The sequence below is a fragment of the Hibiscus syriacus genome, unplaced genomic scaffold, assembly GCF_006381635.1.
Source record: "Hibiscus syriacus cultivar Baekdansim isolate YM2019G1 unplaced genomic scaffold, ASM638163v2 tig00110330_pilon, whole genome shotgun sequence".
Lineage (NCBI taxonomy): Eukaryota > Viridiplantae > Streptophyta > Magnoliopsida > Malvales > Malvaceae > Hibiscus > Hibiscus syriacus.
In genome coordinates this window covers 1,447,164-1,519,252 of record NW_024062686.1, presented here as the reverse complement: position 1 = coordinate 1,519,252, position 72,089 = coordinate 1,447,164, and the positions used below count along the sequence as shown (strand labels likewise).

The following is a 72,089-nucleotide window of genomic DNA, read 5'->3' as shown; positions in this document are numbered from 1 at the left end:
CAGCTAATTTGACAAAGTTAAAGACCTACAGTTTTCAAAAACAAGAGAGGGTAAGGGGAAAAAACAGTAAATGGAGTGAGAGGATCATGATCAAGACCTGAAAATGTACCTTGTCCCTGCATCTACCACTCACTATAGCCGTAGGGAAACATTTGGCTAGCTTTCTCACGGTCCTTCTCATCTGTTGTACGCAAGACAGGGTGATTGGATTAAAAATACCCAGAAATTTTATGCCATTGATATGAGCAAGTAGCTGACCTTCTTGGACATGAAAGCTCGGTCTGGATCGGGTACAATTGGCGAAAGAGTGCCATCGTAGTCTAAGAACATTACTATTTGTTTCCCTTTCGAGGCATCAATTATCTGCTCGAACATCTCCAGTGCGGATGGATGGTCCAGCTAAACAATTTCATCCAGCAAAAAAAGTCAGAATCTCTATTGCCTTTTTTTTACTCATTTTTGTTGGAGGCTTGAAAGAGCTTAGGACTAACATTCCAGGAACCTTCATGGTCAGCAATGGAAAGTGTGGATTTGATGTGAATCGAGGAAGAAGCTCTCATAGCATCGACCCATGCATTCACCCTTGCCCCCTCATTGATCTCGAGGTTCTGAAGCAATCTGTTGCGTGAAATGGAGAGGAAAGCAGGCGGCTTTTGTGCTGATTTCGTATCAGATGCCACATTCTGACCGGCGGTGATGTTCTCTGGTCGTTCTTCGATGAAACTCACTACAAGGAACAACAACAGCCCACATTTAGACATGTTTAGTAACGCTGAGCATATCCAAAGGCCACAAGAAAAACCAAAACTTACCCATTTTTGGAAATTAAGGTAGTTACTTAGAACACCTAAAACTCGAAAATTTTTTGGGTGTTGATGAATAAGAACAGAGCTGAAGACAGAGAGAGAGAGAGAAGAAAGTCCCGAGGACGAAATGAAGAGAGGAGTTGAAGAGAATGTATGTGAGAGAGACTGAAGGAGTTGAAGCTGATTTTATAGCAGAAACCAGACCACTAACGAACGAAATGAAACTCTTTCACACAAAAAAAATAAATAAATAAATAAAAATGTTTGGTGGGTCCCAGAATCTCCAGCCAAAATCCTGATAGAGAACTGGGTGGTTTTGCTCTGCTGGCGGTTGTGCCACATGACGACATTTCTCAGGATCACTCATGTCATGTGGGTTTCTGCCACGTGTAGTGTCAACTTATATGTAATATACCCATGGGATTAGGATGGCACCGGACCGAATCCGATGGATTCTGGTCCGACCCGATTTTATTAGGTCAGATTTTCTTAAAATAATCTTCAGGTTGGACTGGGTTGGATATTTTAAGAATTATGTTACAATTGGATCCAATTTGAATTTAGAGTTAAAAATGTCTAACCCGACATGCGAAGGATCTGGAATTTAAAAATAGAAGTCTAAAATTCTAATTTTTTTTTAAAAAATAATGGGTATGTAAACAAATTCATTTTTTTTCTTTCTTTTTCTCAACAAATTAAATTAAATTTAACAATTTTTTAAAATAATGGGATGCCTCTATCCGACCCGACGAAAAAAATATAATTTCACTTTATATATTTAGGGATAATTACAATAAGATTCTTCTATATATTATTTTGTAATTAAATCTCTATTTTTCATTGAATAAAAGTAATATTTTTTATAAATATTATATTTCGGATCGAGTTAGATCGGGTTGGGTTCAAGTTTTATCTCAAAAGGATGGGTCGAGTAAAGGGTGTATAATATTCAGGTCAGAATCTAATCGACTGAAAGATATATAACTTTCAAGTCAGATTAGATCAGATTCAAGTTTTATCTCAAAAGGGTAAATCGAGTAAGGGACGTATAATATTCATGTCAGATTAACCAAAAAGCCGACACAACTCGACCCATACCTACTCCTACAAGAGATTACGAGAGATGTATTCCCTTTACCCTCCACCAACTTGTCCTCCAAAGTTAAAATGAAACTAGGGTTAAATGCACATTTGTACTCAAATTATGACTCATATTTTACATATGATACTTAAATTTTAAAATATCGCAGTTAAATTCTTAAATTTTTAGTATCATATCATTTATGTTGTAATCGAATTGTTTGTTTGAACCAACAATCAGTTGATTTAGTGGAATGATACACTATATTCCTTAAATAGGGTTAGGGGTTCGAATCTTCGCGTTTGTAAATAGAGCGAACTAGGTTGGGAGGGTCGCCCTAACCTCTACAGTACCTGATCTGGATTAATAAATTAATAAATCGAATATCGAGTATTAATTCAAAAAAATTGTTTGTTTGAATGTTAAATACCAGTGATTAATAGATCGAATACCAAATTTTTATCCGGGATTTAATATAATTTAGTATATATTATCAGGGACAGAACCATAATCAAATATTGGGATGAGCAAGGTATTTAAATTCGAAATAATAAGGACTTATTATGTATTTAATCTAAAAATTGGGGTGAGAGTCGAATTTTACTTAAATTTAAACTAATAAGGACTTAAAATACTATTAAACTAAAAAATTTAGAAGGGACAAGATCCCCTCCCACTCCTTATATAGCTCCGTCTTTCTATATTATTAATAAGAAATTATAATCCCTTCTATTAAAATTATTTTTTTAAAATTTAAATATTAAGTATGAAAGCTTATTTTAAGGTAAGTAGTTGGTAGGGTTTTAAAATTTACTATAATAATTAATGTTATAATTTTATATTTTATTTTAATAATTTGTTGTCCAATGAACTCCTAAGATCATATTCAATTAATAATTAGGAGGTAAATTTAATTTTTGTTTGATTTTATTACATGTTTGTTCCTTCATTTTATAATACGTTTTTTTCCTATCATTATGATAGTTTGACATCTTGTGTTATATTCATGACGGTGCATCTTCCGAACAAGAAAGGTTGACGTCCTTTCATAGTTAGATCCCTTTTAGGGTAGATTGTTGATGCATTTAGAACTATTCTCGGAGCAATATGTTCAGAATTTTATATTAAAATCTTGACTCCGATTCGATCCAAATATATTAATATTTTAAAATAATTAAAATAGTATATTTTATAGTAATATATTTATAATAATATATTATATTTTAAACTATTAAAATAATATTTGTATATTTTTAATAGTTAAAGAATATATTTTTGATAATATACAAATAAAAATCCGTATAGTTTTAAATATTATATATATATATAAAGATAAATTAATAATTTATACCAGATCGGATCGTTTTCTCACCTTAAACCCGACTCCGTTCCACCGCAACCCGATTCCTAATTTTAAAAAAAATCTGCCACTATAGAATCGGATCGGTCGGGACCCATATTAAGGTATTTTGACCATCCCTATTGGCTCCTCAAAGGCCACTTGTATGCAATTTCAAAACTAACGACAGAACCTACCTTGTTCACCAAAACCAGCAGCGAACACTGAAACGCGATCATAGGTTTTAAATTCAGATTTCAGGTATTGCATTTTATATTCGCACTCCTTTAACAAAGAAAACATTTTTCATTTTTATGGCAGAACCAACAAACTTCCGCTCCAAATATCAAATTATTTAATTTCTTCTTACATTTTCCATGCCACCACTTTCTTTACGCAATAATAACATTTTAGTGCATGAATCAACTTAAAGAAAATGTTATTGTTTCTGGAGATCACAGGTTCAAATACCAATAACTGCAGCAGGGTGATTGAATGTTTAATGACAAATGATTAAAAACATTTAAAATATATATTATTTTATAATCCATTAACTTGATAAAAAAATATACTTTTAGTCTTTTTAAAAACTAATAAGTAGCATTATAAATTTTTTAAAATAAAAATTACAAAACCCATGATGATGATATGATATTGTGACTATTTTAAGAGCCACTTTCACAGCAATATATTTGATATTAGGGTAAAGTATAGTAATGGTCACTGAACATTTCTGAAGCTTTCATTTAGGTCCCCTAACTTTTAAAACTTGCAATACAGTCCCCTAACATTTATTTCGTTTGCAATATGGTCCCCCAACTTAAACCACTACTAGAAAATTAGGGTAAATTATATAATCGGTCATTAAACTTTTTAGACACTTGAATTTAGGTCTCCCAACTTTTAAAACTTGTAAATCAATCCTTAATTTCATTATAAACCCCAATTTCTAAAGTAATTCAATTTCCTTCTAAACCATTGATTCTACTAAATCATAAATGATCACTGTATGAGCAAATTCAGGTGAATCATAAATGATCGCACTGTAAGGCACTGAAGGGTTAGGTACTCAAATCTGATAAAAAAATAGCATGCAAGAACATAGTGGTACTTAAATCATAATGCTCCAAATGAGTGTTCCGAATTTCATATAGTCAAAAGTTGAAGAAATGAGCAGAGTTTATGGGAAGTTGAAATACCGAATAGAGTGCTTCCATTTTGCTATTCAGGATGTTTAATCAATGCATATTGTTATTCAAAATTGATATAAATAGTTAAACAAACCTCAAATTTATATTGAAATAAATATTTTCAAATAGTAAATTCATGTTCAAAATTTCAAAACACCTTAATTTCATTCTAAACCCTAAATTCCAAAATAATTCAATTACATTCTAAACCTTAAATTGAAGTATTTTAGAATTTGGGGTTTAAAATTTAATTGAATTATTTTGGAATTTAGGGTTTAGAATGAAATTGAATTACTTTGGAAATTGGGGTTTAGAATGAAATTGAGGATTATTTTACAAGTTTTAAAAGTTGGGAGACCTAAATTCAAGTGCCCGAAAAGTTCAATGAGTGTTACCCTAATTTTCTAACAGTGGTTTAAGTTGAGGGACCATATTGCAAACGGAATAAATGTTGGGAGACTGTGTTGCAAGTTTTAAAAGTTAGGGGACCTAAATGCAAGCTTCAGAAATGTTCAGTGACCATTACTATACTTTACCCTTGATATTATTATGTAATATTTATGTTTACGATGTCAATTACTACGCTATGTTACCTTAAACTTTTGATTGGAAAGTTGTTGGTTGATGACAGTTAACTAATGACAATTTGGTCAACTTGTTGTTTCAATATCCAAATATAGGGACATCCTATAATTTCTGATCGAGGTAACGAAACTCATCTCTAATTAAATAAATTATTATTATTCTTAGATATCATGAGTTTGAGCACCAATAATTACAGCAAGATAATTGAATATTCATTATTAAATGATTGAAATTATGTAGAACAAATATTATTTTATAATCACATCTAGCTTAATCCAAAATAATAATAATAATAATAATAATAATAATAATAATATACACCTTTTTTTGCTCTCGCCCATATAGGATTGTGGGAAAAAATTATTTTCTTATATAAGACATCCATCTTATTATTTCCTGAATTAGAGCTTCTTATTGCTCTGAAGATACCATGCACTCTTGGGGTATTCTATATTTGCTTGAAGATGCCATGCAATCGTGAGGTTTTCTTCATTTTCCTGAAGATGCCAGTAGAGTCTTCATATTTAGCTTGAAGACGCGTGGAGCACATGGCGTCTTTAGGTTAGTACTGTTTAATTCACCCTAGATGGAGAAATAATCCTAAGGTGAATTATATTGAAAATTAAAAAATCTCACTTACATTATCTTAACCATTTTACCCTTTTTTTAGTTGTAATTTTCTTTTTAAAATTTCTAATAGACTGTTTTTTTATTAATAATTGTCTTATCATTTCATTAATTTATAGTTTTTACTTTTTATTAGTTCACTAGTATGTTTGAAGATTTTTTTTATTAAGCAAAAGAGATTATAAAATAGTATATGTTCTAGATATTCTCAACTATTTGACAATGAACACTTAATTACCCTGTTGTACTTGTTGGTGTTTGAATACATGACCTCTATAAACTACGATGATTCTTTTAACTACTGAAATATGTTGATTTGTGCATGTTTGAAGATTTTTAATATGGATATAACAATGTTATTCGTATTATTTTCTATGAAATGACCATCAAACTCAGTTGGTAGAGCACAAGATTCTTAACCTTGAGGTCGTGGGATCGAGTCTCATGGAGGGCATTTCATAATTTAGAGGTCTCCTATGGAAGCTGCTCTTAACCTAGTGTTGGGGGCACCATACTATCCATTTTATTCTTATTGTTTTCTAATTGAGCTTTTAACTAATGAGAGAGAAGGGGGGAGAAGAAGGATTTTTTAAGGGTGGAAATAACAAAATATAACAAGTGGAAACCCACGAGCCAAGATCATCATTTTTTTTAATCATAATTAAGTAAATTATAGAAGAGGACCACCAAAAAGGAAAAGCAAGAAATTACAATAAGAAACTTAAACAAGGTATCCTATAATCTGCGGTAATAGCCGCCTCGCCTTGCTGTAATATTTTCAAAAAAAATTATGCCATCTTTTCTTCCCTTTGTTATATTAGATCAAATCTTTATTTATTTTGGTTAAAAACAAGGTTTTTAATAAGATGTTTAATCAGAATAGTAATAACAATATTTACAGGGTGAGCAGAGATTTTCTGGGTGTTTTGTCGATGTAGTGTTCGTCTATCCATTTTACATCACTTCTTTAATAAAATAAAATAAAATAAAATAAAATAAAAAGTTATAGAAAACAGTGGATGGACATGTCGGGTTTCATTTGAACTATTTTCTGACAGTTTGGTGTCGTTGGTTGAAGAAAACAGTCGACCAAGATTAATTTCATGCCAAGTTTAGGATAAATTATTTGATGGATCAGGTTTATCACATCATCCGTAGTTTCAATGAATGAGAGTTATAAATTTCAAAATAACTTCTCAAATAATTTTTTTTCAAGTTTTGGTATATATAATACTACTAATCATATGGAGTAGGGTTTCTAAAGTCAAAAATAGATGTAAACAATTTATTAGCAAGGAATCAATGATGTTAAAATATTACATATTTAGGTGGAAAAAGTACTTATTTTTTAATTCAATAAAGTATTAAAGATTTATGGTATTCTTAGTACTTGAACTTAGGGCTGAGCAACGAAATCGAGAAAATCGACATAAATCGAGTAAAACGATTCGGTTCGGTTTGGCATTATACGGTTTGGTTTAAAGTCTTAATTATTTTGATTCGGTTCAGTTCGGGTTTTCCATATGGAACCCATTTGTTCTATATTGAACCGAATAGATAATTTTTTAAAAAAAAATTTACAGTTTCAAGTGATTTTTTCATTGAAAAACCGAAAAACCAAACCGAATCAAAAAACTTGAACCGTTAAAAAAACCGAACCGAAAAAATCGGTTTCGATTTTTTCGGTTTTTTAACCATGATTTCGGTTTAAATTTTAAAAAACCGTTTATTTCAGTTCGGTTCAATTTTTGATAAAAAACTGAATCGAATCAAACCGAATACACCCCTACTTGAACTTAAGACTTAAAACAAAAATAATAATTTATTTATCACCAAAGTGACTTGGTATTCTATTATAGTATTATATATATATTGTGTGGCATAAAAGATTCTCATGGTATTCGTCAGGCTTAGAAATTTTCACATGCAAACACTGATTTTATATTTATTATTAGATTTCTCTTTAGAGAACTTTCGGTCGTATACGTACACTTTATTGTTATTGATATTCTATGAGGAAGTTACTTTTAGAGATGCAAAATTCTTTCAAATCTTTTGCTTTCAATATAATAATTAAATTAAAAATAATTTTTTTAATTTTTTTTAATTTTTTTAATAAAATATCAATCAAATCAAATTGTTTAAAAAGAGGAAAAGACAGCAAAAAAAAGTGAAATAAAGTTGTCAAGAAATCATTTCTTAATCAAATGCTCATTTCACCTTCCTCGTAGTTTCGCATTGCTAACGTGACAAACAGATGTCAAATATAAATGAAAAAGTATGTGTTCCAAGTATGTGCTAAATGAACTTGGGTAATGCGAAACTGATGCCAAGTTAATTTAAATACTATTTTCATTCCCATACTCGTATGAAAAAACTAATATCATTATCTATTTGAGCCCTAAAATTTTAAAATATATCAATGTTGTCATTTGAGTAACAAAAATTGGTGTTGATTACTACGGTGTTAACATGATAATTAGCAATGTTGACGTGAATCCGTGATAGTCTATAGCTTTGACATGATAGTCGGCATCGATGTTACAGTGCACATGTTGGTGATATGTAGAAATTTTTAATTGATATTTTTAGAAGTTTCAAGAGATTATTTGTATGTATTTTTTTAAAATTATTAACACTTTAAATTTACGAAAGAATCGGAATCCACTTTATACTTATATGTATATTGGGATCCACTTTTAAATTCACCTTAGCATACTATACTATAGCTATATTGAGTGATCTCATAGGTTAAAAATAGTATTATTCTCTCTTGAAATTCTAGATTCAAACAGCTATATCTTCACGACGTGTGTGCGTTGTGAATAATTAAAATTACTTATAAACATATACTACTAAAAAAAATAAAACACTATTGATCACATTAACGTATAAAACTGATAAATATATTAGGTGAAATTAATAGTTTGAGGTTATGTACAGATCTCAACATTATTTATTTTATTATTAATTTCCCAAACATGCAAAATTATTAAAAGTAGAAATTGCTAGCCGTCTACCCAACAAGAAACATCCCCGACAGAACCCAGAAACCCTAACGTATCTCGTGCAACCCACTGTTTGTACTGTAGACACTCATTTTCGCTCGGAGTTATTTTATTTTATTTTATTTTTTTTTTATTATATATATATATAGTTTTTTTTTCAAAACATTTTTGACAAAGTATAATATATAGTTTTCAGAAAACGGTTTTCGAAAATATATATTGTATAATTTTGAAAACATTTTTAAAAATATATAATATATAGTTTCGAAAACATTTATATATTATATAGTTTTTAAAAGTCATTTTGAAAAATATATATAATATATAGTTTTTAAAACATTTTGAAAATTATATAGTATATAGTTTTGAAAACATTTATATATTATATAGTTTTTTAAAAAGACGTTTTGAATATATATATAATATATAATTTTTTAAAAAAAATATTTTTGAAGTTATATATATTATATAATTTTTTAAAACGTTTTTGAAAATACGTATAATATATAGTTTTTTAAAAAAGCATTTAAAAAAGCATTTTGAAAATTTATATATGATATGTTTTTGAAAACTTTTTATATATATTATTATTTATTATTATTATTATTATTATTATATTTCCTATTTATTTATTTATTTATTTTCTTTTCTGTCCAGGGTCCATCGTTTTGGTCCAGTAAAGGTCCAGTCAGGTTTGGGCCTGATCTAGCCTGTTTAGGTTTAGGGTTTGGGAAACCCTAAAGTGATATCAAGTTAACAAGTCAGGCGCCACATGGAGAACAAGTCACGCGTCAGTCAAACGCCGAAACGACCGGTCGATTATCCCGGGACTGACCCATCCCGGGATGGCCGGTATCACTAACGGCACACACAGGAATAGTGGAACCACCAGAGCACTCATTTGGGAGTCAAACGACCAACATCGGGGCTATAAAAAGCCCCCGGAAGGGCCAACAAATAGGGGGGCCACAGCAAAACATCATCGAGAACCATCGAGCAAAACAACCAAATACAGCAAGCCAACAGAGTAAACAGAACCCACAAGAGCATCTACACAAAGAACAACAAACCGAGACCCATCAAACCCATCACATAAACAAACCCACGACAACAGTGGATCGACCACAAAACAAAAACAGAAAACCCAAAATCCAAGTAAGCAAATATTCTACATAAGTAAACCCACAAGCACAAGACCAAACCGACGGACACTGGAAGTAAAAAAGTCACCGACGAGAAAGGTAAAGGCTGAGGCTTTGACGCTAGATCTACGCCGATATGAGCATTTTTCGGTTATTTGGGCTTCGGTGTTTGGTTGGGGACGTTGAGACGAACGTTCGGTGGGGTTTCGATTTTTTCGACCGCCGCTCGGTGGTGTTTGTCGGTGGCCGGGCTCCCACCGGTGGTGCTCTCTCTAGAGAGAGGCGAGAGAGATATTACCTTAGAGAGAGAGGGGGAATAGTAAAATGAGAGGTTTGAGTGATATCTACCTCAAAAATGGGCCTTTTATACCGCTATTAAAACGACATAGTTTCAGTGGGGGGAATTTGCGTGATTTCCTCTATGGGTAAACTACATCCACGGTCCCTGTGAGTTGTATCTTCTTTATTTCGGCCATTGATTATAATGTTTTAATTTAGATTTCTATTTATTATTTTTGCATTTTGGTCCTTTTTTTATTTATTATTATTTTCCTTTTTGGTTATTTTCATAACTTTTTTTTCTTCAATATTTAACACTTTTTTTCATTGTTTTTGTTTCGTTTTTTTTTTCTTCAGTAATATTTTTTATTCTATTTTTTTTATTATTATTTTTCTTTTCGCTTAATTTATTATTTTAGTATTGTATTTTTTTTTTATTATTTCAGTTTTTGTTTTGATCTTGGAATTAGTTAATATTTATTTACAAGTTTTTTATCTAACATTTCTTACCTCCTTTTAGAAGATTTATGTCACAGTCAGAAGAGATGAGCGTGGACGAGAAGAAGGAATTGGGGAAAGCAGAAGTCAAGGGTTAGGGATTGAGGGAATTGAAAAAGGGGATTTAGGGATTGAAACACGAGAAAGGGGCATGAGGTACTTACCCTCTGAATTGGAGTCACCCGTGTACCCGGTCCAGTCAGTGTTGGATCAACCCAAGTCTCCAGCCCAAGACGAGTTGAAGCAGCACAGGTTATGTGGCCCAATATCCTGCAAGGAGAAAGAAGATAAGAATGAATTAGTCAGTTATAAGTTGTTAGAATGAATGCCAGCTGGCATTGTTAGATTCCCTGTACCAGCTTGTAACTAAATAAATACCTGCTGTGTAATCAAGAATTTCCTTATGCAATGAATGAATGACTATTTTCTTCTCTAAATTCTCTCATTCTTTTCTCGTATCTTTCTCTATTTCTCTCATTCCATAACAAATTGGTATTCAGAGCCATCATTTCCTGGCAAATTGCAGACTGGATATGCAAAAGAAGAACCAAACCATGGTTGGATCTACTGATATCTCTGCCATCAAAAAGAAGATTGAGGATTTAAAGAAAACAGTGCAACAAGTAAATGATGAAACCAACCCTCCCAAGTGGTGGGAGGCACAAGATAAGCGTATCAGTTTGTTGGAGTCTAGGATGGCAACGACTCAAAGCTACATGGAGCAGATATTGGGGATTTTGACAAGGAGGACAGAGGAGCAAGTCCAAAACAGCCCAGAAATTAAGCAGATGTTACATTTGGCAATAGAAGATACAAATGATAGGTATCAAGTTCTTGATAAATTGTCAACAAGAGCATTTGATGTAATTCCATCCATTACTGGAACCATAAAAATTGATTCACGACTACAACAAAATGTTAGTCTGAGTGGGCTTAGCAAATTGATTTCGTGGAAAAATCTAGTGGACATTGAGGAACAAGAGCAAACCATTTCAGAGAATGCTCAAGTAAGTACTCATAACCTCCTTAAGACTGATGGAATAAAGATTCTGGAAAAATTGGGAAAGAAAACTGCCACTTATTATGACACAGGATGGAGAGCTAAGGACAAACTTGTTTCTATGGTCAATAAAGGAGTAAATCATGATGCAAAGATTGAAAAATCTGATGTTCCATATGTACCTTGCACTCATGAAGGTCTTTTGATGTGGAAATATGCTTCGATGAATTCGGATGACTTTTTAATTGAGAAGAATCTGAATACAACTAGGGTAGATTGTTGCATTGGAATTCATGTAGACTTCACTGATTTCCAAAGAAAGGTTGTCTTAGATATTGCTACAATTGCGGTGGCATGTGGAGTATGACATACTTCTGCAGTTGTTGAGGTTATTGTCACTCAATCTACTACTAGTGTTTCCTCAGGAAAATTATTCGTATGGGGGGATGGGGACAAAAATCGTCTTGGACATGGAGACAAAGAAACCCGGATTAAGCCCACTTGTGTTCTAGCATTAATTGATTACAATTTTCACAAAGTTGCTTATGGGCATGGCTTAACAGTTGGGTTGACAACATCAGGGGAATATGTTAAAGAAAATGCCTGTGGTGCATATCACATCGCAGCTCTAACTTCCAGTGGCTTTAAAGATCTGTTTGACTGGCAGTACTTCATTGAAACCCTGAAGGACGATGTCCACATAGTTGAGGCAATACCACCCGAGTATACTGGAATTAAGCCATTTAACAAAATGCCTATATCCTGGTCTAAGGTTAGCTATTATAAGGCTGAGGTCCTACCATTACTGAAGTAGCAAAAGCAATCTATTTTATACACAGTGATTCTCGTCTTGCCAATAATGGTATCTCAAGTTCCATAAAAAAACCGAGGTGCTGGGTGAACTACAAGGCACTGAAATATTCAGCTGCAAGTGAAGAACTTGGAATTACGTTGATTTCTAGAATGCGCCAAAATGGAAGCCCTTATCTTGCTCTACATTTGAGATACGAGATGGATATGCTTGCATTTACTGGCTGCAGTCATAGCTTGACAGCAGAAGAAGATAATGAACTAAGTAGGATGCGTCATAAAGTCAGCCATTGGAAGGAGAAAGAGATTAATGGTACAGAGAGAAGATTGCTCAATGGATGTTCACTGACCCCTAGGGAGACTTTTCTCTTGCTCAGAGCATTGGGTTTCCCACCAAGTACTCGGATTTACTTAGTAGATGGTGAAGCTTATGGAAATGGAAGTATGGAGCCTCTTAAGGAGGATTTCCCTAACATATTTTCTCATTCCTCCTTGGCAACAGATGAGGAGTTGAATCCTTTTAAGAACCATCAGAACATGTTGGCTGGTTTAGACTATGTTGTTTCCCTTCAGAGTGATGTAATTGTATATACTTATGATGGAAATATGGCAAAGGCAGTTCAAGGCCATAGGCGAATTAAGAACTTCAAGAAGACTATTTGCCCTGACAGGATGAATTTTGTGAAACTTGTGGATTACTATGATGAAAGAGAATCTGGATTTTTCAGGGAGAGCGAAAATAGTACGAAATGCAGAAATTCTGCATCAGTAACTAATGGCGGTCAAGCTGAGGCTGACTGGATTGAAAAGTATGAGCCTGGAGTCTACATAACTCTTGTAGCACTGCAGGATGGAACTAGAGATCTTAAACGTGTGCGGTTCAGCTGGAGAAGATTTGGAGAGCACCAAGCAGAATCTTGGTGGTCAGAAAACTGTGAGAAGGTTGTGGAGAGGTACTGGGATTGGGAGCTTACAAATGAAACTCAACCTATTTGGAATATGTTTACTAATCTAACAGAATATGTGGGGTATAAGTTTGGGTCTATTGAGGTTGGTTACAATGGAAACTTGGTGAACTACAAAGCTTTAGAAGACTATTGTTTCAGTTTCTATACTAGTCATAATTTAATATTTTTGAGTGCTCTAAGCTTACAGCTGCCACTCTAAGAACCCTGCCGAGCTATTGGGAAGAGCGAAGTTTCACAACACACTGATGAGGTGTGGTATGAAGTGAAGGTAAATTCTGATAAACAACCTACTCTGCTATGGTGTTCAGAATTCACAATGCATATGGTCCCAAATATGTTGCATAACATAATTAAACAACATACTGAAAAAAATTGAAGTGAACGACAGTTTCAAAGGGGAAAAGAAGAATACCTAAGATTGCGGCCCTACAGGCAGACATCCATTGTCCTGCAAAAAAAATTTAAAGTTAGCAGCAATATACTACAGATCTTACAAAATTATTGCGAAAATTGGCGAGGTCGCGTATCGATTGGACTTACCAGATTTTTTCCGATTGCATCCAATTTTTCATGTGAGCATCCTGAAGATACACGTTAGTGACTCAACAGTCTCTTCAACGGACTCTCCTACCATGGATGATGATGGTCAGATTCGATTAGAGCCGTATAAGGATATGGGAAGAAGAATAATGAATCGACAAAACAAACCTGTAACGCAGTTGTTGGTACACTGGACAGACCTCGATGACACCAGTGATACATGGGAAGACGATATTGTTCTTTGAGGCCAGTTTCCAGGATTTGATCCTTGGGGACAAGGATCGATTCCAGCGACGGGTATTGTCACAGTCAGAAGAGATGAGCGTGGACGAGAAGAAGGAATTGGGGAAAGTAGAAGTCAAGGGTTAGGTATTGAGGGAATTGAAAAAGGGGATTTAGGGATTGAAACACGAGAAAGGGGCATGAGGTACTTACCCTCTGAATTGGAGTCACCCATGTACCCAGTCCAGTCAGTGTTGGATCAGCCCAAGTCTCCAGCCCCAGACGAGTTGAAGCAGCACAGGTTATGTGGCCCAATATCCTGCAAGGAGAAAGAAGATAAGAATTAATTAGTCAGTTATAAGTTATTAGAAGGAATGCCAGCTGGCATTGTTAGATTCCCTGTAACAACTTGTAACTAAATAAATACCTGCTGTGTAATCAAGAATTTCCTTATGCAATGAATGAATGACTATTTTCTTCTCTAAATTCTCTCCTTCTTTTCTCGTATCTTTCTCTATTTCTCTCATTCTATAACAATTTCACAACCGATCAAAGGTAAGTAACTCGAATTGGATTTTTAAATTTTAATTTAAATTCTTAATTTTTGCAATTAAAGACAACCGACAAGTTAATTAGTACCGAAAGGGCGGTTCAAGTGTGCTAATCCTTCATTGACCGTAATCGACTCCCAAACCCGACATATCACTGGTAAAACGCAGATCAGGTAAGGAATAAGGTATCCGATCTACCTATTTGTTTTGAAATAAAATATCGGTGGCGACTCCAATTCGTTTAATCCAAGTCGAAGCCCAATTCTGGGCCTAACAGAAAGACGGTCGCGACATGTACAATCACTGAAATTTTTGCCATTGAGAACAAGAAGATTTGGTCTCACAATATACAATGAATATTTTTGGATAAATATGTGGAGGTCAATACAATTGCATTTCTCTGCACAATATATGTGACTTACACAGTAAAGATTTCATTTCATACACAATAAACATTTAATCAAAACAATAATTTTCCCTTATGATGGAGAAGTTCTGTTCGTGACTTACACAATAAAGATTTCATTTCTGTACATTAATCAACTGAATCCTTGTGTGAGTTTGTCGATTTTTCTTTCTTTCCCATAACTCAAGTCAGCTTTGAACAATACAATTGCATGTGACATTCCCTGCCTTTATCTATTATTGCATGTTACTTGAACAATTATCTCAATCATGAACCTCAACCTATTGCATACATATTGATATTTAATTTCGAACTAAATTTTCAAACTTAAGTATCAAACCTCAAATCATGTGTATCGATATTTTAATCAAATATATCGAATCTTATAGTATAGGTATCGATATTTCAAATTTCAAACTACTTTCATCAATATTTTTTTAACCCGAAGTATTGAAACTTACATCAGTGGTCTCGATATTTTCTATTTTTACATTTTTTAAAGCTAAAGTATCGAACTTCACATATAGGTATCGATATTTCCATTTTTTTTTTACTTCTATACATACATTTTATATAACAAGTTTTGATTCTCATAGCATAGGTATCGATATGTTAACTTTCGATCTTATCTTCATCAAAAAGTATTAAACATCAGAAGATAAGTATCAATACAAATGAACAACTATCAAACATCATACTATAAATATCAATATTTTAACTTTCGATTATATCTTCATCAACTTTCTCAATATATAAAAGTATCGATCAACATATCATAAGTATCGATATTTTAACTTTCGATCTTCTCTTCAGATTTGTCAATATTTAAAAGTGTTATGAAACATGAATTTTTACAGATTTTCATAACATTTTTATATAGTTTAACATTCTATATCGCAACCTACTTTTTAACGACTGATAATATTCTTCGTCATAACCGGATTTATTATAGATTTTCATAATATTTTTAGTTTTCAACTTATTTTATTACCGTGAGAATGTCTAAGGCGCCATCAGTTAAACTTTGGTAACATTTTAGGCGGAACCGAAATTATTACACATAAGTTTAACATTCTAGATCGTAATCTACTTTCTTAGCAATCGATAACATTCTTGGGTGCAACTCGATTTATAATAGATATTCATAACATTTTTATATTTTAACTTATTTTGTTATCGTTTGAATGTCTAAGACTCCATTAGCTAAACTCTGGTAACATTTTAGGCGCAACTAAATTTATTACCAAAAAAAAACATTTCAGATCGTAACTTATTTCTATTAACTGAACTGTGGCAACATTTTAGATGCAACCGAATATGTTAATAAGACACATAACATTTACTATTTATAATTAATCTTGTTATCATTTATAATATTTTAGGTACAATCTGTTATGTTACTACGATCTATAACTTTTATGGATGTCAACCTAAAATCAACAAATCATGAATGAGTGGAGTTAACCAAACCCCCACGTTTCCTCCCCTTTCGAGGATTCCTCCCACCATTCAGTCCTCCATCAAAGTAGCCACCCCCTTCCCTAACTCTACAAGGCACATCCTCGCCTACGACAGCCAATGACTAAAACGATTGGTCCCCAACCCTGCAGATCCCCCATCAGAAGCTAAAGGAGCCGTCAAAGATGGACCACAAACAGCGTCCTCCAAAGCAGCCTTACCTTTCACACCCACATTAGACATCGAAGCCGCTGGAGTCACCGCATCCATCTGCACAGGCGATGAGCCCTTATCAGCATCAATACACTCCAACTGAACCACTGGATGCATCACACCAACCTCCCCTAAAATCACAGACCTCTTATCCTGGCCCTCCTTAACCTCCTTTACCTCTACCCCTTTCGAGACTCTACGCTGCTGCTGAGAAGGCTTGGAATGCTCACACGATCGATCATCATGCCCAAACACCCCACAACGAAAGCAACGTTGAGGGAACCATGGAATCTCCATCGCAACAGAGGCAACCGAACCATCTCCCAGCATAACTTCAATAGACTTAGGAACAACCGAATCAACCAAAATCTCCACACAGACCTTCGCAAAAGCTAACTTCTCCCTACTAGCTGTGCATCAATCAATATAACGGGGAACCCAAAACACTAGCAATGTAACTCAAACCCACCCCAGTAAACAATTGAAGAGGAACCCGACTGAGATGCACCCATACTGGCAACTTATCCATCCTAAACTCTTAAGGATTTCAAATTTGGTTCCCACTTAGACAAAATAATCAACTTATTTTGCAGATGCCAGGGGAAATTAGATAAAACCCACTCACAGGCCTCAGAACTAGAATATTGAAACAAGAAGAGGTTATCCCCGACTAAACGAACCCCGATCTCCCCCAATTTACCCTAAAGTTTACTACTAAAATTGAAACCATTAAAAGTTCAATAACGTAAAGGATACAACGCTTTAAATTCAATTATGTCTACTATAGTTTACCATTAATTTTAATACAAAGAAATTTGTGTCTAAATCAAGTGGGGATTTATTCGGTCGTATTCCACTGCGGATTTGACTTGAACTAACAACACAAAAAAACAAGGAAAGGGTGTGGAACCAAAGCAGCGAGGGGGGTGGCAACAGCTTCCCACATGGGGGAAGAGATGCGATGGTCCCATTCGATTAGGTCTTAATTTGACATATGACTTCCATTACCTAACACCGCCAACATTTGTTTTTTGTCGACAATGAATCCATCCAACTCGCACAGCCCTATTATTATCAAAGGTTGTTGGAATATAACCTCTGTGATCAACTAACTTCTTTTCAAAACAAAAAGTGTGCAGAGTTTTCAAGTACAATCCTCCAACCCTAGTTGTTGAGTTAATGGAACTCCAATACGTATTCATTCCTGCTTCCAAGTACTATTGTCTTATTATTCTTTTCCTCTTTAAATGTTCATGCATATGTCATTCTTCTTTAACTTGGATTTTTTTTTTACTTTAAATGTCTACTAACCCAATGGTATTTGTTAGAATTTCTTTTGACTTGATATCATTTAAGCAAGATCTTATGTTCTAATCTTTTTGTATGTAAAAAATTCTCGTTAGGAGACTCACCTACCGAAACCAGATGTACGACATGAGTTGGTTCTGATTAATCATGACAAAGCTTGGAACCGGTGGGAAAAAAAAGAAAATGAATGATGTTTAACATAAAATCTCGTGACAAATCACAAATATTGCACGCTTTGTGATTGGACTAGTAGGTCTCCCTTTGTATGCCTAAAATCAGCAATTGCCACGTCAAATCCGCGTGCTTAATTGTATACAATTACAAGTTGCACCAATGAGTGATTCGAAGAGATTGGCTACCCACTTCAAGATTTGATACGCTGGAAAAAAATATATTCTTTATAGCATGAAGAAATATTTATTCGACTTTGTGAAACTCATATAATTTACATCTGAAATCGTTATTTTCTGCACGTGAATTATGAGGCTGCACTTGGAAATTTTGGAACACTTTGGTTGTCTTATATAGTTTTGTTTGGAGTAAGGAATTAAAGGGGAAATTATGTTAGGTGTTCACAAGGTGAAATCAAATCATATTAGAATTATTTGAAATTTTATGATCGTCAGTTTTCAATAGAATTAAGATTCGTATTAAAATTGGAAAAAAAACACAAAAACTAAATTAAAATGGATGAAGAATGTTTATTGGGTGGTTAATCTCTATTATATGTCTTGACATTGTATCGTGGATGACTATCCTGGATCGTTTGACAACAAAGAAAAAGATTAATGTGGTTGGCACATGTGTGTTCTGTAGAGCTTGAGCGGAGTCGAGGGACCATCTATTTTTTGCATGTCCATTTTCGGATGGTATGTGGGCACTGGTCCTAGTGTATACATTTTTTTTGTTGCTCTACCCGTTTCAAGGCTTCGTCTTGATTAATCTGAATCGAACCGCGTCACATACCTGATTTTGGTGGGTGAGTCTCCTAGCAAAGATTTTATGCATACACAAGGACTCGAACTCGATATCAAACTGCTTTTCGGTGTATACATTTTAATCCATCAATAATTGTACAAAACTTGAGACAACTACATTAAAGAAACCAACGCATTCAATGCAACAGATGTCCCTTTGCAGATGCTTGAATGAGATGGTCAGGAATGTAAGGAAGAACAAAACACAGTACAAAAGAATAAGATTCAGTGAATATATGACTGTCAGGTGGAGCATAGTTGTCCAGTAAAAACACACCAGCTGAGGCTGAGCAGTCGCATTAAACAAGAAGAGGCCAAACTATATGGTATAAATGATTGAAGATTTTTTGGGGGGTCATGATTAAATAAATTTACTATTTTCAGAAAAAACGTGTGGAACTCGGCTTTGAAATTCCAGTCTACTGGTACAAAAATGGCAATGCTCGACTAGGCATGGCTGATGTTTTGGTCCTCCTCCTACTACTATTCCTATGTAGATGACCTCTCCCACAAGGCATACACAAAATGCCATTTTATTATGAGATTGTGACCTCTTTTATTACGCATTCGAATACATGGGATTTCTTCTTATTCTTCTTCTTCTTCATATCATAAAAGTATGATCTTACTATGGATGGACGCATGGCAGAACGGGTTGATTCTTCGGCCTCCCAACCTTGACCTGAAAGTAGGAGTATATTATTGGCTTATATCACAAATAAGTGTTGGAAAAATTGATTGTTATAAAACGAGACATTATCATTGATTGAAAAATATTAAATAAATAATCTAAGCAAATAATCAATTAATCGTATCGTGGTATTAACTATTATCTTAAAAGCGAATTCGTCCCGATGTGTTATTGTTACAATGAACAAATGACCCTCCAGAGATTAACACGACTCTCCAAATTTTTTACATCTGAAAGATGGAGTGGACATGATATATCTCAAAAGAGAAAAATTGCTCACTATTTATAGGTTAAATAGTGAGGACAAAAACATCATTTCAAAGACAAAATTTAATTTTATTAAAAATATAATAAAATGTCATTATGATCTGGTTACATTTTGAGCATTAACCAACAATAAGTACCTAAAGTATACATTCTTTTTTATTGAAGTACCTAAAGTATTTTTTTGATAAAAATAAGTACATAAAGTTATCTTTTTTGTCAACATAAATACCTAAAGTATTTTATGTCAAAATAGGTACCTAAACTATTCAAATATTTTCATATAAGTTCTAAAAAAGTTAACATGTGACATTAATTAAAGAATACTTCAGGTACTTGGATGAAAAAAAATGAATACTTTATGTGCCTATTTTGATCAAAAAATACTTTAGGTATTTATTTTGACTAAAAAAATAACTTTAGGTACTCATTTTGACTAAAAATACTTTATGTAAATAAATGAAAAGAAAGTATACTTTAGTACATATTTGTTATATAAACTTTGATTTTAGATTGTCTTGTCTTTTTGGTGATGTTTTAATCATTTTAAATTTTAAAATAAAGTTTCTATTTAGCTCAACTCGACTCAAATTACATATACAAATATCCAATTCAATCTACATTTTTCTGTAAAAGAACTTTTGAATTTTGAAATTAGAGTTGAAGAAGTGAGAAATCATAATATATATTCTGTGTTCCAATAAGTCGCCTCTTATTAACTTTTTTTAGTTAAATTTTTTCAACTTTGACTCATTATTATTTAAATTTTTTTATTGATAAAAATATATTTAAATTTTATAAAATATATATTTTATAAAATTTAATTTTTTATAATATTTAAAACAATCATGATCAAAGTTTAAAAATTTTAACTTTTAAAAAATCAATAAGGGATAAATTTAATGGGACGGAACTAGTATATGAGATACGATCCAGAGTCTAGGGATTTTATTTACCATGGGATTGATATCGAGGCAGAAAGAACTTTTGGGCCCTTAGATGAGTAAGATTCGATGACAGTTAAAATGACTTGAAAAGCAGCTGCAATTCAAATTCAGACCAAAGCAAATGTGGAGAGCAGGGCTGGCCCAAATCATTCGATACACCAAATCAAAATGCCGACATCCATTACCGTCTTGAAATTCAACTCATGGTTTCAATTAGGGGTTTGTAACTAATGGGTCTGGGGCAGATTAGTCTAAATATATATAAATAATATATATATATATTTAATATTTAATAAGCTCGATTAATTCCGTTAATTAACCGAACGGAATTAACCGATAACTGAACTTTGAAAAAATCATTAACTGTTAATCGATCAATTAACCGAAAATAAATTTAGTTCGGTCGATTAATTCGGTTAACCGAAATTTTGAACACCCTTAGTTTCAATGGCAAAGAGAACATCCTCGTAAGTTGTATTAGCAAAGTATCCCAAACAATATAGTTGCACGAACCAATTGATCTCAGTAATCTCTCGAGTTCAAGTACGACGTTTGTAGGGATGTTTGAGTGTTTATTATCAAATGATTGAAAATATTTTAAACATATATTATTTTATAATTATCTCGTGTTAATATTAAAAAAAAGTTTTCAGCCACATCAACTCCCACCTAGTAAAGACAAAAGAGTTAGTTTGTTGGTCATCGTTTCATCACATGTAAGACCATCACAAATGTTTCCTTTGCAGGACATTCAACAGATCATTTCCACAGTCATGTTTCCTTTTCTTTTTGGATAACATGTAATGTTCAGTGTCTCCTCATTTTCATTAGTTAAACAAAATTCTCTATCGATAATATGTAATTATATGACTCAAACGATTTTAAAATAAGACAGAGATGAAAATGAAACAATTAAAATTAGGGTTATGATTACCAACAACTAGTTAGTTTAGTGAGATGAGACGTTAAATTCTTTAAGCAAGGTAAGGGGTTTAAATCGTGGTGATTGTGAATGGAGCAAACTGAGTTAAGAGGGTCGTCCTCGACTCTATAATACCCGATCCGAATTAGTCGATAAATAGATCAGATACAAGTGGTTATAAAAAAAAGAAAGGTTATAATTAGACTTTTTTTTAAGGATTTTTTTAATAACTTTTAGGAGGACGAAGCTTCATTCCTTTCACACAACTTTTCTCCCCTACATATGCTTTTTTTTTTGACAGAATATAAAGGGAAAGTCATGAGCTATTCAAAGCAACCGATATTCCATATGTTATATAAATAGATGTCCTTTATTCCCATATATATGGGGTAGGAGAGGTTAGATAGTAGGCTACTCCCAACACCAGATTGAGAGCAGCTTCTGTAATAGACCTTCGAATTATGAAATGCCCTCCATGGGACTCGATCCCACGACCTCAAGGTATAGAACCTTGTGCTCTACCAACTGAGCTGGATTCCAAATGAAGAAGAATAAAAGGTGGGGTGTATTCCTCTTAGATTTTGTGAAGGATTCCAAATGGCTTTTGAAAGAGAGTTACTTTGTACAATTCCATTTGTGTTTTTGCAGTGTGAACTTGTCCATGCATCCTTAAGAACAAAGAATAAGAATATTTGGAAGATCGTATCTTTTAGAGGGTGATGCCATGCAAATTCCTACCTCTACATCCAGGGATGGATCGAGCACCATGTGGGGTAGTTGTCTCTTAAAATTTTTAAATTATCATATATTTTAAATTTTTAATGTGTTTTTTATTGAAAATTATTTGTGTCCCATAAAATTTTATAAGTTTAAGTTCGGCCTCCTAGAAAGATATAAAATCTTACGTTCATCTTACTAATATAAAATCTTACATCCGTCTCTGTCTACACCTATTTTTATTTATATCAAATACCTAGGAACCAGATTGTATATTTATTTTATTACAATGTTTGATATTGGTAGTAAAGGAGTTGTTATTTCTTAAGGTCTCGAGTTTGAGCACCATGAATGGCAGAAATATAAGCATTCAAAGTCAAATGATTGAGAATTATCTTTAAACAAATATTATATTGTACTAATCCCATCTTAATAAAAGAACATATTTGATCGAGAAATAATTTACACATTCTTTCATGTTAGAATTGTTATCTTTAGAGGTTTAGATTCAAGCATCAGCGACTGCAAAATATTTAAACGTTTATTGTCAAATGATTAAAAATCTTTAAAGTATATATCACCATTTGTAATCGATTAATAAAAAAACTCGTACAGTGACAGGGTGAATGGTGATCCCATACGCTAATCAAGGTAGATAGATTAACATACAGTTATTGAGTGTTCTTTTTTTTTCAATGCAATTAGACATGTGAAAAGAACATGGAACATGCAATTTAATTAGGGAAAGCATCTCACAAACTTCAAAACTGACGTCTTGATTGAAATTCTTGGCGTAAAAGGGGAATTAAAAGAAGGGGAAAAGAGAAAACCAACTGTCCATAGTCAACTAGAACCCATCATCAATTGGACAAACCTGAAGCAGCAGAGAAAGTGACACGTAGGTCACCTTGACCAAGAAACGAAAGCATGCATAACGCACTACTTTTTAAAAAAAAATGAAATATAAGGTAGTATTGTTTAATTTGTTTAATTAATGATAATATCTATATATTTTATAGACGTAATTGTTTGAATCTAATTTTTTTTTAAAGATAACAATATTTATTTTAACCAATAAGACTATTTTTAAAGAGATATCGGGTTTGAGCACCATAAATGTATTTGAACTTTTGTGCAAGTGAATACATATATAAACATAAAATTTAGAACCAAAGGGAGAGGGTCAGAAAAATACAAATACATTAAAAACAAGGGGAATGGATAGCAAACATGAATTTTCATTGATTATATCAAAATTTTGTATAATAAACACTGTTTAAGAGACAAGGAGTGGTGTTTTAGCAGACATTAAAGTCGTGTAAGGGGCAGGCAAACATGTGTGAAGGAAAAGAATCAAACACCTTCACATGAATCATATAATTAAATTTTGTAAATATAAAAGATAATGGCTCTTGTAACTTTGCGAATATAATACAACCCCAATATTGATTTCATTACATAAATAACAACAAAGCCAGACGAAAATAATGATCCTTACGGTCCGTTTGGTTTTAAAAAATAGATATGTAATTTTCATTTTCATTTTAGAAAATAGAAAATATTGAAGAAAATATGTTTGGTTGTAAAATTAGAAAATGATTTTTGAAAAATGAAAACAAAAATAAGTGAAAATATGAAGAAAAAAAATATGTTTTCAGTATTTTAATTAAATTATTTTGAAAATTTGAAAAATAAGGAAAAGTGATATCTAAATTTTTAACTTAACTTATTTAGCTTAATGGTATATGAAACTTTCAAACTTTTGCAAAAAAATTGAATATGATCTTTTGACCTTTTTTTACACTCAATATAATCCTTAAATTGAATTTTTAATAATTTAATTTTGTAATATTTTTATGTTTAATGTATTGAATACCTTAATAATTGCTTATATTTGTATTTTTAATTTAAATGATTTTAATTTTTTAAAAAATAAATAAGTCTTCAAATTTTCTAAAAAAAATCAATTACGCCATCAAACTTGGTGAAAAAATCAATTAAGTACATCTATCATATCATCATGTATCGTGTGTTGCCATGATAATATGATAAACTATTACTTCAATATTGTATATTGTCAACGTTTATGAAATGTTATGTAGGCATCGTGACAGTCAACATTTGATTCAGTTCTTCAAAGGGATAGATTAATTTTTCTCAGTGAAAACAATGTGCAGGGTTACACTAATTATTTTTTCCAAAAGTTTGAGGGTCTCAATTATTATTATTAAACATATTTTTATTTTAATGAAACTTGTATGCTCTTTCTTATAATAATATTTTGTGTATTTTTAAAATTTAATTAATGTCCAATATACAATAACATTATATTCTTATTATAAACTAAAATAAATTTTGTGTTATGAAATTTCTTATCAAATTTCTTATTTTATATTTGCATAATTCACAAGTTAAATTAACGTAATAATTTTTAATTATTATAGTTTAATTTAATTTTTAATAATTATTTATTCATTTATATTTTAAAAATACCAAATACATTTTATCATTTTATTTTTGTATTCAAGTTTTCATTTATATTGCCAAACATGTTTTCTAATTTAAAAAAAATTGAAACTAAAAACTATTTTCTAAAAATAGAAACATAAAATAAAAAACAAATCTAAAAATAAATGCACCCTTAGCTCCTTTATTTTTTATTATTTAATTTGATTTATAGAAAGTGATTTTTATTTTTTGAAGTTTTAAAAATATAAGTTTAGTAAATAAAAATATTTTTTATTAATACTAATAATATAAAAAACATGTTTGATATCTATTTTTTATAACGAAAATTGAGATATAAAATAACAAGTTCATCATCCAAAAGAGAGAACTTTAATTTTCTCAAATTTAGAATATGAATTTTTATTCTAAAAAATAATTTTTTCTTTAATAATTTTGATTTATTCAATTTAAATTAAAGATGGACTGAAACAAATTTTAGTGCATCATTGGTGAATGAATCTCATATACTCTCAATGGATCACAATATGTCATTTTATTTAAAGAACAAAATAAAACATATAAATAAATGCTTAAAACAGATAATGTCAGTTTTGGTACATGTAATTTGAAAAATTGTTCAATGTAGTTTATGTACTTTTAAAATATTTAATATGTACATACGTAACCTAACAAAATATTAATGTGGTACTTATTTAACATGTACTTTTAAAATATTTAATCTGGTACTTATACTTCGACAAAATACCAAATGTGATACCTATGCTTTGATAAAATATCCAATGTAGTACTCGAATTATCATTTTGTGTATTATCATAGTACATGTGATTTTTTGTTAATTGATTTGGCACTTACTGATAGTGTTAACTCAAATACCATAATAATACACGAAATAATAATTTAAGTACTACACTCGCTAATAAGGTTAATTCAGGTACTATAATAATACTTAGAATAAAAGTTCATGTACCACATTGGACATTTTGACAAAGTATATTATTATATTAAACATGATACAGAATCTAATTCAAAGCCTCCGTGGATCCTCTACAAATGTCAAATATTCCATTGTAGAGACCATAACAGAAACCCTCCTACATCACAAACCAAAAGATACTTTGACCTAACAAAATACAAGGAAAAATTACATGATACTTGTCGGGGTTTTCTACTTTTCTTGGCTCCTCAGATGGCTTCCCAATCGATTTCAACCGATGGGTACTTCCCTAAACAGAAGTTTCCACTGTCTTCCCACCTGGAATCAGAGAAATCGAAGAAAGTGATATCAGATTCCGGTGAAGAAGATCCTGCCAAGGACTCATCAGCCGATGCTGTTGCTGATGATGACAGTGATGAATCCTCCACTTTATGATCAAACTCCTCCCTCTTCACTATAGGCTTTGAATCCGAAACTGAACCGGTCTTCTCCGAATTCCCTTGCTTCTGCATGCTCTGACAGATGGCTTGGAGCTTAGCGTCAACCGAGGCATGGAGGGGCTTGTAGTCACCAAATTCTCCAAAAACATGAGCTCCTTGGTGCTTGAGGTGTGGGAAGTTAAGCCTGGCGAAGTCTCCCCGAAGCTTGTAAGCGGCTTTGTCGTAAGCCAAAGCTGCTTCCTCGGCCGTATCGAAAGTGCCAAGCCAAAGGCGGGTTCGGTTCTTCGGGAGTCTGATTTCAGCTACCCATTTGCCCCAGTGCCTCTGTCTCACACCCCTATAGAGTTTGGTAGCCTTTTGAGGGGCGGAAGAGACATGCTTCATAGGGACAGGCTTTGGGGAAAGAAAGTTAAGCCTCTGGTTTTGAAGAGATGCTGTTGCAGCAGCAGTAGCCATGGACGCAAGCTCCAGTTCCTGCTGCTGCTGCTGCTGCTGCTGCTGAAGGATTTGAGCTTGAATTTGGAGGATTTGAGAAGGGGTGAGTTGGTTAAGCCCGAGTGAACCTGTTTGCTCGAAACACATCATGTTGTCGTAGTTAGAGAACCCATAATTCGAAAACAAGTGTGTGGAGCTCGATGGGGAGCAAAATTCAGGGTACAAGTTGGGCTGTGACGGAGCGATGAACTGAGAATAAGAGCATGAAGAAGACAAAGGAGAAGAAGCAATTTTCATAAAAGGTTCAAGCGCTTTCATTAGCTCGTCTCTCAAAGGATCTGAGAAAACCGAGCTTCTGCTGCTATTATACATATCTATAGTGGCTGCCATATCCAAAAAACAAAATCTAAAAATTACCTGTTTCTTAACCAAAACTAAAGAACAGGCAATAGTTTGGTAGTAAAAAAACAACCTCGGGGGACCAAAAACAAACCCTCTCAGTTGATGAAAATAAAGACAAACTTTGTTAAAAAGAAGAAACCTGGATCTCTATTCTGGATCACCTGGCTTTCAAAAGAACAACCTTGTAGGCTCTGTTTTATGGACAGATTTTTCTTCTATCAGCTTGAAAGACAGACGATTACAGAAATGGATTCAGAGAAGCGGGAATTACAGAAAAAAAAGGGTTTAAGAAGAAGAGTGAAATGATCAAAGACTGCTGTAAAATCTGGAAATTGAAATTCTCTCTGTTTTTCTGGGTGACCTCACCTTGGTGTTTACTCTCTTGCATTCTCTGGGTAAGCTCATCCCTACTTATATAACCCATGAAAGTAACCCATGTGCTCCTCTCTCAAATCCCTTTGATTTATTAAAATTAATTTTTAAATAATTATGAGATAATTAGAATTTAATTAATCACCTCCCTTGTTGTCAACTTCGAAGATGCCTTCATTCGAGAGGATGACGAGTGGTAGCTTTACACGGGTAAAACTTTTCATTGGACTTGCAGTTATTTGTATTTGAATTTATAAATTTTAATAATACCAATAAATCCTTTGATTATAGATAAATTAGTTTGTGCATATCAACATAATACTGAACACATATAATTACAAGTTATGGAAAATTAAATATTAATTATGCAAACGTCAGATGAATACAGCAAAACAATTTCATCCAAAATTAATTAATAATTAAATGAAATAGATGTTGAGATAATCCAATGTGGATAGTGCTGTCTGCGGAGAAAATAAAATTTGGTAATAAAAACCAAAAGCATGTTTATAATGATGATTAAAGTCAATTGGATTTAATCATGTGACGACGAAAGCAGGGAAATAACGCCGAGAGCATCACCACTTGCGTGTTATTATCATACTCGTAATTAGGTTTTATAGCTATTATAATTAAAAGGACAAAGTATACAAATGATCTCTCATTATAAATAGTTGTTTTATTGAATCTCTCTTATTAAAAATTATAAAATAATATCTTAAATATAAAATATTATTTTATTAAATTCTTTAATTATTAAAAATTATAAAATAATCTTTTGACTATTTATATATTCTAAACTCATTCATTTTCGTTAAAAAAATTGATTAACGTTTGAACTTGATATTAACTTGCCGATTGAGATAAGATAAAATCATATTTTAATAATGTTATATTGGTACTATCGTTGTTTTTAAGTACTGACTCGATGACATAACGTTTCAAGCACTGGCTCGACTGCATGATGAAAACAGAGAACTGATTCATAAATACAACTTAAATAATTATGGAATCAAATTTGATCATATCTTAGTCGATAAGTTAACGTCCAACTTAGACCATCGTCAATTTTTCAATTGAAAAAGACGAGTTTAAAACATATGAATAGTTAGATGACTATTTTATAACTATCAATAGTTTATAATCTCATAATTATAAAATAATATTTTATAATTATAAAATTATTTTATAATTTTTAATAATCAAAATATTTAAAAAAAAATAACTCGTTACAATAGAAGAATCATTTATATGCTTTACTCCCCCTAGAAAATGACATTTTAATAATATATTCAAATTCGTGTTGAATAAATGCCGAATGAGCATTAGATTCTTGAGGGGTATTTTTACTTTTTTAGCGTCAGCTTACATGTTGGTAAAGTGAGAATCATATTTTAATATTTGTCAGAATTATTAATGAATTTTTAACCCATTGGACCAACCCATATATTCATATGTCAGCTGAGTTGAATGAAGGAATAACAAATGTTAAAATGGTTATGAACATAATTATTTGTGTTTGTTTTTATAATATATTTGTTCGTTTATTTTTATAATATAATTTTATTTATTATTATTATTATAATAATTTGATATTTTATATTTTCGTCCAACTTAATGTGTCCATTATTATCATTTTAAAAGTTAAACTTTGATTATAATTATTTTAAATGTTTCAAACAATTAAATTTTATAAAATGTATATAAGACCGAAAACTACTTGATTTAAGGTTTTCAAAATATTTTTTATTTTTTATATTTTATATTTAAATTCAACAACCTGTTGATTTAGTTTGATGATGAAGTAGATCTCTTAAACAAGGTCAGTGATTTAAATCATGACGATTGTGCATAGAGTAAACTAGTTTGAGAGGGTCGTTATTGTCTCAACAATATTCGATCTGAATTAGTCGATCAATAATTCAGATACCGATGATTATATCAAAAATGATGAATTTAAATAATATTAAAAGATAATTGACAAAAAATTTGGACAATAAACAAATTTAATAGTATACGAATACCTCTTAATCAAAAAAGGTGAAAAAAATATGGAAGCAATGAGAAAATGAATTGGGGGTGGGATTCAAATCAAAGATTGCGTAGGAAATAAGCGATAAACATATCAAATTCCCCCAATATTCTACTCCCAAAATCATTAAATTAAATTTATAAATGATTTTATTACTATAATTATTGGGGAGAGGGAGTGGCACGGGACCTACTTTGACTCGTATACACGTCGTTTCCTACGTGGATATCACTTCCAAGTCAAGCAAACCACCTTCATGTTCAGACCTCTTCAATGTGTCATTTCCCATTCAAGTCTTAAATGTGATATTAGCATCACTCAAAATTAATGACAAATTCGGTCCCTACTTGTTCAACTTTTTACAGCAAGTGTTCAAGAAAATCGATGGCACTTTAATTTTCGATTTGAATTTATAGTTTTCATTGTCACGACAACATATAAGTGATCGTATATGAATTTTGGATGTTGTGGGATGTTATTCTTTCTCTTTCGTAATCGACTTCTAAACTCTTAAAATGAATATTTGATAAGTACCAATTAATTTTTTCTTTAAAATGATTTTTCTTAAAATATATCTTTAGGTATTCGACCTATATAATCAAAAGGTCGACAACGACTCCAAATTAAATTTTATCAAAAATTCAAATTTTCAAAAATAAGTTGTAAACGTAAATTTAAGGTTTCCTCTTAAAATGGAAATAACGTTAAAAAATGTTATGACAATAAACAAATTCTTTTAAAACTTCACAACTCAAACCATAACCATGATACGTTTTTAGGAATTTATAATTACAAATATAACCAAAGGGATATAAATAGGAAATAAAACACGTGCAAGAGACAAGATTTAATGAGATTCAATCTTACTTACGCACAGATTGAAAAAAACAACATAGATTCACTATAAATATAAAAAATTATATAGTACAAATAAATGATATATTATTTGTTATGGACTCGATATATATTTAAACTTGATGAATCTCAAAACACTCTCATAACATTCCTATAAAACTCATATATACAACATAAATCCAAAAAATTGCTGAGACTATTCTAAATAAATGTAATTTTAAGTTCGACTGCTTTGAAAATGTTGAAATCAAAACTTAAGCTGTCTTAGAACACATCCTCCTAAATTTTCCTCTCTCTCTCTCTCTAAGATTTATGTTACTCTCTGTAAATTAGATCATTTCTTTTAATTTGTTTAATCGGCGACAATATCAGTTTCGATATTAGTCACTGATAATCGATTCTTTTTCTCTCTTTATACTTTTTAGTTTTTTAATAGAATAATATGACTTTTGTAGCACATTTTCTCTTCTTTTTTAACATATTTTTCATATTTTTTTCGATCGTTTGATCACTTTTTATTTTATGTGTTCTCATTGTTGGATTTGACGACGTCACTTCTAATCAAGATAACACACATTTGTAATCCTGCTAATCTTATCTAATTTGAACCCTCATATTGAATTTGGATACGCGATTTTACGTTCGTGTATAATTTCTTACAACACTCGGTTCTAATTTGCGATTCTCGATGGTCTAGCTTAATCCCATTTTTTTTACTCATTTATCGATACAATCAAATTTATTTGTGTATATTTTTTGTTTCAGTCTTTTGGTTGAGTTTTTAATTTTTTATTTATAATCCTTATATAATATAAAGGGATTAGTTTTTCATATCATCCTTAATCACAATCATTCGTAGCTAATCATAAAATTGGATGGAGCCCATAATTGACTTTTGTTGCTTCCAATATTTGTATATTGTCTGCCTGTAATGATCCAAAACAAGTGTTCATACTAAACAAGTTTAAAGCTAATTTTCAAATAAGTAAAGAAACACATCTAATTTAATTTTTTTTTATAGAAGTGATTAATTTTATAAAGAGATGAAATGTCTAAAATTATAATGAAAATTTAAAATTATAATTGTCAATTAAATACGTAATTAAGACATTTTTCTATAATTATTTACATAAAAGACTAGTCATCTAAGACCACACAAGGAACATACAAGAAAAATGTTAAAAATCCAACTAAAAAAATCGAACAAAAGATAGATATGAACTAATCCGATTGCATCGAATAATGAACTATAAAAGGTGATCAAACTATTGAAGCACCCCCGATAAACAACAAATCAAAGTCAAATGACATGAGAAAACTATCAACGAACGCAAATCACGTAATCAAATTCAATCCGAGGGTCCAAAGCAGGAAACATCAACATGATAATAAATATGTGTCATCTTAATCAATCGTGATGACGTTAAACCTATCATTCAGAAAAAGATAAACGAAAACAACAATCAAACGACAAAAATATGTCAAAATACAGAAGAAAATGAGTAATAAAGATTAAATTATTAAAAATTAAAAAATACATGAGAAAAAAAAGATGTTATACGAGGAAATAAAATAAAAAAATACCAATTACGATAATTAACACTAAAACTGACGTCCTCGCTTCATATCTAATTACAATTTTAAAATATTTGTTAACAATATCTTGTATAAAAGTTCCAAACCATTTCACAGCCACTAATTAAGAAAAAAAATTAGCTAACCCTATTCCATTATATAATGGAGTGAGAGGAAAGTAAGGTGATAGACTACCCCCAACGGGTTGAGAGCAATTTCCGTGGAATACCTCCGGCAATCAGAATTATGAATTGTCCACCGTGGTACTTGATCCCACAATCACAAGGTTAAGAGTCTTGTACTCTACCAACTAAATTGGACGGACAATTCACGGCCACTAATTCAGAAATATGTTTAAAATTTAATAATCTAATAAGTCTAGTGTTATATAGAAAAATAATTGACCTAAAAAATTGTCTACACTTAAAAGTAATAAAAGATGATGATGAAGCAACAAAGTAAAATAGACTGTTAACAATGAGATTGGTTTAAGTGATAAAGAATTTAATATTGTTTAAGTAAATTTTAAGTTCGAATTTTTGTATGTGTAAAAAATCCTTACTCAGAAATTTACCGACTAAAACTTGATGTGTAATCAGGTCGATTTGGATTAATCAAGACAAAATCTCGAGAAACCGACGAAAGAAAAAGCAATGTGGGCTGCTGATAAGATATTAAACTAGTTATTGCTTCTAAAATTTGTTCACCATTGGGGATTAGAGTTTCTTCGAAGGCGATATAAAATTATCGTCAATTACCAGATTTCTTATTCAGACTCTTAATAACAGTGATTGAAACGATGGCTAAATTATCACTTGATGACATAAACAATGACGATGTTTTATGCATTTATTTGCTCATATTTGCAATCAATCTTTTGTATTAAAATAATTATTCCTTTATCCCATAAAATTTTATTTGTTGACTTTTAAAAAAAAACTTTTACTTTAATTATTTTAAATATTTTAAATAATTAAAGTTTATAAAATATATATTTAAAAATTACTTTTTAAAATGTGTTTTTACATACTTTTATCAATTATACATTTTTAATAATAATTAGTCAAATTTTAAAAAAATTGACAAAAAAAAAGTCAATAATAGACAATATTTATAGGATAAAACGAGAATTACATAAAAGATGAACATCATTCAAATTGAATCGAATGAATTACCAATCACATTTACTCTTTTTTTTTTCAAATCATATCACTCTAGTATTAGTTTAATTACTATTATTTTATTATAATATTTAAAAATCATATTTTGACTATGTTTAAATATATAATTGCTTTTAATTGAAAAACACAAATTAAATGATCTCGGTGGTAATGTAATTGTTGTTAATCTTTGAGATTTAAGGTTCAACCATCAAGAATGTTAGGAGTATCAACGTTCATATTACCCTCTATTTACTCCATATTAATCATTTTTTAAAAAGAAATAAAAATAAAAAGAAATGGAACTATTCTTGACTGAATCATACGTAGGTCTTTATCTAGTTAATATTTTTTTTATCTTTTTATTGATAATTCAAATGTATAATTCTAATTTTAAATTACCACTAACATTTAGGTCTAGGGAGGATTTTTTTTAACGAAACTCCTGTTGATGTCGTACTTTGTGTGGTCCATGATTAATCATACAAATCCCCTTTAAGAAAAAGAAATTAATTTTAAATTATCAATTATACTTGAAATATTAAATTGCTAATATTATTAATTTTTTAATAAATTATTAAACGGACCCTAAAAAAATTCAACATATTCAGACCTGTTTTGAAGTTCAAATATTCACGGACAATAAATTGGTCTAGTAAGATCAGACATTAGATATCTTTAGTAAAATAAGGAATATAACATATTTGAAATAGAACAAATTGAATTAGAGAGATTGCCCTAACCTTAGGCCTGTAAATGAACTGAACGTTCATCGAACCATTCATGAACCGTGCGACTGGAAGTTCGTTTATGTGCGTTTATTTATTAAAAGAATGAACATGAACAAAATTTTATGTTCGTTTAATTAAATGAACGAACATAGGTCTCGTTTGTTCATTTACGTTCGTGAACGCTCGGTTATGTTCGTTCGATTATGTTCGTTCATGTTCATTCATTTATGTTTAACCCAATCTTCTTAAATCAATTTTGGTGACCAATTTGTAAGTATCTTAAAAATATTAATTAATTTGATATTCTGATGACCAACTTCATAATTAACCAATTTTATTTGTAAATTAAATCCAATATGTTAACCCGTGAGGCACCTCGCACCTATATTCATTTTTCCCCTTTTTTCCCCAAACCCTAGTGTTCACTGGAGAGTGGAGACGATCAGTGAAAGCTTCAAAACAAGTTATATTATAGTGCAATCTGAAGTTTTACAGGTATGTTTTTATCTCTTTCTCTGTTTTATTTGGCTTAATAGTTAATATGTAAAGTTATTGCGGGTATCTTCATATTTAAAACTCAAGAAAACATCATATTTCTTTCTAGAAATAAATGGGAAGATAAAGGTAACAATTTGAAGTATATGAGCATCAGTAAAGAGAAAAATATATAGAATTTGCCAGAAAACAAAACAAAGGTTTCTATACAATTTCTGAAAAAGAGTGTAATAGCGGAAGTAATGAGTTTTCCAGGAAGAACCCATTAATAAGTAGAAAATACACTTTGACAATGAACTTTTGTTTTCATAGTTATTGTGTGACCTTTAGTTGTGTAGTAGACTTTAGGTATGTTAAAATTTTGAATGGTGATTTAGCAAAAATATCAGTTACGATATGTAACATCGGAGGGATTTCGGATCTATGTTATTGCCTTGTAGTCCAATTTGTACAGTTCGAAATCTTCATGCTGTTAAATTTTCTACTCTGCCAACGGAAAATACGCATTAGTAACAAATCTCACTGAAGTCTGACATTGATGTCACAAAACTTTTAGCCGGTGAATTTATTAGAATAACATAGTGGAAAATGATTGTTCATATGTAATCATGGACTACTAAAATAAATGTTGTAGCGTTAAATTAAAGTCCTGTGAATCATTTAATATTTTTAAAAGATCGATCGAAATATTTGATATCTTCAAACATTTCATCATTGCTAATCAGCTCTTACGCTATTTATCACTGTAGATTTGGTTGATTTGCATTGTCGACTATTTTTCATGAAAGAACAATGGAAGGGTAGGGTCTCCAACGTTTATGTTTGTGTTCGTTTATGTTCGTTTATTTATTAAATGAACGAACATGAGTATACCTCCGTTCGTGTACGTTCGGTTCGTTTACAAGCCTACCTAACCTCTGCAATACTCAATACAAATTAATTGATTAATAGATTGAATATCGGAGATTATAAAAAATAAAAAATAAAATCCCCAGAATACATAGAACTAGTTACTTAGAAATATTGGAACAGAAAAACTCACATTCAAACGGATAGATACAAAATCATGATTGAAACAACATCGTGAGACAGATCATATTGCAGATTATCGAGTCCTGCATGTGTACTTGCAACTTTCTTAATTTACAACCATATATTCCAAAACCCAAATCTTAATGTTTGCTTATCCTTTAATCATCACATAGCTTTACATAATCTAGTTGGCCTGCAACTTGAGGTACATAATTCGAGCACCATCACCTTTTTGTCGAACATCCTCGTACATCTTCACCGAGGCCTCAGAGAATTTGTTTAGTCTGTCAAGAACACGAGTCAAACTCGCCTGAATGCAGCTCAAGTTTGAATATACATCATCATTTGTATCCTCGTCTGTTAACGCGTTAAGACCGTCTTTTCTCCCCGGTTCTCCATTGTTTGCATCAACTGATCCGTCTAATTTTGGTAGTTTGTTTGCTTGGTCGTCCATTAGATGACAAATATCAGATAAGAAGGATTTGATGGCAGTGCTAAGTTCCTCCGCTGGCAAGGCTTTTATCCCAGCCGACCATTCACGACATAGGACAATTATCGGTGGCCCGAATCCCAGATATTGATGAGGTGAGAACGGATACCGATTCTTCGAACGTTCCTGCGGTTCTTTGATGCAGTTCTGCAGCCAACCATTCAGAGCTTCCAAATAAGATGCATGACTGTTGACCCAGTCGGTAAAGCTTACACCAAAGCATTCGATCTCTTGCCGAAGCTGCGCCATAATCTGCCTCCTCGTATCTCCCTGTGGCGCATCCGTTGAGTTACTTGAATGGTATGCCAGTGAGATGGTGATATACTGTGAATGATGACATTCAAGCATTGCCTTCCACATTCTAAGCAATCTGCAGAGACAAACATTAGTTTAGTGGACTCGGATGCCAATGTTTGCAGAAAACTGAGATTTTCGAGTGCATGTGGGAGTAAAGTTTCAGTCATTCAAAAATTTATGATTTGAAGGAGCTTACCCCTGAGTTAACTCTACAAGTTGTGGCTGCAACTCTTCATCTCTCATTTTTTCAATTCGCTTCGATATATTATTAACAGAATGAAGTGCCACTCTAATTCGGGAGTGTAGATCCTTTACAACTGCCCGTGTTTTATCGATCACTTGGGTGCTAAGATCTTTAGCAAACTGGTGTCTGAGCTGATCACACTTCCGATCATACTCCTTCCTGATAGATTCACTAGCCTAACAGGTGCAGCAAACAAGTCAAGAGTATCGAAGAGAAACACACCCATTCGATGACTTTAAATCAAAGCTACAAATTCTTGCGGATATTGATTGAATACTCAGTAAACTTCTCTACAATTCGCACCAAGGCATGGATTAATGTATTTGCTCCCAGCACTCATATAAAACTCACCTAACAGAGCTTCCGTACAACTTAATCATGCTTTGAGCGTTATCGAAGAAAGAAAATGTTGAAATGTAAAGCATATAACGAACATTTTTTAACCTACTGACTGAAACTTAGAAGTTTGAACGATTACAACCGACGATTTAGAAATAAACTAAAGAAACACTCGGAAGTGATAGCACACAACATGAAGACAGAAGCTAATTATATTAGTCACCATATTCCAGTCTTTCGGTAGGATCTTGCACGGAAAAATCTGGTGATAAAACATATGCACTTGACATGGTATAATTAAGCAGCTGTATCATCATCTTTCCAATTTCACTATGTACATAACAAACAAAAAATCCTGAAAAAAAACTAATATTTGAACATATATGGGCGTGTATATTTCTCTATACCATATGAAGAAGACAAAAAGTACCTTCACTTCATCATAGAGTTTTCTTTCCCATGCATACAGTCTGTCCAAGGTGGAGGAATGGCTACCAGCAATCATGCAGAACTCTTCGATAAAATCATTTCCACTGTCATCAGCATCGGCCGTGGTTAGCGGGTTCCTTGATGAAGAAGACCTCGAAGATGCCAACCTCTTCCAATGTATGACTTTAGTTGCATGTTGCACTGGCTCTATCGGTCAAGTAAAAAACGTTAAACAAGTAAAAATCCACAAGTCCGTTTTCTGGCAGTATGCAATGCGGCGGACACATACAGAAGCGAGAGCTTACCACGAGAAACCAAAGCTGTCTTTCGACGACAGCAAACAGGTTGGAAAGCTGCCAGCAATGTCGAGGATCCCCCTACAACAAGCGATTTTATCTTACGACGTTAGCAGGATAGGAATCAGTAGTATATGACCAACGACCATATGCAGCACTAGCATTGAATAGACAATATATTTTGAAGAAGAATCCGAAATTTAAAGCTCAGTGAAGAGTAAAACTGTGTCTCATGGTCAAACAGGATTACCTTCAGCTTCTGAATATCCAACCTTGATTTTGTTAGACTCAAGCATCCGAGACACTTCTCTGCCTGCTTCCGAGGCTCGGAAGAATCGATGTTTGATACCCTTTATGCTTGAAAGAAAATCCTTGGCTCTATGGGTTATAAACTCAGAAGGATCTTCTCTTTCTGCAGATAAATCTTTCTCTCCCATAGCTTTTCCCCTCATTGAACTTGATTGTTCAGGAGTACCTTCGCTTCCCAAAGTTTCACCTGGACCATTGACATTATGCTCCACTTCCTTGTCATTTGTCTGCCTAGTTCCACCATTTCCTCCTAATCCAATTAAAAACATATCATGCTCCATAGAACTACCACGGCAATAGTTCCGAGCGGAACGACTATCGAACACTTTGATGGCTTTTCTCTCCGATTCAGGCCACAAAGTTCCATTGGTGAACTCATTATTTTCCTCCAAATCTCCATGATCAATCCCTTTGCTCCTAAACTCTCCCCACCCTCTCAAATCCTCAAAATCCACATCAACTCCATTGTTCCCCATGAATCTAAAACTCTCACAGTCATCAACAGGGTCAAAGAAATCCCAAGAGCCTGACGCAAAAGGAGGAGGAGGAGGCAGCGGCGGCATTACCATCTCCAATGAATCATCCTCCAAAGAACAACCATTAGCAGGATTCACCTCAACAGTCACAGCAGCACTATTCCCTGCTCTCATGCAACTCAAACTCGCGGTTACCGGTGAAATGGGACTCCCATTCTCCAATGGCGAATCAGAAACATCGGCTCCTAAATGAGAAGGAGACGGTGAAGGATGGGAGGACTGGGAAGGGGTTTTCTCAAGCTCAGTAGCAGAGGTTATTACGGAAGACTCTATCAACATCTCAGCTTCAGAAAATCTTCCTAAAGCTATACCGATATTTCTAAGAGATTGAACATAAGAAACATGAGCAGCCGCAAGAGCATACCTTGAATCAATGGCTTGCTTTATGTATCTCCTTCTCTCTTTACATAGACGCAAGGCTTCATTTTTGTCAGCTTTTGAGTTTCCACTACCCATTTTCCCCCTTCACCAAGATCAAAACTATCTACTTCATGAAATTAATCCATTTTTCTAGCCACTAAAGACTAAGCAAAAAAAATACCGACTTTGGGTAAGCATAAGGAAGCCATTCTAGTGAAGAAAGTCCAGAGAAACAGAGGAGAACAGAGCAAGCTTTTTTCTCAGGAACAAAAGGGAACCCAGTTGGAGGAAATATTTTATTACGACGATGGAGACAAGATGGAGAAATTTATTGGACTTAATAAAAGGAAAATAACAAAGGGAAGAAAAAAAACAGAGGTGTGGTATGGTAGTTTTCAACAAAGACAGACAGAAATACGAGAGAAGAAACCTCCCAGAAACAATGCAGGAAAAACAAGTGGTCAGGGTGTAATAAAATCAAGCAAGTTAATGGATGGAAGCTAAGAAGCAGCCAATGGGAATTCCAAGCTCGAAACTTTTGGGAAGAAAAATAAAAGCTTGAAGCAATTTGGAAAAGTTTGCCCCAGTAATGAAATTGAAAACTTTTTGCAGAGATCGAGGAGGAGGAAATGATAGATGAATGAAGTGACATAAATAAAAGAGAGAAAAAACACACAAAAAATGGTGAGAAAAGAGGAATCTAATGTTAGTGAAGACAGAGAGGAGGAGATTGCCTCCTTTTGTGTGTTAATTTCTTCTTCCATTTCAGTTAATACTAATCATATTCAAGACTCGTAAATTAATAAGGGTTTAGTTTTAGTTTTTCGTTTATTATTTTTTAACGAGATTTCGATTTTTGAAAAGAAAGATATTTCTGTAATTTCTTTTAATTGAATTAATAAGATGAACTTGAAAATATGTTATGTTGTTAATTGTACGGATTATCACTTAAGACTGTATTTTGTTCATTCTTATCGCTATTTTAAAATACATAAGATACGATCATTTTTATTTTTATTTAATTAAGATATAATAATTTTATTTTTATTTATTTAAGATGTGATTATTATGGTTTAACTATCGTTATTAGTTAATAGATTAAGTAAAGTGATATTTTGGTATAATCACACATTTGGTCTTTATTATTTACATTTTCTCAAATTAGTCATATTTTTAATAAATTAAAATAAATTTAATTCTTCAATCGAATGATGTCATATGTCACCGGTACTACATGTCACCATTCGATTGGAGGACTAACTTTATTTTAGTTTAATATATTTATTCTCCACCAATTTTCTCTGTTTTGTTAAATTAAAATAAAGTTAGTTTTATAATCGAATGGTGACACATGACACGACATGTGATACCAATGATAGTTGCATCATCCAATTGGATGATTAAAAGTATGACTACACTGAGAGAATATGTAAATAACATGGATTAAATGTATAATTATACTAAATATTTAACATCACTTAACTCGTGGTGACCACATCTTATTTAAATAAGAACAAATGTGACCATATTTTATGTATTTTGAAACCAATGACTAAAAGTAAACAAAATACAAACATAATTGACCATTTGTGTAGTTAACCCTAAAGACTGAGCTACGTTGGGTCCAAAGGGCTTGGCCCCTGTAAAAGTTTTGTATATTCGATAAATTTGGGTATAATATTATTTTGGTTTACTTAAAAATAAATATTTAAATTAAAAATATAATAATTTATTAAATATTTAATTAAGCATGGGTCGAACTAAATAAGGATAATATAATGTTCTCAAGTTTTTTTGGTCTAATAACAATTTAGGTCATTATAAGTTTAAATATTAAATAATTTAAGCATTGTCTTTTGAAATTTGAGTTTAAATACCTAATAAACAGTGTTTTGAAAAACAGACCGGACCGATCGGTTCAACCGAGAATCGCTGTCTAGTCCGGTTCAATCTACATCGGTAGAACCGTTACTAGTGAACCGGCCGAAACCGTTGATCCATTCGAACCAGACCGGCTGAAAACCGAAAAAAATCGGGAAAAATGGGAAAAAATCGACAATTTGTTTTTTTTTTTAAAAATTAAACCAAACAACGTCGTTTGTTAAACGAGCCAAGTCGAACTCGAGTATTGCTGAACTCGACTCGAACTTGAAAACTTTAAAAGTAAGCTCAACTTGACTCAAACTCACGAGCTAAAAATTATTAAGTTCAACTCGAACTCGAAATATATTATTGAAACTTGAAATCGAAAAGGCTTGAACTCAAAAAAAATTTAGAAGCTCGATTGAAGCCTAAAATTCGAGCTTGATTGAAGTGAAATAATAGTTCACTTAATGCTCACCAAAAGACTCAATGATTTTGAATGTCAAATTACCTCTATTATTTATAGAAGTTAGTTGGGATGCTCTTCTATGTTTCTTAGCTATGTGGGATTGTTTTGGTCTCATATTTTTACTCTTTAGACTTTTAGGATGTTCTTCTATGTTTCTTAATCATGTGGATTGTTTTTAAAAAAAAAAAATTAAACCAAACAATATCATTTTGTTATGATTTTTTTAGCCCCAAATTTATTTTTTAATTATAGTTATATAATTATATTTATTATTTAATATGTTTTACCTTAAATATTATGTTGTAGTTATTTTGAATCATTTTGCTTTACTTGATTTTATGGTTTTTAACTTATAAATGTTATGACTTGCTTTGAATATGACTTGTAATATAAAAAATTATTTTTTATTAAATATTTTTGGTATTTTTATTTAATTTTTTAAATAATTATGACGTCGTCCGGTTCTTCCGATCGGTCGGACCGGCTCGACCGGTTGAACCAGTGAACCGATAGCATGATCGGTTTGCTAACCGGTCCGATTCTGAAAACCATGCTAATAAACCATTGCATTTTTTACAAAATCTAATATTTTGTCCCATAATATTTAGTCTCGGCTCCGTCTCTGGTCACAACATGTGTTTTTTTCACTAATAAGGATTGAGAAAACATAATAAAAAGCTAAAAAGTTCTTCAATTATTAATAGGGATTCAAATAGCGACTGGATAGCAATATCATGGTTGTTATGTTACGGTTGCAGTGGCATTCGAGATCGTTCTCACGGAAAATAGCGGTATGCAGCGGAATCACACCAATAGCGACGGATCGCAGCCGCAGTTTAACGGATAACATGCAATCGCGGCAATAACGAACCTTATTCCGCTGTTTTATGTTATTTTAATTTTTTTAAAAAAATCACTTTCTTTTAAAAAAAAATCAACTCATTTTAAAAAAAAATTCACCAACATAATACCCGCAATGATTATAATAACATCCGTTATATTCACAATCACGATAAAAGTAATACGATAAAAATAAGACCGCAACCGTAATTTAAATCTCTCGACTGCATCCATGCTCCTTGTTGAAACGTTTCTCATCTGATAGTCTTATTCCATGAGTTCAGCAGCAACGTCTGGAGGGATCATTGGTGAAGCTCCAAGCTATTTTAGTCAAACCATTAGCTACACGGTTACAATCTTTAGGGACATAGCAAAACGATGCAAACCAGCTTCGATCGAGGAAGGCAGCAATACGAGGGATCATTGGTGAAGCTCGTCTTGAATCTCGACCACCATTAATCGCAGTGATGGCTTCTTTTGCTGTCCGTCTCAACAATTACCTTTTGCACATTCATATCTCAAGCGATACTCGACCCTTAAAGATACCCCAAAGCTCGACATCAACCTTAATGAATCACAGACTCGCAGGAAAGCAGAGAAAGCTAAGAAGAACGATGAGATTTTTTCTGTTTGAAAGAGACAGAGGAACGATGAAGAATATGAAGTTACTGTGAAAAGAAGAATAAGGTTAATATTTTACCATGAGTTGTAGGAAAAATATTATGGGTTACAAATTTTAATTAAATCTAAATTATTTATTTATTTATTTAAATCTAATAATTATGAATCAGTGAGAAACTAATAAATTTTACATAATCATTCAGAAATTTTATTGACCCATAAATTTTATTTGTTTAAATCCTAAAATCTGATGTTGTTTATATTAGTATTCCATTTTATTGACAAATTGTATTTGTCTTTTCATATAAAAAATATTTTTAGACATGTCATTGTTTTTTATGTCTATAAATATAAAATTTGGAAAGAAAATGTTTTTTTAATTAATCTGGAAAATACTAACGATTTTACATTTTCTCATATCTCTCGTTACTATATTTTTTCTATTAATTCGAAAAGTATAAGATGATATCTATTTAAAGATAACTCTTAACTGTTTGACATTGAACTCTTACACCTCTGACATTTATTATGCTCAAACTTGAGACTTCAAAGAATAACAATACTTATTTTATCACCGAGATCACTATGTTCATACTAAAATGTTTATCTTATTGACACTTTTCCCCTTATTTTTTGGGCATTTTATCTAAAAATACCCTAAAAATAAAATATTCGGTCAAGACTCAATAAATACTCGGATCGAATGAACTCGACTTGAACTCGAGCTCGACTCGAATTCTTAACGAGCTGAAACGAGCTGCTTGATACTCGACTCGAAAAGCTCATGAGCAACTCGAAAATATAATATATTAAGGTTTTATTTTTAAAAAAAATAAAATCTTAATAATATTAACATTTATGTGTTGATTTTTTTTTAAAAAAAATACAGTAAAACTTTTATGTATTAAGATCTAGGTTCGAGTATGAGTTTGAGGCTTCAATCTAGTTAAGTTTAAGTTTTTTTTTCATTTCGAACCTTTTCGAGCTGCTCATGAGTTTCAGTTCAGGATTTCGAATTAGAGTCAAATTTAAAAATTTTAAGCTCACGAGTTTTCGAATCGAGTTATCTCGTTTACATCCCTAGTGAGGGATGGGTCAATAAAGAGGAGATTGAATGCAACTTTAACATTTGCCCAAATGCCCTAAAGGAGGAGAAAAAAATAACCACTCCAATAAAAGGGACAAAAACAGATTAAATAATTTTAAAATTTTTGTTAAAAGTGAAAGGAACGGTGGAACCCATGTTATGCACCACCCAATGTACAAATTTAAGGCCAGCTTATCATCTTACAAGCTTTTTCTTTTCTTTTCCCTTCAAATGTATTTATTTATTTATTTATTTTGTATTTAATAATATTTTTAAATTATTCTATTTAAAAACTATATAAAAAGATACAAGTATAATATCATAATAATTATTTTCATTTAAAAAATATATTTTGATTTTTAATTAAATAATTTTCTATTAATCCCTAACATTAACTCAATTATAAATTAAATTAATTGTATAGATGACAACTTTTAAGATAAAAAGTATTTCTCTAATTAAAAATCATTATTTTCATTATAAATAATATTATTTTTATTTGATATAATATTTAACTTATTTAAATAATTTTTTATAGGAAACGCTAGTTTTATTAAAAAAAATAGAAAATATCCAGAATTACAATGAAGATTTACGAGTATAATCGTAAACATAAACTAAATTATAATTAGGACATTTTCCTATAACCATTGACACAAAAATAAGCCACGTAGATCACTCAATGACCATAAAAGGAAAATGTTAAAAAAACCTAACCAATACTCAAACAAAATAAAGATACAAATAAATCTGACTGCATCCATAAATGAACCACAAAAAGGGGTAAAACTACTGAAAGACCACTGACAAATCGCAAATCAAAGTCAAGCGACGTGAGAAAAATATTCACGAGCGTAAAATGCGTATTCAAATCAATTCGAGGGTCCAAAGCAGAGAAGATCGACATGATAACAAATAAATGTCATCTTGATCAGTCGTGGCGATGTCAAATCCAACCATGAGAAAAAGTTAAACAAAAACAACAACCAAACGAGTGAAAATACCAAAAGACAGAGAAAAATGTGCCACAAAAACAGAGATAAACGTGTCATAAAGGAATAAATAAATATATCACAAAAACAAAATTATTCTTATTAAAAAACTAAAAGAAAAAGAAAAAAGATAACCGACAATCGATAATCAGTATCAAAATCAATGTCGTCGTCACCTAAACTAAATCATAAAAACAAAAATTGATTTAAACTATAGAAATTGACACAAATTGTAAGAAAAAAAAAGGAAGGGGGAGAGAAGACATTAAATTATTTAAATCCTTTATATCTTTAAATCATAAAGATAATATATATTTAAACATACATAATCTTAGATTATTCTTTTGTTAAAATACTTACATTATTCTAAATGTCATACCAATCATATTAAAATACATTAGGCATACCAGAATTGTTTTTTGACCCAACAAAACATTGTCGATTTTAAATTTTATTTTGAGTTAAGGTGATTACAATGTAGTATTTGTTTTATATACTCTTAATTATTTGATAATGAACACTCAACATCCTACTTCAGTTGCTGGTGCTCAAATCCGTGACCTATGAGAACAATAACGATTCCTTTAACCACTGAAGTAAATTGCTTCATGAATTTTAATTTATTTGATCTTTTAGAAATTATAAGTTCGGGATCAATGAATAAATAATATGCTTAATATAAAAAAAGTGTATAAATTATATCTAACTCAATAGCAAACCCAACACTAAGCCCAAAGTCCACAAATAACCCACATCAAACCTAACTAGAGGCCCAAATCAAGTCTAAATCGAACATCATCAAGCTTTGACAATAGCCACTATTGAGTTTCTACTCTAAATCAAACACCATCAAGCTTTAACCTCACCTTCCAACAATAAGGAGGGCCAAAAATATCTCCACATTAATAAAATCAAGTGGAGGAGAATCGAAGAGACGATTGAAAGAAGACGGGGGGGGGGGGGGGGGTTGAGATATTTTAGCTAATCCATTCACAAGCATGTTGCTTTCATGAGGGGTCCAAGCAATAGTGGTAACCCAACAGCAGTTTCTCAAATGTTGAATTCAACGAACTAGTGACAGCGAGCTTGGAGTGACCTCAGTATTCTGAACGAGCTTAATGGCTTCCATGTAGTCCAAAAGGACTTGTAGGAGTTCATAAACTTGCGACCAAGTTAATTGTAAGCCAAGTAGAAGAGCCAAAGCTCGGCGTGGAGAGTGAACGTAATTACAACATGTTTTTAGAATCCCGCGGCTAGTTGCCTTTACAATCTCTTATGACTCCACCAACTGTCATGAGGCCCGCGGAGCACGAGATGGTTGCATCGACATTTAGAGAAAACCAACCTTTGAAGGGGGCATTTCCATTGGAAGAGCATTGGCTGTAGAGGTTTTGGGTCATTTCCAGATTTGTTGCATTCGCAAATGAGCTTTGCCCATGTAAGACATTTATTCAAAATATAATCAAAGGAACGGTAGGCCTTGTTGAAGACAAGATCATTTCGAATCTTCCATATGAGCCAAGTTATGGCCAATCTAGTAGACTGAGGCTCAGATGGACAATCTTTGGGGAGCATGGACAGTTTGATGGCTTGGGTTATTTGAAGGGCAGGTTTCCATGTTATGGCACTATTTACCATAGAAAAAGCAAATAAAAGGGAGGGATTCGTATTCGATTAATTGCACTTGTTCATTGATAAGGATTTTTGGAGCTTAACAACTTGTTGAGGTCCAAGGTAACCGTCATTCTCGCAAATCGACCACGACATCCACTTTCTATTTAATAGTCAATACGGATAACTGTTTCAATGCATTCGCCAATCTCGGTTATAAGGTTGCGCTTATAAAGGGTGGGTCGAAGGTTGGGGAGACGGATCTAAGCAATAATTTTAGAAGGATACGATTGGGACGTCGAGAAGTCAGGGGACCAGAGTTCGACGGTAAGATAGTGGCAAAAAAGGGTCCACAATACATCGGCGATCGCTTTCAAATAATAATTATGGGCGTGGAACGTTATTAGGTAATAATTGTTCTTTATGTCCATTAGTTTGGTGGGTTGGGATGGCTTCCATAGGTCGTAAATTTTATTTAGAAGGGTGGTGTATCCAATTATACGACTTAGGAGTCTCACAACCACAGCTTGATCGAAACTTTTTAACGGGCAAAGCCTGAACACGATCAGAGAAGTAATGGAAATCATACTGTTAACCATATCTTTGATCACATCACCATCTGAAGTTCGATTTCCTCTTCGTCCAGGATGTCATCGTCATCAGCGTAACGTAGGTGTCACTGCCCATAAGGGTATCTTTATAAGAAATCACCGACGGGACAGTGAGAGTAGTGGCAGGGAGGGGTGTTTGATCAATATTCATGGCGTTAGGGACAAGAGGCATAGGGAAAAGAGATTCTATGGCTACTGCTTCGGATTCTAGAGAGGTTCCGCCATCATCTGGTGATTCATCCTCATGTCGACGTGGTTTCTTGTTGTTGCGTTCATCAGTAGCGGTCGCAGCACCGCCGCCAGGGGTAATGAGGTTTTAGGATTCCTCCGACATTCAGAGGATTCTAAGGTTAGATTGTAAGTGAAGTTTAGATGAATTCTATAATTAACTATTGTAAAATACAATTATAGAGTTAATAGTAAAATTTAAGTTAAAATAAAATTTGAGCATACCCCACATATAATTTAAACTAAAATAAAGTTTAAGAATTCACACATAATAAAACTTAAACTTATAATCTCAAAATTAAAAAATTGTAACTTTATCATTAAACCTTAAATATAAACATAAAGTAGATAACATATAGTAAAAAATAAAGTAAACTCTTTTACATATATTTTTATTAAACTCTACCCGTAAAAGTTTAATAATCCCAATATCAGGGATACACTAGTTTTTGTTTCATGAGAAAGGTAGTGTAACAAACAAAAACGGTCGGCTAGTTGCGGATCTAGAAATATTTTTTAGGATGGACACATATATATTAATAATATAAATTTTTTAAATGGGATAGATACAAATAAAATTTTAAGGTGAACATCGTTCATAAAATAAGTAACTAATCGAAAAAAAATCAGATTTTAAAGTAGGCACGAAAAACTTCAAGATGAACACTCAACAAAATGAACAACTAGTTAAAGAAAATTTAAATTACGTGCTCACTCTCACCGAGATATGATTCCGGGTGGCTAATGAAGTAGACCACGGAATTCGTGAAGATGTATCATTGTCATCGTCTTATCCTTTGTCCTTATGCTACCAATTAATTATAGCCTAAAGTGAAATGGTATAAATCCTCTTCTTCATAAAGAAGAAAAAAAGATGGTTGTAAAATATGTTCTTTACACAAATTAAATATAAGAAAGAAATGAAACGCATAATAAAATTCATAGTTTGGTTTGATGGGAAAGTGGGAATATTTTGTGATCCCTTGCGCTAAGATGGCACCGAACAAATACTTTGGTACCTTACCTTATCAAGAAGTTGATTTCCACCACCGAGACGAATTCCAATTCCCTCCAGCTGTAGGGATGGTATGCCTTTAATTCTTGGCTTTTGAAAGGTACCCTTTTCGCGTGTTAATAAATGAGAAGTATTTAATACAGCTGAAATGTGAAACCAAAGGAAAGGGTAAAGTACTCGAGTGATTTTTCGATTATAGGATGTTGTTTTGTTGAATTCTCTGATTATTAAAAGTCATAAAATGATCTCTCTACTATAGAATGATGCTTTGTTGAGTGCACTTACTATTAAAAGTAACGAAAGGGTCATCAGACTATTCAGGTTTTAAACTTGTCATTTTTCGTTAAAAAATTGATGGACATCTTAGTTGGATATTAACTTACTGACTTGAATATGATAAAATCACATTTTAATTATATCTACTGGTACTATCATTGTTTTCAAGCATTGGCTGGATGACAGAGAGTCGATCTAAAAAAATATAATTTAAATAGTTATGTAATCATATTTTATCATATCTCAGTCAATAGGTTAACATTAAGTTCAAACGGTTGCCATTTTTTTTAATGAAAGTAATGAGTTTGGAACATATGAATAGTCGAGTAACCATTTTATAACTTTTAATAGACGAGAGATTCAACAAAATATCGCATTATAATTAGGGGATCAATTTGTAATTTTTCATAATTAAGGGAGTCAATAAAACATCGCATTATAGGACAATTTGTGTACTTTACCAAATATGACTCGTATCAGACAAACTTTGCAATTATATGGCATTTCAAAACACAAAATATGAATATTCCTTGTGATCAAGAGGACTAAAGACCCTCTAAAAATGAATATTCTCTGTGATAAAGAGAAATTAAATCACATACATGAAGTTGAATATTCATGAGAATGAATTTGTTCCACACAACCTCACAAAAAGACTTGTAACTTAGGTGAAGTTACAGAAAAACCATTAGAAAACTCATGACAACATACATAAAAATTTCATTTTAGTACCTAAACTATCCGTTTTGATTTGTTTTAGTACCTAAACTTTCAACTTTTTCAAAATTATACCTAAAGTTTTGTTTTGTTTTATTTTAGTATCCCGCCCTTAAAAACTTTAATTTTTGTTTCATTTTAGTACCCGTTCGAAATTTAAAGTTGAATTTAAAAAAAATGATAGTCTAGATACTAAAACGGGCCAAAGTTTATAGTTTAAGTACTAAACACGTTAAGTTTTTAACAGTGGGTACTAAAATAAAATAAAAACTAAACTTTATGTATGATTTAAAAAAAATAAAAATCTATGTATTAAAACAGACCAAAACTGATAATTTAGATAATAAATACCATGATTTGTAAGATAAATCACTCAATGACCTTTATCGAGTCATTAAAGTCGAGAATAAAATTAAAGATAAAAACAAAGTTGAGAGCATTCATATATGAAATAAAATTGATCCCTCACTATACTTTCATAGAACAATTCAATAATGAGAGAGGGTAAAATCAAAGGTATAAGAAAATTTACTCATTTTCTAAGAGTAAGAATAATCTTATAAATAAATATCATCAAAAGAGTGATATAGTATCTTAATTTGTGTCATTATATATCACAAATCAACTTACCTAGTGGTTAAATGAATCGTTATTATTTCTTGAGGTAACAGATTCGAGCACTAATAACTACAGCAGGGTGATTGAGCGTTCATTATTAAATGGTTGAAACTATTTAGAACAGATACTATTTTATAATCACTTTAACTAAATCAAAAATAAAAATAGAAGAATCAAAATTACAACGCAATTAACGAGAAAAATTAGAGACAACAGTCACCAAAAACTCATACATAAAATTAAAATATTAAGCTCAAAGATACGAAGAGGGTGAAACCTTCCAAGCATCAAAACAATCCAGTAACATTCATAAAACTCTTTGTGTCTGTCGAACGAGACGCTTTACAATGTGATAAAAGAGTGGTGAGCAAACCAAACAATTTGACAGACTGTTTTGCTAAGTAATTCTGATTATATCGGCAAACGACAATTTATAAAAGAGGGTATCTGACAATATGTGACCACCGACAAGCCAATCAGAAAACAAATGTCGTGATGATCTTTGTAGAAACACTAACACGACTGCAGAAATATGCGAAAAACTTATCGAAACCATAAGAAACATGCCACAAAAACAGAGAAAAAGTATCACAGAGACATATATTCTTATTTAAAAGTGAAAAAATTCAAGAAAAAAACAAAAACATAATATGAAAAGGAACAAGAAAAATAAAAATCGTCAACGGTCGACAACCAATCTTAAGATTAGTACTGATGTCGGTTAAACAAAAAACAAAGAAAGAAAAAAGATGACATAATATTGAAAAAAAAAAATTAGGTTAAAGAAAAGATGGACTAATTAGTGAATTGTATTCAATACATTTATGAATGGAAATGAAAATGAAAATTATTTTAATATAGGATGATTAAAATGCTTTTGAATTAGTTATTAGAGAAAGCGAATGTGTCACTTTTAAAAAACATATTTTTTGGGTAAGCTACACTTTTAGCACTCCAATCATCATTTCTGTTTTGTTCTGATCAGTCAATTATTTTTTATTTTAAAATTATACATAATATTATATTTTAGTCTATTTTTTTTATCATTCATCGTTATAAAATTAACGGTGATGTTGATATGTCATTATAAGATAATATCACATCACCGTTGAAAATTTTAAAAAATATCACATCAACGGTTCTGTTATTTTTTTTAACAGCATGTGATCGAAATGGAACAAAAACGTAACATTAGGTATGATTATGGGAAAAAAATAGTTGAATGACTAAAACAGAACAAAAATAATAATTTGGGTACTAAACTCATAGTTTACCCCGTTTTTCTCACTTCCGTTCTAGACAAAACTGAGAATTTGATTTAGAGAAACATTGGGGACCCGATCATGATATCACAATTCACAACCGCATTTATGTATAAATCTTAAAGACTTCAACAGTTTCACGAGTGTCGGTGGTCTGCTTTCTGATCACATTATTTATCACCAATCATATAAAAAGATGGAAACTTTAATCAAAAGTCTATCAAACCCCCACCTCACCAGATTGTATGTTTTCTATCTCACAAACCTTTAAACGAAAAAATGTGAAAAAAGATTAACAATTTCTTTCACAGATTCCAATTTTATCATGTACAATTTCCTACAACAAATTTACCCTTTTTTTTTGTTGGTTCTTTTCATTTTTACATGCACACATGCATATAAGCTTTGGACTTTTTATCTATGGTTTGTGTTCTTTGATAGGGACTCTTTATAAAGGACACAGTTTCCCATTATTGAAGCTACAGGTGTCCAGAAAGTGAGAGAAAGTTAGAACAGAGCAGGAAATTTACAGAGAATTCATGTGATGTTGGGTGCTTGAGTTGAGCTTCCTATTGGCTGTTGATTAAATTTAGTTTCCGTTGCTTCTTTTAGTGCTCATCACTATCAAGCAATATCAAAGACAACAACAAAGAAGAAGCAAAAAAAAAAAAAACAACAACAACTGGGGAAAGTGATCGTTTTGGAGATCTGGGTTTCCAGGTTTAATGGGAAAAATGATGAGGTTTCAGCATCAGAATTATTATCATCAGCCTCTTACAAGAGAAGCAATCGCTGGGTTATTTGTGTTTCTTTTCCCAATTTTTTGGCTTTGTTTGTTCACCTCATTCACCAATGCTTCCTCTTCTACGTTCTCGGTATGTTCCTCTATAAATACATAAATATATATATATATATATATATATATATATATATATTCCTTAGCAGAATTTTCCTTTTTCTTTTTCAATTGAAAATGAGTTGTTGGTTCTAATTTTCTTTGTGCAAAATTCATGGAAATGGGAAATGGGAAGTTTGAGATGGTTCAATGAAAAAGTTTGCTGTTCATTAAAAATGGATGGTGAGGGTTAGTTTATTGAGAAGTGGCAGGCTTATGCAAATCTAGTAATCATATTGCTTTATTGAAAATTATCCCAAATTAGAATTCTTTTTCTTGGTAGTATGTACTATGTAGTAGTTAATTTGCTTGAACTGGAAATCTGAAAAATGGTGGCCTGCGATTCAACTTTTCTTCCATTCTTGTAAATTTTCTTCAGCCTCTCCAAGTATTTCTATTCTCTTGACTAAATTAAACACTTTCCCCCACAAAATTCACAAAAAGTACAAAGGTGACATATTTTAGCAGAATTCCCCCGTTTATTTATTTATTTGTGCTGGCTGGTGAGTGTTTAGCTTGATAAATGCTCATACTTTGAGAAGGAAATGGAACTTCAATCTATCTGGTTTGCCGTTTGGGGAAGGTAATTAACCTTTGTTGGTCGTTGCAGGTGTCGAATGTCATGAAACCTCGACATTTACCTTTACTCACAAGCGCCTTACGACGTGAAAGTGTGAGTGGATGTTCATCATGCATCATTTCGCGCTTCCCTCTGCCTTTTCTTTTATGATTGTATATTGACTTGTAATTTTGCTGTTTGATTTGCTTCTATGTTTTGTATTCAGTCGAATGGAGAACCATCTGATCTCTGGGCTCCTTTGACCGACCAAGGGTGGAGACCATGTCTTGAATCCGTAAACGACCTATGTGAGTGGTCAGCAGCAATGCTATTTTGAGTTATTGTTTCTTTCCATTGTCAATTCTTAAATTTTCTTGGATTTTGCTCTTCAATTGCTTTGAGCAGCATTGCCCCTGAAATCGGAAGGATATCTTCAGGTCTTTCTTGATGGAGGACTCAACCAGCAAAGAATGGGGGTAGGTCTAATTTTCGTTTTACGTACTCTAGAGGAGTTGAAAATTACGAAACATCTAATGATTGTATGTCTTTTGATTAAAACAATCAATCATATTTGTCAGATATTAAGTTCCTTTTTGCTTCATAGATATGCGATGCTGTTGCAGTTGCTAAAGTACTGAATGCAACACTTGTGATCCCACATCTTGAAGTAAATCCGGTTTGGCAAGACTCAAGGTACTTATGTGTGGAAAAAAAGATCATCCTTTCAAGTTCTTATTCCAAGTGGAACTTAGTTTTCGCCCCGGTTTAATGAGGCATACCTTTTTTCTGAAGTAACTGTTTTCCCTGCAGCTCATTCATGGATATATTTGATGTGGATCATTTTATTAATGTACTGAAGGACGATGTAATGATTGTCAAAGAGCTGCCCGATGAATTCTCTTGGAGCACAAGAGAGTATTATGCCACTGCTATTCGAGCCACCAGAATTAAACGAGCACCTGTTCATGCATCTGCAAACTGGTACCTCGAGAACGTCTTGCCTGTACTTGAGAGGTCGTTTGCAACTCAAATGATTTGATTTGTATGCACATTTTCGATGATTTTGATAGTTTTCAAATGCATACAAGTATTCTCTAGTGTCTGCTCATGTCATGAGACATTAGACATAAACGTGCACTGTACTCTAATAAAAATGTTCTGTTAATTTTACAGCTATGGGATTGCTGCAATTTCTCCATTCTCTCATCGTTTGTCTTTCGACAACTTGCCAAGTGAAATCCAGAAACTGCGTTGTAAAGTCAACTTTAAAGCGCTCGTTTTTGTTCCACACATTCGTGCACTCGGAGATGCCCTTGTCCATCGCCTCAGGTATCCTCCGGCTGAGAGTCAAGCACTTGCCATTGACGATCTTACAGGAAACACTCATCAAAATGACAAACAACGACCACAGAAATTTGTAGTAGTGCACCTTAGGTTTGATAAGGTATATAACTGGCTTGTACTGTAGATCAATGTCCTTGTATCCGTGGCATCGTATAGATACATAGGATTTAGTTTGAAATACCATTGAGCATATAAAAAGATATCATTGTTTCTATGCAGGATATGGCTGCTCATTCGGCCTGTGATTTCGGTGGGGGTAAAGTGGAAAAGTTAGCTCTGGCCAAGTACCGACAAACGATTTGGGGAGGGAGGGTTCTCAATTCTCAGTTTACCGATGAAGAGTTGAGAAGTCAAGGTCGTTGTCCATTGACTCCTGAAGAAATCGGACTGCTGCTAGCAGCTTTAGGTTTCGATAATAGTACCCGTCTTTATCTTGCTTCCCACAAGGTACTTCGTCTTAGGAATTCTGGTTTTGCTAGAAATATTTTTCAAATACATCATTTTTTTGACAATGCATTCACCAAATGGCCATATATTTCAGGTATACGGCGGGGAAGCTAGGATTGCCACCCTACGTGAGCTGTTTCCGATGATGGAAAGCAAAAAGAGCCTTGCATCATCGGAGGAAAGGGTCCGTATAAAAGGAAAGGCTTCATTGTTAGCAGCGGTTGATTACTATGTGGGTTTGCATAGTGACATCTTTGTCTCAGCTTCTCCGGGGAACATGCACAATGCGTTGGTGAGTATTTCTGGCAAAATGCATGGGGAACGATTAGCAGTCTACGACGTTGAGTGTGCCAATAAATGGTTTCATAGTTTGTGCTTTTACATGCATATTTTTAGGTTCATTTACTTTTGAAATATACAGCTTTGAGTGAATTCTGCAACTGCAATGCCTTTTTAACTGTGATTTTCTTTGTTCGGCAACAACATGCGAACAGATGGGACATCGAACGTTCGAGAACATGAAGACGATAAGGCCAAACATGGCTTTGTTGGGCCAACTCCTCCTTAACAAAAACATGACTTGGTCGGAATTCCGTCAGGCAGCGGTCGAAGGGCATCAAAATAGACAAGGGCAACTGCGGTTGAGGAAACTGAAACAGTCCATATATACATATCCGGCTCCTGATTGCATGTGCCAAGCTTAATCAACCCCTAAATCTCATTTTATTTGTATGCCTACCCTTACTGCAATTATTATTTGTTGCTTGTATACTTGGTATCCGAAATAAGATGCAACCCCATTTCTTCCACTGATAAAACCATCAGATCTACTCTTCTTTGTTAGTATAGTGAAGTAGCTCGATACATCCACCGTAGTATTTACGTCGAGAATGGGGTTGTCGTCGACATCAAATCGTCTCGTGTATGGACCGCGGAGTGGAGTATGCATAGCTCGATTCGTTTGTCGCATAGATCTGATGAAAATATTTGAAATAGCGACATCATTAAAATATGATTTTATCACATTCAAGTTAGCATGTTAATATCCTACTTAAATTACCATTATAAACCAAAGTGAAAAAGAACAAATGATTTATACCATTCAAGGGGCTCAGTCTTGGGGCCTCCTCGTTCTAGTCATGGTTACAATACCGCATGTTTTGGGAAGATCGCCGGCACTGTCGCCGTTTCCCTTCTATGCAAGGTGCCTTAGCCCTTGTGAATACAAAAGGCTCGGTGGAGCTCATTGTTCCGATAGATATTTTTACAGGTTTTGAACGACCAAACATTTGCAATCATGGTGGAACTGAGAAAAAGGAAGGTCCATGTGTCTATGCATTGTACCTCGGAGTGTTATGGTTAAAAAAAATTGATTTTTTTTTTTTTTTTTTTGCAGCTATGATCCAGTAGAGTACCATCACTGAGGAGGGGTAATAATGCCTCAACGAACACAAAATAATACGAAACAAAAAAAATTCAGTTGCCGGGACTTGAACCCGGGTCTCTTGGATGAGAGCTGAGTATCCTAACCAACTAGACTACAACGGATTGCTTTGAGGAATCTATCCTAAGTATTATAGTTGTGGTTTAGTTTCCGGCGATCTTTTCCAACCCATCGCTTCAGTAGCTGTTGCATCACTTTCAGAATTTGTTTTTTCACCAAAAAGGATATTTATTATAAAGATTTTTATTCATTTGACAATAAATGCTCAAATACTAGGAGTACAAGTGATTTATATATGATAGGCATAGAGTTGGGGGTTACCAGTGCCAAAGGGAATGAATGAGTCGGCTCCATTATAAGAGGACTAAAAGGAGGAGATGTTTGATATGCATCATCAAGTCCAAGTGAAGAATATGGTGCCTAAAAATGTTCTGCACATGCAGCATAATAGTATCGTCTTCTTCGGAGGTCCTGGATTCGAAGGTACATCCTGATACCAGCATATAGGCATCGAAAGATTATAATATAAACTGTTGTCTGGCTGGCTTTTCAAAATGAAACATTGAATCATATGTGGTAAAATGTTCAATGGTCATACAACAAATGCTAATGCATGCATGGCCTGTCAAATATAAAGCTGAAAAGGATATGGACTCCATGCTTCATGCACGAGCTTTAACAGGAAAAAAATAATTAAATAGGAAAATTAAATAGCTTTATACTTGAGTTGCAGTTAGTTGAGCTGTGTTAATGGTGATCTTTCATCGATAACCAGATGGGGTTTATTCGTTGATGGAGGAGAAAGAAGACTGGTCTTGTTCTCTTTTAGAGAGTCAAAGAGTTCATCACTCCCTTCAATGTCTGAAGGGTTATTGTCGAAAGACTGCACTATCCTTCCCAAGAATTCCATCAGCTGTGCATCTTCAGTGGAGTACTCGCTGATCCTTTCACTTAGGCCCTCAATGAATCCAACTAAAAGTTCCCTATCCATTGACACTTCATGATGTCTTCGAGCAAATTCGTTTTTTCGCTCTTAAGCTCATCGATCGAAGCTTCTGATGCTTTCAGCCTTGCCTTCATATGGTCAGTCATATTCTTCATTTCCAGATGCTTTGCTTCCATTTTGGTTTCTGAAGAATGTAGAAGATTATTCTTGTTATCTCTTAGAGAGTTAAAGAGTTTATTATTATCAAAAGACTGCACTATCCTCTCCAAGAATCCCATGAGCTGCGCGTCTTCCCTGGAGAACTCACTGATCCTGTCACCTAGGCCCTCGATGAATCCAAACAAACTTTCCCTATCCATTGACAACTTCATGATATCTTCAAGTAAATTTGTCTTTTCACTCATAAGATTATCAACCAAAGCCTCTGATGTTCTCAACCTTGCCTCCATCTGATTAGTCAAATTCTTTATTTCCAGATGCTTTGCTTCCAGTTCAGCTTCAATGGTCAATGCTAGCTTTATTGAATCAGAGAGGGACATTTCTTGCAATAACAGTTTCTCCTGTGTATTATGAATGTCGTCCTCAAACTCCTTAATCATTAATTTTTTCTCTTCCATTTCTAACATAGCTAAAATATAATCTGTCACAATCTTCTCCCAAGCTTCATGGACCAAATTGATTTCTGTCTGCTTCTCAGCAAGCTGTGAGGAAAAGGAATTCAATGAGCTATTAAAATCTTCTTCCATTGACCTCACAACCTGCATGAGACCATTTATTCTGTGATCTTTGTCCTTTACAAGCTGCAAAAGATTCTCCTTCTCATGGTCAAATTTTCTCTCTGCACCTATATGTGCAAATGCAACACCTTCCAGTTCCTGTCTGAATGATTCTTCTTCGAGCAAACCAATCTCTTTCTGAAGATCCTCTATGATCTTGTTATGTTCTCTTGTGATTTGACGAATGCTCTCCTCTGCAAATGCTTCTAATTCCCTTGTTTTGAACTCTTTCTCTAGTGTCACTATCTGCTGTTGGAGAATAACTGTTCTCTGTTCGTTCTCTTGGATTATACGGGCATCCTTCTCTTGCTTGGAAGTTTTTCCAAACTCCACTTGCGCAAGAAGAGAAGTTTCTAATTCTTTACACAATTCCTGCCTTCCTTCTAAGCCTACTTTTAACTGTTCAGCAATAGATTTCCATATGCATAGTTCAATTTCAATTTCTTGTCTTTCACAAATTTTCACCATCAATTCAGAATTTACCTTTTCCAAAGCATTGCAATTCTTTTTCAGTTCATTGTTTTCCTCTTGTAATCGAAGTTGGCAGCTAGATGACTCCTCAAACATTTCCTTGTACCTGCCTAGTTCTTCCTGCCTCAGGACACACTGCACTACCAAGTGCTCTGATGATTCAAGCCTCTTCATTAAAGAAGTTGTCGTCTCATGTTCTTCAACCAGTTCAATGTTAGCAGTTTCTAAAGCATCACAGATCTCTCGAAGTTTCTCCCCGAATTCATTTTCCATAACTGCAGCTTGCTCTTCTAGCCGATGTTGGCTCATAGATGCTTCCTTGTACCTCTTAAGCTCTTTGCATGTCTGGAGCCACTGCTCTTCAATGTGATCCAAAGACTCAGCCCTCTTAATCAAAGAAGCTGTTCTCTCTCGTTCTTCAGTCAATTCAGACTTTGTTTTATCTAAAGCTTTACAAACTTGATCAAGTTTCTCTCTAGATTCACTTTCCGTTTGCAATGTTTGCTCTTCCAAGTGTGATTGATATATAGATGCTTCCTCGAGCCTTTCTTTATAACTCCCAAGCTCTTTCTGTGTCATGAGCCACTGTCTTTCAATAGAATCTAAGGATTCAACTCTGCTTAACAAAGATGCTACCTTCTGCCGTTCTTTTGCCAGTTCAGAATTGGTCACATCTAAAGCATCACATACTTCTCTAATTTTCTCTTTTGAATCATTGTCCATCTGCAAACAATGCTCTTTTAACTGGAGTTGACACCTAGATGATTCCTCGAGCATTTCTTTACATCTAGTGAACTCTTTCTGTATAAACTGATGCTTATCCTCAAGTTGTTCAAAGGTTTCAACCCCTTGGATAGAACTACCGTCCTCTCACGTTCTTCAGCAATGTCTCTCTGAGCCTTGGCCAGGGCAGTATTTTTCATTTCCAGCTGCTGCCTCAGGATAGAAAGAGTTTCTACCCTCTCTTTCTCATGGAGGCATAGTTCAGCCTCAACATTTGAAAGTTTTAGTCGGGCCTCAGACATTCCTGATTTTAACAGCAGTAACATCACGGAAACCTCCTCATGCTGCAATTTCAACTGTACAGCTGAAGAAAAGTATTCTTCAAGTTCCATCTCAAGCACTTTGAGATAATCATCTTTACTCTCTAACTGAGAGATGTAATTGTTTAATTTCCTAGTCATTTCCTCCCGCTGACACTTCCATTCAGCTTCTTTAGCCTGGAGATGTGCTGAACACTCCTTGTGCATCTGCTCCACACTTTTGAGCTTGTTTTTTCAGTTTCAAAAGAGAAGAGGAACTTCTAGCTTCGTGAATTCTAGCTTCCTGGAGTTCTTCGAGGGACGCCAACAACTCTTCATTTTCTTTCTCCAGTTTTCCTGCTCGATATTCCGTTTCCTTATAGAATGACTCCTTTGTTCCCAATAAATGTCTCAAAGTTGCGACTTCGTTTTCTCTCTGCGAGTTCAAGCGATCCAATTGTGACTTTGCATCCTGGCATTCAGAAAAAATGTTTCCAAATCGTGTTTTGAACTCTGAAATTTCGTATTCCAGGTACTTTATCTGGGTTTCTTCATGAACTAAGGCTTGGTTACACATTTTTAGACGGTTCTCAAGATCTGCTGTAACTCGGATCTGAGAATCTAACCTTTTCTGCAGCGAAGAAACATCATCGAGCAACGTAGATTTTTCCTGCTCCCATTCATTCTTACTTATCTCGAACCGGTCCCGAAGCTTGTCATGGGCTTCTTCTAGGTGTTTGAACTGTTCCTTCTTCCATTTTAGCTGATCTTCAACTTTCCTTCTGCCTTCCTCTGCCTCGGCTACCAAATCATCTGTTTCTTTTAGCTGTTCCGGATTTTTGGCCTTTTTCTCTGCCTCTCAACACTTGTTCTGCGAAACTGACAGGTAAGCTTTTAGACCTTTATTCTCTGCCCTGAGGACATTAATTATTTGCTCTAGATCTACGTTCTTCTCGTTTGCCTCATCTAAAGCCCGTACAAGCCCTCTATTTTCCTGCTCCCATTTCTGGTTCTTTTCGTCACGCTCGGCTCTCATCTTATCGTTGGCCGCATTCAAATGCCTGACAATAGATTCTTTGTCACATAGACTGCGTTTAAGATCTTCATTCGCTTGCTTCACCACCGAGATTTCTCCTTTTTCAAGGAGTTGTTCCGCTTGCTTCTCGATTTTTGAACTCGCCTCTTGGATCTTTGTTGACAGCTCACTCTGGATTTTCTTCAAGTGCTCACATAATTCAGCTTTGCTTCTGAGATCAGCCCTTAGCTTCTCATTCTCAACTTTGACTTCACCTAGCTCTTCATAAACCTTCCCCATTGACATTGCCATATTTTCCTGAAATATGCTCCAAAATTAGACCTGTTTAAAATTTCTTGTATTAAGAAAGAACCGAGACCTATTTTCGATTTCATTTTACAAACGCACTCTGGCAAAACGCCAGATTTAACTAAACAAACAAAAAGTGAAAATATTAGCAAATAACTAAACTCTAAAGGCACAAAATACAAAAATTTAAAAAATATATTCTTAAAAAACGGTTTCGCAATGCAATTCATTAGTAATTAACCACAGGGAGCAAAAAAAACTAGTTCACAATTTTCTTGGAGTTAACAAACAGAAAAATAAGGAGAAAGAGAAGCAAGATCCAGAAAAGTACCGGATTTTGGTGATGATCGGCAGGAACTACTGCGAGGGAAAATATGCAAAAATCTGATGGGAAGAGAAGGAACCAAAGAGAAAATAAAGGAGCGGGGTAGCGGAGTTTTTAAAAAAAAATCAACTTGACGGCGTTAGCGTTGGATCCATTATCCGTTCGTCCCTTCCCCTTTCCCAAAAGTTCGGACATGAAAGTTGGGCTAAGGTGGGTAATTTAATATGGGCCGAAAGCATTTTGCTGCTATATATCACCACTTTTTTTAAAAAAATAATAATAAGGTGAAATATATAAATGGTCCCCGACTATAACATAATATTTTATTAAGTCTCTTGACTATTAAAAGTTATAAAATGATCCTCTAACTATAGAGTATTGTTTTGATGAGTCTCTTGACTATTAAAAGTTACAAAATGGTCATCCAACTATTCATTATGATCCAAACCCATCCTTTTTTTATTAAAAAAATTGGTGGTATTCTAAGTTGAAAGTTAATCTACTGACTATGATACGATAAAATCTAATTCCAAAATCTCAAATGACTATCTTATCTCAATCATCGTGTTAAAGTGCAACTTAGACAACCATCAACTTTTTAATGGAAAATGAGTTTGGAATATAACGAATAGTCGAGTGATCATTTCGTAACTTTTAATAGTTGAAGGACTTAACAATCAACATTCTATAGTCAAATTACCATTTTTAACTTTTAATAGTCAAAGGACTTAATAAAACAGTATCCTATAGTTGATGGATCATTTGTATACTTTACCCTGATAATAATAACAATAATATTCAAGATATTTAAAATTAAGAATTCTTTTTTTACTGGCCATATTCATATGTAACTAGATATATTTTTTATTTTATTTAAAATTTAAAAAAAGTTATCATTAGTTGAACATCGTTTGTTGAATTATTCTTTATCATATAATAATAATAATAATACACTATCATTTTTTATAATTTTTATTTTAGAATTGTGATTCTTTATAAAAAAAAATTGTGATTCTTTATAAAAAAAATAATAATAATAATAAAATGATTTTATCCTTAGTGATTAAAGGAATCGTTATTGTTTATAGAGATCATGAGTTTGAACACCAACGACTGTAATAAGATAATTAAATATTTATCGTCAAATAATTAAGAGTATTTAAAACATATACTATTTTATAATCACATTGCCTTAACGGAAATAAGTGATACTATTCTCAATGATATTCTCATACAATAATTATTATTGGTTATGTTACATTTTCATGTGGTGATAATATCAAAAAAAACTAAACATGATAATGATATTCCTCCAATGAGCCTCTTTAGGGTTTGGGAGCCGAAAGCAATGCCCGAATCGATTTTGATTTTGCCCATGTGCTCAGCTCAGACATGATAATGATATGATTGATTATGTGTGTACCACGTTATAGACGACCGCCACAAGTGTATATTTGTCTTCGTCTAAACGCCCATTGCGCGGCTTCATGTGCTGGTGCTTTGCCCAAGTGGGGAATGGGAATGACATTGAGTGTCTATGCATGCATTAAGGGTGATTATTAAGTGAGTAGAATGGTAAATAAGATACTGCTCATTAAAAAAAATTTGTTACTCGACTTAACACATTATTCATTAAGTTCGTTAAAATTTAGTTCAACTCATACTCGTTAAGAAAATTATTGCTCGACTGGTTGCTCTTTAAGCTCCTAAAGCTCGTTGCTCGCCTCGTCTCTCGTTAAGTTTGAATTTTTTGTTTTACTTTTTTTAACTATAAGTAAAATCTACTAATACTACATAGAACTTAATATAAACATAAATTAATAAATTTAACCAAAAAAATATCAAAAGTGTTTATGAATAAATTCAAAATCTAAACACCGAAAATAACAATCTATAAATACATTAAATTAATAACAATTAGAGTTTAATTTTTAGGTGTAGTAAAATAATAATAATTAGTTCATTAATAATTTAGTATTTTTAATTATTTATTAGAAAATTAATAGATTAGTAATTTATTATTTTTATTATCTACTTATACGTTAGTAATTTTTTGAATTATATAAATTTTAAGATAATTATTAAAAAATTATAAAAAAATTAATAAATTACTTGCGAACTTATCAAGACGGATTAGTAACTCATTAATGAACTTACTCTGAATGCGACACTATAGGCCTCTAGTCCTTCGCCAATACCAAGGAATTCAATACCCACAGCTTTTATTTTCTTTTTAAGGGTAAAAGAATATACAAAAATCAAGTTTGTGAACAATGTACACATTAAGGTATTGCAAAGTAATACAGCCTTATATTCGTTCTGATTAGAGTGTGTAAAATCGGATATATGATATAATTTGATCTGAAAATTTGAATATTTAAAAATTTCAGATATCTAAAATAATGATTCGTATTTGATCTGAAAAAATTGAATATCCGATTTTATGGATCGGATATCCGGATATCCAAATACGAATATAAAATTTAATTTGATCAAAAAAAGTAATTTTAAATTTTTAAATTTTGTGATTTAACGATAAATATTCGATACTTCTACTATATTATATATATATATATATTTAATTACTACACACAATAAATAATTAAATACTCTAATTATTATTGAGTTAGAGTTTTAATAGGTTAGTGAGCTTATCATTTATTGGTCTAAATGTATCTAAAATTTAAAGGCATAATTTTTTTCTTCAGATTTTCGGATAATTCGAAAGTAGATTTTATCCGATTAGTATCTGATCCGATTATCTAAAAAATTCGAATATCTGATTCGAATTATCCAAAAATCAAAAAACGAATTGGATATCTAAATTTTCAGATCGGATCATCGTATTGAAACTTTTTCCACACCCCTAATTCTATTGTCTCTTTCTCCTCGTTTGTAAAGTAGAATACAGATATCTAAAAGCTTATTCAAAGATGAAGATAAAGTCTTTTAATACAAGATTGATAAGAATAAAAGGAAAATAAAAGCATATTCTCTCAAATCTCAATATGATTTTTTACTTAAATTTCAACTCCCCAACACCCCCACCCAAAAAAAAGCCTCTAAATTTTTTTGGTAATAGCTGTCGGGACGACCGTATGAATTTATGTTAAAAGGTGAGAACATAAAAGATTATATAAAAACTTTAAGATTAATAAATCTCTAAGATGCAAAATTAAATAATTTATATAAAACACCAGAAAATTTTTAATTCTTAGGAGGTGCGACCACACTTTTCGGCCCCTCGATCCATCCCTAATTAGTACTACTTTGGCCTAAATCATCGACCCCTTTGAAAGATATTTGGTGAGCATTTAGCAGCTTTGTCGAGCAAGCTATTTACTTTTGGGAAGTCAGGTGGAGCATGAATGCTTGATATTCAAATAAAACTAAAGGAGGGTAATGATAAATTCCAGTTCCATGATTACATGGCCTCATCTTTTGCGGTGGACAGGAGAGTCATATCCTCAACTTGAGTTCTAAAAATTGATCAAGTCTTCAAGTTTAATGGATTGTGTGTGTTATTAAAATGCAATTAGTTTTCATTTTTAATAGATTTAAGTTATATATATATATAGATCCATTATTGCATGCCCTCATCCTTTGCGGTGGACAAGAGAGTCATATCCTCATTTTGATATCTAAAATTTGATTGATTCTTCAAAGTTCAATGGATCGTGTGTTATTAAAATGTAATTAGTTTTTTTTAATAGATCTAAGTTATATATATATATATATAATAATAATAATATTAATAATAATAATAATAATTTTAGTTAATTTAATTAATTAATCGATTTCGAATCAAAATAATTGATGATAAAAATTAAAAATTATTATTAATCGATTTAACATCTGATTGATTAAATTAAATTTTAATTAAATCGATTAAAACCAAACAATAAACACCCTCAAATTCATGTATACTTCAAGCGTGTTTGGATATCACAATATAATCACGTGAAAAGGTTTTTACTACCCTAATGATTATACTACTACAACAACAACAACAACAAAACCCTATTCCCATATGTAATGTGGTTGGGTAGTGGGATGCCCCCAACGTCAGGTTGAGAACAACTTCCGTGGAAGACTTTCGGCAGTCAGAAAATTAAAAAATAAAGATAAAATACAATGCATGTATAAATAAATAAATAAATACATAGTTGAACAGTCTTCATATGCAGTCTACATATGCGCGTCTGTAATGGATCCCTGCAAATAAATCTCTGCGTAAAAATCTTTACATATAGACAGAAAACGTAAGTCCGAGCTAAATTTAAAAAGAGGAAACATGAAGAGAATGATACACATTAGTTAGATATTGCAAGTTACGAGAATGAATAAAGTCAAATGGGTTAAAACTTAAACTAAGACAATACTACTCCGCTACCGTAATTTTAAACCTTCATAAATTTTAATGGCAGAAACGTATAAAAAGTAGAAGTTATGGAAATTACTACAAATACATTAAAAAGAAGACAGAGATGTTACATCCTATTACTGTGACCCACACTACTCGACTACCCTGATCTTAGGTCTCTATATTTTTCCGGACATATTAAACTTACATAGATTATTTACATCTTAAATTTATATATCAAGTTTGATGATAGATATTATAATAACGCTATTACATTAATTTTAATTTTAAAATAATATTAATTATATATGAACTAAAATATTTTTAATAATTAAAATATTATTATTATTTCTAGAAGTTATGAATTCTCAACGATTATGTTGCTTGCACGCAATGATTGGATTTTACGGTACCCACTTCAGCAAATCTGGACGATCCTCACTCCTCCGCTTTTCGCTAGATCAACGGTTCAAAATATAGTTTTAGCTAATTGTTCTATATTTTAATAAAAAAAACCTTTAATCATTAACTTCCACCATTGCATCTTGACCGTTGGATGCATTTTACTACCCCCTTTAAAAAGTATCTATAAATTCGAGAAGAAAACTTTGTTTATATATTTATCGGTTAAGAGAAACCTTTTGAGAGAAAGTAATGGGAAAAAATAGGGATGAGTGAGAGATCGTAAAATTTAGGGTTCTCTACTTTCCCTTTTGTTATTGGTTGATTAATGAAGTCTCTCCTTCTCCGACATGTTGAATTTCACCCTTTTTTACCAGTGAATTCAACGTGTTTTTTGATTTTCTTATCCACTCGACCAAAAGCCTGAGTTTTTTCCCCCCGGGAAATTCTTTTCTTCCGGTGCTTGTTTCGTTTGGCAATCATGGATTATTTCGATTTTCTCTGGAATTTCTTTTTTTAATCAAAATCGAACTACCTGTTCTAAAAATTTTGAGCTTTGAATAGTTTTTTTAAATTAAAAAAAACTAAAAGAACTGTTGTTCTTTTTATTGGGGTGGAAGTTGTAAATTTGTTTTTTTTGACGACTCTAGTCATGCACCTTTTGAGCTAAGAAAAATAAGGTTCATGAACGGTGGACTTTTAAGAGGAAAACCATTGCTGTTTGAAAAAGACCTGTTTTCACTGGATAATTTTGTCTTGCTTTAAAAAAAAGGGATTCTGTAGAGAAGACAGTTTGCTAGAGCCATAATTACAAGTTTTTTACTTCAATTATGGTTGAAAAAATATATTGGATTCATTTAATATCTTTCCAAGTTTTGTTCTAATTTTGAACTAGATTGATGGGTTAATTGATTGTCTAACTGCGAGAAAGCTAACCTTTGAAACTTTAAAAAAGTTTTTGAGTTTTAATGTTGTTAAAAGATGGCAGTTTCTTTTCATAGGTTTCCATGGTGGTTTTGGGGTGGTGGAAATAAGGAGAAACAGCCAGTTTCAAATGGGTCTTCTTTAAATTCTCTGAATTCTTCTTCTTCTTCTTCTTCTACTTCTGATTGGGGATTGGGCTTGAGAGAGTCTGAAACTATTAAATTCCAAACAAAGATAACCCAAAGGAAAGGAAAGACAAAGTGGCAAGGTAGTGAGGAGAGGAAGGTGATTGATGAAGAATGTGATGTTGTGGTGATTCCATCAGATGGTTTACATTTGTCTGGATATGATTCAGAAGGTCCAGAATGGTCCATTGGTTGGGAAGAACCACATGGTCCTGGCTTTCAAGGCCATGATGAGGATGATGGTGGGTTTGCTGTTCTGGTTCCATCTTATAGACCTGGTTGCAAGGAACTCGCCGAAAGCCCCAATAACCAGCTCTTGAGTGCAATCGAGAACCTCCCTACTGGATTCTCTTCCGGTGAGAGCTTATTTCTGTATAAATAATTCCCTTTTTCATTTCTGATATTTGATTTGATTGAATGTGGATTGGCATTTAGAATCTGCTTAAAAGTTTTACCCTGGATCTTTAAGGCTAGTTGATCGTTTTTGTTTCATCTTTAGTTGCACCTCAGTCTTTGAAGCTACATGTTTTTATAACTGCATTCGTCGTTCTTTATGCCTGTTTGTGCTTTGACTGTAAGCTTTTGCTGTCTCTACTTCACATATATATCACTGTTCTGTACTAGGTAACATCAAGTGCTACATTTTTGGTAGCATGTGTAGCTTCTTGCTTGATCACTGCACATAATTCTTGCAGCATCCATTTTTCAATTTGTTGAAATCTGTGATGGAATAATATACATTAAAGTGTAATAAAAGCTTCACACAATTTTTGGAACTTAGTGAACGGTGGAGAGCAGCCTCTAGTGTTGAAAGTTACTCTTTTAGTTCCTTTAAATATGGGAAAAGTATAAACAGAAACGGGTGCATCCTTTATCACTTTTTCCCCCTTTCATGTTGAATATCCTATCTGTCAGCTTGTTAGAGTGAGATTTGGGGGAAAAGTGTTTGGATAGTATGAAGTATCTACAATTCTGAAATAATTGGTTGGTAATCATTGATGAACTTCTCCAAATGTATCAATTGAACTTTGCTGCATCTCAATTTTCAGAGTGAACTATTAATGTTGCCCCCCAGCTATCGTAGCCGGAGCGTAAACCAATTTAAACTCCCCATCTTCAACATTTTTCTCATTTCATTTAGTTCTCAATTTCTTCTCCCCAAATCAACTCTTAAACTTCTTCAAATCTTCATTAACGTCATGGGCATTGAGGAATGCTTTGAGGATGAGATTGTTCAAGTGAATAATATGTAATTTTTAATTTTAGTGAACTAACTTATTATTATGTAAAAGTTATGCGCATTGTTTTTTTGATCGTTTAGTTTTAAAATTAATTACTTACGTCTCCATTGCTTAGGGGTCCCTTTTTTTATTTTTGCTCCGGATCCCGATAATGGCCGAGACAGCCCTTCTAATGTATTTGTTGCTAGCTTCAACCTTGAGTGAACTTTTATAGTTTTAAGTATCAAACAATGTTGTATACCTTTCAGCTTGCATGCTTATATCTAGACCTGCTTGGTAGTGTGCCTCATAAACATTATCAATCTCAAATCACTTCTCATTGTCTCTATGAATAATCATCTGTGGCTTAGGGTGAGGCATTGAACTTATTATCTTTTATCCTCAATGTGATGGATTCCATATTGCAGTTCTTGTTATTCATGAGTTCTGGATGTTTCTGAGCTGTTAAAAGATGTTAGTAAATGTAGTTTTTCTTTCCTATAACCATTTTCTTTGCATTTTGGCTAAAACATGCAGAGGGAAGCAACTTGGTGCCGCCGTGGTTTTCGTCCTTCCCGAACTTCTGAACCGACTGACAGTCTGTAGGTGAAGTTTAATGATTCAGCGGAGGGTTCTCATGAAGAAGTAATTAGCATCAGTGTGTAATGTATATATTTTATGAAGAAAACGAAGTCGCGATTATGGTGGAGATGGGATCTGCATCAGCTTCTGGTAGAATTCAGGGGTCAACAACAGCTATGGAGGATGGAGATATTTCCATGATGTCACTCTGTTTTGGTTAGTCATCCTCCCTGCTTACATTCGTTTGAGAGACACTCGTTTCTTCACGGATGGGATCTCACTATCTTTTCGCGGAACACCTTTTTAAGTTAAATATACGATGAACACTTGTATCCAAATCTATATAATACATAATTTAAAACACGTGTTTTCTTAATATTGTAAGAATCGTTTCAAATATCAAACCATCGGACTTTTTAAGTTGACGCCCTCGTATTTTTCTCTCTTCTATTTTGGTCGCTAAATTTTAAAAGTTTTCAATTTAATCACTCAACTTTTAAATTACTCATGTTTTAATTATCATGATTTAATCACTCAACTTGTAAATTGCTCCTGTTTTAATTATCATGATTTATTTTATTAATATTTATATATGATATGACATTTTTTCATTTCAATCAAAGATTTCTCTTTTTTTTTTTTTTTGCCTTCATTATCAGATTTAGTGAACCCATATTAAACATGTGAAAAAATTGAAAAAATTAGAGATGAGCTACTTGAACGGGTAATAAAAAAAAAGAAAGAAATCTTTGATTGAAAAAGAACAAAAAATAAGATGAGATGATAAAGGAGAAAAGTGGAGATTTGGAAATAAATAAAGGAGTGAGATTATTTTTTTAATTTAATTATATTTTTGGGAATATATTTTTGTTTTAATATAATTTTAAAAATTTAAATTTAATTATATATTAATAAAATAAGAATAATAAATGTCACATCATATATAAATATTAATAAAATAAATTATGATGATTATAACATGAATAATTTAAAGGTTGAATAATTAAATTGAAATTTTTTACATTTTAGTGACTAAAATAGAAGAGAAAAAAATAAGATATTGAGTTATTTTTTTAAGTTGGAGGGTTAGATTGAGAGAAAAAAAAGATGTTAGTCTGTTTAACGTGTCATTCAGTATAAAATAATATAATTATTGATCAATGACATAAAACGTTAGTGAATTATATTAAATTTTTCCAGACTTAGAGGGCAACGATAAATTTTTTTTAAAGTTTGAGGTCTCAAATATCTTTTTACCCAGATTAAGAAAAGGTATCGAGTTGTATTTCAAACTGTCGAATCAGTGTTTAACAATAAAATTAAAAAGAATTAAATTTTTTAAATATAAACAACATAAATATTTAATATTTAACCCATTATTTTATGATTGATCGGCCAACCACATATGCTTTCTTCAAGCCTTTTCGTCATTCTTATCAGCAAACCCTGATCCAATCATGGATGATGGATTGACATTGGGCTGATCGACCGAGTCCGACTCATCAAAAAGGTAATGCCGATTCCACTAATTTCATCCAACGGTCCATATCAACGAGAATACAACGACGCGATGTAAACCTCTTTTGCTCGCATCAACTCTGCGAAAACCACGTCCTTCTCCACTCTTCGATCATTCGGAACGACAAACGGTCCATTTTCTTCTTAATCGTTTTTTCTGTGAAGAGAAAATGTGTTACGGTCACCAAAGGCGATCTCTCTCACCGAACCGTCCGTCCCGCAACAACAATGCTTTGGCGGTGGATACGCTTCGTGTTCGGCTAGCCGAGACGGAAGCTCGTCTCGAGCGAGCCAGGGCTCGAGAGGCCGAACTCACTCGCAGGCTCGAAGAAATGAAGCGTTTCGTTTCCGTCATGGAAATCCTCGAGTCCTACCTCAAACAACGGTTTCACGAGCAACGAGAATACGTGGAGCGCATCTTCTCTTCGCTTCCTGCTAAATAAAACAGAAGCTTTTCCCTCGCCGAACTTTACAGAATATCTTTTTGTTAATACCTCCCTCTTACAATACTTTGTCTTTGTTGTTTTTGTGTATGCGTTATCCTGTTTAATAGATGGAAGGAATTACATTACAGCTGGTTTGAAAATGTGAAAGGATTGTTTCTTGCACTTAGGGTTTGAATAGCTCAAAATTTGTTGGGGGTTTTATGGAAAATTAGTGAATTTACTATTTTTTGTATTAAATTGTTTGGTTTGATGTTAATTATGAGTTGAATGAGTTCTACAAATTGGTGTTCTCAATCTCAATGTGTTGCTTAATTTATACTGATTCGATAACCTCATATCAGGTGGAAGTTTCTTGCATTACAGGGCTAAATCATATTCGTCGATTGAATATTTAAGTTAAGAAAAAGTGGATAGCGTGGTCAGGTGTTTGTTGCAGGCACGAGAGGTACAAGGCCAAGATCTCTGTAAAATACACTTTGTAGTTGCTTTGGTGAGTGAGTTCAAGAAGTGGGTGTTTTGTCTTTGTTGTTAGTCCTTTTTTATCTCATTTTATTTGTTAATTGTTAGTTTATATTGATTTGAGAAGTGTCGTTTTAGGTGGAAGTTTTTGGCATTAGGAGGCTAAACACAATCTTTGATTGTGTGTTTAAGTTGTGAGCATTCAGGTGGCAAGTATGCTGAGGTGTTGCATTCTAGTTTCAGGTTGTATGGAGTTGAACAGAGTCATGGAAGGCATAGCACATAATAGTAATATAGTAACATGTATAAAAGATCTCAGGCTGTATTGAGTTGAACAGAGTCATGGCAGTGCTTATTGCATTTTGGTTTCAGGTTGGTATTAGGGCACCTTTTTTAAGCTGAAGGAATCAGGCAAGTAGATTTTTTTAAGGGTGGGGGTGTATCTGTGTTTTTTATTCTTAAAGAACATCTTGTTTTACTGAATATGAACAGCTAACCGTTAGTTGATGGAACGTGAATGAAACAATTCATATGAGATGGTGTGCTTCTCAGAGGAACAAAGAAAGAACTGGGAAAGAGGACGGGAAAGTTGCGTGTTGGAATTGGAAGTTTTGAAAGCTAGGCTTGTGTTTTATAGGCATATATTATAACATGCGGACATAATTCTTCGCATGTATGATATATTTTGTGGATAGTATATCTGACTTTTACCAATATGTATTCTTTATGGCTAGTTTTGGCAGCTATAAATCAAGGAAAAAGCTTCCCCCCCTGCCCGGCTGTGTGCTGACTGAATATAGGAGTGTTATGGGGTGTTATGAGGTTCTGCCCGCTTAGAAGATCATTGATGATTTTAGTCTTTCATGCGGTCGAATTTGAAGTACTTGGTGGTGGTTAATGGTGGTTTGTCATATTTGAAGGTGATGTTAACAGATCTCGATTTTGATACCAATTAAGCAATGACTGAAGGAAGAAATAGTTTCGATCTTTTTGCCGCGTTTATCTCACCATGTTGGAATTTGTGTTTCCTGACGTTATTTTCCCACCGATTCTTGGCTGATCCTAGTTAATCGATGACGGGCATGGGCTTTTTTACCATACGAGAGGAGAACTTTCGCTGAAACTTCTTAACAAGGTTCTAATGCTTGGTTTTTCTCTTACTTCCGCATGGTTCCTCGATCATCTTGCATGTACCCCTCATTAATATTTCCACCGAGGACCATCAATTTCCCTCCACGTGAAATGTACAGGTCATAAAAACCAGTATAATCAGATCGATGACTGTACAGTATAAACTAATCTCATAGAACCCCCCATAGCCATAAAGCTATATAGACTTGGACACTAGTCTGTCTTCTCTTGCTCATACTAGATATTTTCAGCTTCTCTTCACTCACCGCGCTTGGCGGAAGTTTTTCGGCCGATGAAGAAGATGAAAAATAGAT

At 32.8% G+C, this 72,089-nt stretch overlaps 5 protein-coding genes, 1 non-coding gene and 1 pseudogene across 6 annotated transcripts in view; 2 read left to right on the top strand and 5 right to left on the bottom strand.

Annotated features, from left to right (window-relative positions):
* The window catches only part of LOC120118910 (probable trehalose-phosphate phosphatase I), a 2,031-nt gene extending 1,200 nt beyond the window's left edge, over nucleotides 1-831 (bottom strand). The window contains exons 1-5 of the mRNA XM_039138825.1: nucleotides 813-831; nucleotides 492-727; nucleotides 259-399; nucleotides 110-181; nucleotides 1-25 (exon numbers count right to left, since the gene is read on the bottom strand). The exon at nucleotides 1-25 is cut by the window's left edge and continues 122 nt beyond it. Coding sequence (XP_038994756.1) covers nucleotides 1-25; nucleotides 110-181; nucleotides 259-399; nucleotides 492-727; nucleotides 813-816 — 478 coding nt within the window. The 5' untranslated portion in view covers nucleotides 817-831. The remainder of the gene's footprint in view (nucleotides 26-109; nucleotides 182-258; nucleotides 400-491; nucleotides 728-812) is intronic.
* A 25,208-nt stretch (nucleotides 832-26,039) lies between these two features.
* Nucleotides 26,040-27,606, bottom strand: LOC120119006 (ethylene-responsive transcription factor ERF060-like). The gene has a single exon (XM_039138921.1). It carries the CDS (start codon nucleotides 27,216-27,218, stop codon nucleotides 26,202-26,204), a length of 1,017 nt encoding a protein of 338 aa, XP_038994852.1. The 5' UTR covers nucleotides 27,219-27,606; the 3' UTR covers nucleotides 26,040-26,201.
* A 7,979-nt stretch (nucleotides 27,607-35,585) lies between these two features.
* LOC120119030 (protein ALTERED PHOSPHATE STARVATION RESPONSE 1-like) lies at nucleotides 35,586-39,536 on the bottom strand. Its single transcript, XM_039138944.1, has 5 exons — nucleotides 37,828-39,536; nucleotides 37,587-37,658; nucleotides 37,283-37,488; nucleotides 36,466-36,689; nucleotides 35,586-36,342 (listed from the first exon to the last, which is right to left on the bottom strand). The coding sequence occupies exons 1-5, from the start codon at nucleotides 38,876-38,878 to the stop codon at nucleotides 35,667-35,669; spliced, it is 2,229 nt and encodes a 742-aa protein (XP_038994875.1). The 5' UTR covers nucleotides 38,879-39,536; the 3' UTR covers nucleotides 35,586-35,666.
* An 11,926-nt stretch (nucleotides 39,537-51,462) lies between these two features.
* Nucleotides 51,463-55,046, top strand: LOC120119024 (O-fucosyltransferase 39-like). The gene is made up of 10 exons (XM_039138938.1): nucleotides 51,463-51,867; nucleotides 52,498-52,560; nucleotides 52,673-52,754; nucleotides 52,852-52,922; nucleotides 53,051-53,139; nucleotides 53,257-53,460; nucleotides 53,620-53,890; nucleotides 54,010-54,237; nucleotides 54,332-54,529; nucleotides 54,732-55,046. Exons 1-10 carry the CDS (start codon nucleotides 51,718-51,720, stop codon nucleotides 54,939-54,941), a joined length of 1,566 nt encoding a protein of 521 aa, XP_038994869.1. The 5' UTR covers nucleotides 51,463-51,717; the 3' UTR covers nucleotides 54,942-55,046.
* A 666-nt stretch (nucleotides 55,047-55,712) lies between these two features.
* TRNAE-CUC lies at nucleotides 55,713-55,785 on the bottom strand. The gene has a single exon. It is a non-coding gene; the product is annotated as a tRNA-Glu (tRNA).
* A 443-nt stretch (nucleotides 55,786-56,228) lies between these two features.
* Nucleotides 56,229-60,251, bottom strand: LOC120119038 (annotated as a pseudogene).
* Nucleotides 60,252-66,107: 5,856 nt separating this feature from the next.
* Nucleotides 66,108-68,597, top strand: LOC120119049. The gene is made up of 2 exons (XM_039138957.1): nucleotides 66,108-66,775; nucleotides 68,177-68,597. Exons 1-2 carry the CDS (start codon nucleotides 66,292-66,294, stop codon nucleotides 68,224-68,226), a joined length of 534 nt encoding a protein of 177 aa, XP_038994888.1. The 5' UTR covers nucleotides 66,108-66,291; the 3' UTR covers nucleotides 68,227-68,597.
* The last annotated feature ends 3,492 nt before the right edge of the window (nucleotides 68,598-72,089 follow it).

Bases quoted from the DNA above. Each gene is read 5' to 3' on its own strand.
- LOC120119006 (XM_039138921.1), bottom strand. From the start codon at position 27,218: ATGGCAGCCACTATAGATATGTATAATAGCAGCAGAAGCTCGGTTTTC.
- LOC120119030 (XM_039138944.1), bottom strand. From the start codon at position 38,878: ATGGGTAGTGGAAACTCAAAAGCTGACAAAAATGAAGCCTTGCGTCTA. The intron at 37,659-37,827 runs GTAATCCTGTTT...CGCTTGTTGTAG, and splicing joins TGGATATTCAGAAGCTGAAG to GGGGATCCTCGACATTGCTG. The intron at 36,690-37,282 runs GTACTTTTTGTC...TGCACCTGTTAG, and splicing joins AACTCTATGATGAAGTGAAG to GCTAGTGAATCTATCAGGAA.
- LOC120119024 (XM_039138938.1), top strand. From the start codon at position 51,718: ATGGGAAAAATGATGAGGTTTCAGCATCAGAATTATTATCATCAGCCT. The intron at 52,923-53,050 runs GTAGGTCTAATT...TTTGCTTCATAG, and splicing joins TCAACCAGCAAAGAATGGGG to ATATGCGATGCTGTTGCAGT. The intron at 54,238-54,331 runs GTACTTCGTCTT...CATATATTTCAG, and splicing joins TTTATCTTGCTTCCCACAAG to GTATACGGCGGGGAAGCTAG.
- LOC120119049 (XM_039138957.1), top strand. From the start codon at position 66,292: ATGGCAGTTTCTTTTCATAGGTTTCCATGGTGGTTTTGGGGTGGTGGA. The intron at 66,776-68,176 runs GTGAGAGCTTAT...TAAAACATGCAG, and splicing joins CCCTACTGGATTCTCTTCCG to AGGGAAGCAACTTGGTGCCG.